The 72,089-nt window shown below is 41.5% G+C and overlaps 2 protein-coding genes across 2 annotated transcripts in view; both read right to left on the reverse strand.

Moving 5' to 3' along the window:
• Window positions 1-35,856: 35,856 nt before the first annotated feature.
• On the reverse strand, window positions 35,857-56,810 carry SMARCE1 (SWI/SNF related, matrix associated, actin dependent regulator of chromatin, subfamily e, member 1). The gene is made up of 11 exons (XM_023204199.2): window positions 56,323-56,810; window positions 54,338-54,389; window positions 54,118-54,161; window positions 50,956-51,060; window positions 45,975-46,055; window positions 44,880-45,011; window positions 44,417-44,588; window positions 40,719-40,891; window positions 40,116-40,217; window positions 38,908-39,118; window positions 35,857-37,129 (listed from the first exon to the last, which is right to left on the reverse strand). Exons 2-11 carry the CDS (start codon window positions 54,342-54,344, stop codon window positions 36,921-36,923), a joined length of 1,236 nt encoding a protein of 411 aa, XP_023059967.1. The 5' UTR covers window positions 54,345-54,389; window positions 56,323-56,810; the 3' UTR covers window positions 35,857-36,920.
• An 8,008-nt stretch (window positions 56,811-64,818) lies between these two features.
• The window catches only part of KRT222 (keratin 222), a 9,394-nt gene continuing 2,123 nt past the window's right edge, over window positions 64,819-72,089 (reverse strand). The window contains exons 2-6 of the mRNA XM_023204198.2: window positions 70,560-70,688; window positions 68,634-68,854; window positions 66,322-66,398; window positions 65,998-66,133; window positions 64,819-65,219 (exon numbers count right to left, since the gene is read on the reverse strand). Of these exons, the coding sequence (XP_023059966.1) occupies window positions 64,991-65,219; window positions 65,998-66,133; window positions 66,322-66,398; window positions 68,634-68,854; window positions 70,560-70,688 (792 nt within the window). The 3' untranslated portion in view covers window positions 64,819-64,990. The remainder of the gene's footprint in view (window positions 65,220-65,997; window positions 66,134-66,321; window positions 66,399-68,633; window positions 68,855-70,559; window positions 70,689-72,089) is intronic.

Genomic DNA, 72,089 nt, shown 5'->3' on the forward strand with positions numbered 1-72,089 from the left:
TTTAACAGATGCTGTCAGAAGTAGGATCCAAGGGCAGGCGTGGTGGCTCATGCCTGTAATCCCAGCGCTTTGGGAGGCCAAAGCGGGTGGATCACTTGAGGTCAGGAATTCGAGACCAGCCTGGCCAACATAGTGAAATCCCTTCTCTACTAAAAACACAAAAATTAGCCAGGCATGGTGGCATATGCCTGTAATCCCAGCTACTTGGGGATAATCACTTGAACCTGAGAGGTGGAAGTTGCAGTGAGCCGAGATCACGCCATTGCACTCCAGCCTGGGTAACAAGAGTGAAACTCCATCTCAAAAAAAAAAAAAAAAAAAAAAAAATTGACTCTCCTCTCTTATCAAAGAGTAAAGGTTTTTGCTTTTAAAAATCTCCTATCACTTTGGCTACATGAATGACTTCTATTTTATGGTGACCTGTGATCCTTGGTCAAGTGTTTGAATCTTTTCACATACTTGACAGGATTCCTGAAAATCAAATTTCAACTTCAAAATGAAGCATTTTTTGTTTGTTTGTTTGTTTACCCGTACATTTGGAAGGCTACAGAGGGCTCCTGCAGCATCCAAAAGAGAGATAAACATGATTATGTGATATGTTAAATTACAGGAAGCACTGTCAAATAAGAAATGATGTTTAATCTTCTTCGAGTTATATTTTTATAAATATTTTATTAATGTATGTTCTAAAATTATATGGGATTCCTAAAATTCTGATATGTCTGGATATATGCTATCAATGATAACTATGGTTATGTTAAATAATTTTAGGCCACAAAAATAACCAAATGTCCTTGTCAATTGTATCTTTATGACCATTTTAAGTCATTTTCACAGTTAATTGCTGTGTTTAGATGCAGTTTCTGAAAACTCTTCACAAGCAAGCAAAATCCTAGAGTAGTGTGTCTTCAAAGAGGTTCATACAACGATGGAAAGGACTCTGACAAGCACTCTTGAATACAGGTTTAGGATCCTATCATTTGGACTGGTGAAGAATTCCCAGAACTCTAATAAAAGGACTGACTGATTTATAAAACTGCTAACCCAAGCAGGGCAAGAATTAATTGACAACCAAAAAAATACTTTGCCAGATTTTCATGCTAAAATCAGCTAGCACTAAAATTATTTAGATACATAATTTAAATGAACTCCCTGGTCCAAGTCAAATTACCTATGATAACCACCTAATAAACAGTGCTATGCATCTAAATTGGAGAAACAGAATTGGTATTTAAGATATAAGTCCAGTATAAGCATAGACGCATGCAGAACCTGGAAGGCCTCCTGGTCCTGAGTCCTTCAAGTTCCCATTATTAGAAGCTCTGAATTTCATTTCTTATCATAAAACAGATAAAATGATCCAAATTAAAAATATATATATATGTTGGTGTGGTGAGTGTTATGAATTGCTAAAATAGTTTATGATCAACATTTGATTTGTCAAACCCATAATTATTGGAAGACAATAAAAACTTCAGGTACATTTCTGCTATCTGATGGGCCATTTAAACATTTATAGGGGGATTTGGCTGGTCTCGGTGGCTCATGCCTATAATCCCAGCACTTTGGGAGGCCAAGGAGGGCGATCAGTTGACGTCAGGAGTTCGAGACCAGCCTGGCCAACATGGTGAAACCCCATCTCTACTAAAAATACAAAAATTAGCCAGGCCTGGTGATGTGTGCCTTTAATCCCAGCTACTCAGGAGGCTGAGGCTGGAGAATCACTTGAAGTGGGAGGCAGAGGCTGCAGTGAGCCAAGATCACATCACTGCACTCCAGCCCGGGTGACAGAGCAAGACTCTGTCTAAACAAAACAAGAGAAAACAAAGCAAAACAACATTTATAAAGGGATTTAATTAAATTGTCATTTTTAATATGTGCTTTCTATTTCTATAAAAGCTTTCCCATACAAGAGGGCTAATGTTATAACAATAGCTAAAAGGTTATTAGGAAATGTGTTTTCCTCGTGCGACATTCCTAGAGAAATCTCCAGTGATAGAGATACTTGTTTCACGGGACAAGTTGTAATATAGTTAAATAAGGTATTACAGATATAACAGCATTAGGCAAAGCTAACTGAACTGACTTGATTGCTTTGGTCAAAGGTATTAGAGATTGCTGACAATCAGACCCACTTCCAGTGAAAAGCATAAGTTGACCCCTTATGAAATAGTCACTGAAAGGCCTATGCACTAAATAATGGAACCTCATGTATCTTCTGCTACTAAACTCTGATACGACTAAATGCTGCAAGTCTTTAGTGCATTGTGCCATGGTGTATTTTCACCAGGTAAAGAAAGTTTTTCATGGTTCACTGACTAATCAAACCCTTCATGATCTAAAACCCAGAGACTGAGTCTTCCGAGAACAACATCAGAAAAAGATTGCCCTTGTTACTCACACTGCAGCAAAACTTTGGGAACTTGAACCTTGTTCATATCTCATAACTCAGAAGGGCGCCTCCAGACTCTTAATTGTACAGCCATTGGAGACCTAAAGATAGAGATAACCAAGGAAGTTTTTCCCCAGAAACAGATGGCATCCCAGACATGAACAACTTTTCCCCAACATCATGGATCAAGACTTCTCTGCTACCGTGAGACTCGTATCTCTCAGTTTTTCCTTGCTTTTATCTTGCTATGGTTTGGATCTGTGTCTCTGCTCACATTTCATGTCTAATTGTAGTCCCAAATTTGCAGGTGGGGCTGAGTGGGAGGTGATTGGATGGTGGGGGTGGTTACTTAGGTTAACGTAAGAAACCCTTGGCCGTGTGATTGCAAAAGTGAGTTCTCATGAGATCTGGTTTAAAAAAAAGTGTGTGGCACCTCCCCACTCTCTCTCTTGCTCCTGCTCTGGTGATGTAAGATGTGGCCTGCTGCCCCTTTGCCTTCTGCCATGACTGTAAATTTCCTGAGGGCTCCCCAGAAGCCCATCAGAGGCCAGCATTATGCTTTCTGTACAGCTTGCAGAACTGTGAGCCAGTTAAACCCCTTTTCTGTATAAATTACCCAGTCTCAGGTATTTCTTTATAGCGGTGTGAGAATGGACTAATATATACCTCTAAGAAAAATAGAACTGAAAATAAGGTCTCTTTTGTACACTCATGGAGTATACTTTTATTTGTGGAGGATTTCAAAGCAAACCTTTTATATGGACACACTTATGTCTTGATAGATGAAGGATAAAGGGCCAATGTGGATGAAAAATTTTACTGGTATCTTTGTAGCTTCATAATCACTCAGAAACACTGGTCCGCTCCTCTTAACCTATATCATAGGTTAAAACATTGCCAAGAGGCCTTCACTCTTCTAGATAGGCATCATTTATTAGGTCTCTTTTTTCATGGTTTAGAGTAAATGAGGCAATGATTAAAAATTTATCCTTCATAATAGTCTAGATAACAGATTCTACTACAGAGACTGTGGTTACACAACAGATTTTAAATTCTCTTGCTAAAGTTGTGCTAAATAATAGAATTGCTCTGGTTTACGTACTGGCTAAACAAAGCAGTGTCTGTGCAGTTACTGACACTTCTAGTTACACATGGAAGAATACATAAGGTATTATAGAGACTCAGTTGTAGGTGATTAATGAACAGGCTGCTTGGCTGAAATGAGTAAACTCTTTATCTAGTTTATTGTTTGATCTATTTGATTTTAGTTGGTTTGGTTCATGCAGAACCTGGATACACAGCATACTCCAAACTCCTGGTATTATCCTCCTGATAGTCATAATTGTAATCTCCCTGGTGTGCTGCATTCTCTCGAAAGTTCTAAATGTTTGTATGTAGCCATCTCCAGAATGTCAAATGGTCTTTCCTAGATTGGAATGACAATAACTCAAAGAATTGTGTCGTCATAAGGACACTGTAACCTATGAACAATGTGCTGGGACTGAAAACCCAAAATGATAGTAACTGAGAGTGGAGCTCATGGCTGAGGTTTTGGTCACACTCTTACTTAAGTGAGAATCTGCCCAGAAGGAGGAAATTTTTAACAAAATTATGTGAGTTTCAGCCAGTCAAGGGCACTCAACTGTTCAAAGCGTGTTTAAATAAGGCAAATGCCAACTGTAACCAATCTGGCTGTTTCTATACCTCACTTCCTTTTTCTGTCTGTAAATCTCCCACCAAGTGGCTGTGCTAGTGTCTCTCTGAGCCTACTGTGGCTCAGGTGAATAACTGACTCACACATTGCTTTTTGTTCCACTAAACTCTGTTAAATTTAATTTGCCTAAGGTTTTTCTTTTAAAAGCCCCAAAGTCAAATGCCTCTGTTGTCTGCACACCAGCAAAATGGGAGCCTCATGTAGCCCTTGTATCTATGCAGTACTCACTTGTGAATTAGCAGTTACATGAGTGCTTCTGATTGGTGGAGGACAGGTCACATGCCTGTACTCCTAGCTGCAGGGGATGCCGGGAGTTTGAGTTCTTGACTACTATTTAGGGAGGCAGGATAATAATAAAGGAATTTCCTCCAGAGAGAAAAGCTGTCCATAAGATGATGAGCTGCCACCATGAATGTGACAGGTGTCCACTACACCGACTCACCCTAAATGTCACACCATAGGAAGTGAAGTTACATGTCCGAACACATTCCCCTTTTAAAATCATGCTCCTTTCTTAAAATGTGATTTAGAGCAAAGCGTTTTTATTACATAGTTTTTTTGAGGTATAATTTTACACGTAGTAAAAATTACCCATTCTAGTGTACAGGTCTAGGATTTTTTAAAAAATAAATTCATCCAGTTATGTACTACCACAAATAAGACATGGTCTATAACAGTTTCATCACACACCACTGTTCCCTCATGTGTCTTTGTAGTCAACCCTTTCCTCTACCCTCAGCTCCTCACAACCACTGAACTGGTTTCTGTCTGTAGTTTTTGGAACAAAGACTTTTGAAGCAAAGAACAAAAATGGAGCAGAAGAGATTCTATGTGTAAATACCAATGTATGCATGTTGGAATCTCCCCCTCCTTGGCTCCTGTCCTGGGAATAAAGAAAGAGAAAGATTATTGAAAACAAATTGAAATGATCAAAAGTATAATTTCCTTTCGATATCTGATTTAGGGCTTAATTCAGGAAGATGGATGAGTTCACTATTGTGACTCCAGCTCACTGCATGAATTCCTGTTAGAGTGACCGGTAAATAGCACCTGAACAAATGCAGCCTGCCCTCAGATTCGGGTGGAGGAACCCACACCTTAGAGGTCTTTCTGGCCTTCCTCAGACTGTACTTTTGTCAGGCGAAGGACTGGTCCATGTCCCCGCTTCTGTGTCACACTCCAGGTCTCAGGACCCAGTATTCCCTGCCCAAAGAGTCTTCAGCCTCTTTCAGGCTTGCATGAGCCTCTTCCTAGGGAAAATCCTCCACAGGGTAGACTGCACAGCTTGGTGTGCACCCCATACTCTGTTGATGACCACGTCCTGGCTGTTTATGGTGGCTGTAGATGACGCTTAGGTATGCAGGATGGAGAGTAGAGAAAGGGGAGCTGAGGGGTGAGTCTGAGAGCTCTCGAAGGAGTCTGAGAATTCTAAATTTAAACATGGCCCTTTAGGTGATTATGAAAATGTACAGTTTCATTATGAAATGGAACCTATTTTATAAGTCTCATTTATAGAGAGTCTATAAGTCTCATTTATAGAGAGAAACGAAACCTCATTTATAATGTAACTATCTGGGCATGTAGTGCGTAGGCCTCTGTTTGTACTCTTGCCTGGGCCCTGCAAATATCTGAGACAGGCCTAAATGAATCTAATTGTGCTTCCTCAGAGAGTTACCAAAGCTCTCTGCAGGCCAGGCTCCCTGGTAGCAGCCCTGAACCCCTTTCCTGAGGATGTGGGAGAAGAAGAGAGGGAGAAATGTCTTGGATGTCTACTATGTGCTGGAATCTGACCTGGGCCGTTTCCTTCACATCATCTCATTTGGGTCTCCCAGCTACTGGCCAAATGGGTATGTCATTGCCAATTTATAGTTGAAGAAGTGGAGGCTTAGCAACATTTAAGTGCCTTAAGTGCCCAAGCTGGGATTCCAGTGCAGATCTGTGTAGCTTCAAGTCTGGCCGTCTTCCATGCTGCCATTAGAGTTCTGTCCACCTTGGCTCTCCTCCCCAACAGGATTCCCAGAGGGCAAGAAGTCAGTTACTTAAATGGGTTGAAATCAGACATGTACTATGCTTTGGGGGGAAACGAAACAAAACCAAACCATAAATTTCCAGAACCTTCTCTGGTTGGCCCTATTTTTGTTCCAAAGCAGAAAAGGGCAAAGTACAGGAGGTGGCTGGGGCAGAGAGAGTGCAAACACGGGTATAGAAGGCACGTGATAATTCGCTGTGGGAGCGAGAAGGGGTGGGCGCGGACGTGGGTGGGAGTGAGGGCTGAGACCAAAGAGGTTTGGCTTTTGAGTCAGTCCTGGTTTTAAATCCAGGTCCCACCACATACAAATTGTTCGACTTAGACCAAGTTGTTTAACTACACAGAATCTCGGTTTCACTATCTTCAAAAGATAATTGATAATAGGGTTTCTTCTAAGAGTCTCTGTAAGGAGGAAACGAAATCTCATCAGTAAGGCCCCAGCCCGCAGCAGGTTCTCGACAACATTCATTCCCTTCTACCCTCTCCTTCCTCCTATTGACAGAGTTGCTTCAGCCCATTTTGGCATTCTGTAGATTTCTACAGCTGAGAAATCCAAAAATAAACTTGAATCATGATGGATTTAGCACCGAGGCACTTCTGTGTAAATAGCAGAAGTGAAAAGAAAAAAAAGGCCATCTCATTTCTAGTATTTGAAACCAAGAACCCTCATCGTGTGGGCGACTCATAGTAGAGGGGGCAGGGGGAGCGTGGTTTGGTATTTTTTCTCTGTTGTTTTTGTTTTTGTTCTGTGATGATGTGGGGGACTCTCCAGGGACATGATGCGTCACAGAGCAGGGGAGAAAGGTAAGGTGAAGACAGAGCAAGTAGGGAAATTTGATCCGGTCTCTGACGTTGCAGGGCAGAATTGGGGGAAGAGGGAGTGTCGGTCAATGTGTGGAAAAGGTCCCGTGGCTGTCATGCCCTTCTTACCTCCTGCCCCGAGACACAGTTGGGCAAGTCCCTGAGTTCATTTTTCAGTGCGTTTCCCAAGAAAGGCCATCTTCGGAAACATGTGCTATTCCTGAAATACATGGCAGACTCAGCTGAAAGTGTGTGTGTGTTTGCGGGACACAGAGACTCAAGGAAAGAGAAAGCAAGGGGCTGGCCCACTCGACGTGAGCCCCCATGGATGGGAGTCACAGGTGATTCTTATTAACAAAAGGCTTCCCTTGCCTCCCCAAACCTAACTTTTCACTATCATCCCATCCATGCCTTATAGGCCCAGGGAGATGAAAAAGTGAATTTACTCAAGGGAATTTACAAGGGCCTAAACAGAAGAGCTAGGATTTGAACTGGCTGCTCCCTTCTCTATATGGGGCTGGCACTGGCCATCCTAATAATGGGGAAAGTTGGGCTAACGACTAGTGTCCTGGGAACCATCAAGGGACCATTCAGGTCACCTTGATGTTTGCACTATGGTCTTGAGTTCTGCAACTTAAAAAAAAAAAAAAATTATATACACACACACATATATACATATATACACATATATACGTATATACATATATACACATATATACGTATATACATATATACATATATACGTATATACATATATACATATACGTATATATGTGTGTGTGTATATATATACACATTATCTATCTATCTATCCATCTCTATATATATTTTTAAGACACGGTCTTGCTTTGTCACCTAGGCTGGAGTGCAGTGGCACGAGCACAGCTCACTGCAGCCTTGACCTCCCATGTTCAATTGATCCTCCCACCTCAGCCTCCCAAGTAGCTGGGACTACAGGCACATGCCACCACACCTGGCTAATTTTTTTATTGTTTTATTTTTCGTAGAGGTGGGGTTTCATTGTATTACCCAGGCTGGTAAATGGCCATATTGACATTACAAGTCAATGTTGTTTTTATTGAAGGAGCAAATAATCCAAAAAGGACCAGTTCATCAGCGAAAACATGTCATACCATGCTTGGTGTTTGCCTTGGTCTATAAGTCTCTGGAGGTGAATGTATGGAGAACGCATTCAAGCTGCCTCCCATTCCCACTACAGATAACCAGAGGAAGGGGTTTAAGCTGCAATAGGAGGCTGTTGGAGAGACTCAAGGAGAAGCTTCCTGACCGTAGACAGTTGATAAATATAGGAGCCATTGGAGGGTGGAAGGGATAACTTTCCAATCCCCTGAGCCTTCCAGCATTTTTTGGTGTTTGCCAAATATCATCACCTCCTACCTCTCACCAGCGCCTGGACTCAACCTTTCTAGAGCCAGCTCAAATGCCACCCCCTCAGACTCCCCAGCGTTGCTGTGAAAAATTGTGGGCTTTTCTTTCCCGCTCCCAGTGTGACTTTGGTACCAGTGTGACTTTGGTACCTTTATTTAGCATCTATATTGTTCTTCCTTGATTTAAGGGCAAGTTGTTAATTCTCCCCTTTCTTGAGTTCTTAGAGGGCAGGGATGCATTCCATTCATCTTTATCACCAACACCTAAGGTGACATCTGGTGCATAGTCAGTGTTCGTTGAAGGTGTGCTGAACTTTGAAACAATGGGTTGCCTGTTGGTGGTAAAAAAAAATTTTTTTTTCAAACCTCATTAAGTTTGAAAAGTTCAATCCCCATTGCCAACATGCATATAAATATAGGTACTTTCATGCTCTGTTGATGGGAATGTGAACTGTTTCAACTTTTGGTAAACATTTAGGAGAAGTCTTAGAATTTTCTGTGCCTTTAGACCTAATTCTTTTTTTTTTTTTCTTTTCTCCTAAGGAGTTAGTGAATGGCCTTTCTTAAAGACATTGTTAGTATTTTTTCGTAGCAATGTTTTGAAAAATTATAGCAAAAATGGGGCCAATATTAATATGAATTTGGATAAATAGTGGTTTACATGCAATAGAATGTCATGTAGCCGTTACAATTGATGATATATTTGTTAATCAAATAAGCAAAGTGACAAAAACAATTACAAAATAGGAAGCATAGTAGGATTTCAATTTTGAAGGAAAATAAGGCTCTATCCATGGAAAAATGCCTGGAAGGATATACGTCTACGTGTTTTAACCCTTTTTCTCTAGGTGGTAGGATTTTAGGGGATTTTGACTTTCTTCTGTTCGTTTCTCTGAATTTTCTCAATTTTCTCCCATGTATTACAATGAATAGGCATTACATTTAGAACATAGAAAAACATTTTCCACCATCTTGAGTTGATTCTCTAAGTAAATTCCTTGCTCTTTAAATTCTGAAAACTGTAGAAACCAGATCAATGTGTAGGATGTCAGAGGTGGAAGAGCTGTGGGAAGTCCTTTGGGCCAGAGGTTTGCAAAACTGGCTGTGCATGAGAATCATGCATGGGGCTTTCAGAACTCTGGCTCTGCTCACACCCAGTGGCAATAAATCAAAGTCACCATGGATGGCTGCAGGTGTCGGAGTGGTTTAAAGCTCCCAGGTGGTTCTAATCTGCAGCCAAGTTCGAGAAACCTGCTTTTGAGCTGTGCTGTCTAACAGTAGCCACTAGCCACACATGGCTATTTAAATTATGCAACACTAAATAAAAAATTCAGTTCCTTAGTCAAAGTAGCCTCTTTTGTTTTCTTTTCTTTTCTTTTCTTTTTTGAGACAGAGTCTCGCTCTGTCACTCAGACTGGAGTGCAATGGTGCAATCTTGGCTCACTGCAACCTCTGTCTCCCGGGGTCAAGCAATTCTCCTGCCTCAGCCTCCCGAGTAGCTGGGACTACAGGAGCCCACTACCATGTTCGCAAAGTAGCCACATTTTAAGTATTCAGTAGTCACATGTGTGGTTAGTGGCTACTATGTTGGGCAGCACAAGTTAAGATCTACCTCTCACACTTCAGAAGAGGGCTGGGCGCGGCAGCTCATGCCTGAAGTCCCATCACTTTGGGAGGCTGAGGCATGTGGGTTGCTTGAGCACAGGCATTTGAGACCAGCCTGAGCGACATGGTGAGACCCCCATCTCTACAAAAAAAAAAATAAAGTAGTCAGGCATGTGGTGGCACGCACCTGTAGTCCCAGCTACTTGGGAGGCTAGGGTGGGAGGATCGCTTGAGCTGGGGAGGTCAAGGCTGTAGTGAACCATGATCATGCCGCTTGCACTTCAGCCTGGGTGGTCGAGTGAGATTCTATTTCAAAAAAAATTTTTTTTTCAGGAAAAGCTTTTGCAGATGGGTGCCCTCCTTCTAGCAGGCCTGAGGCTCAGGGAAGGGGCAGGTCTCTGTTCTTGCCTGTTTAGGACGGTGGAACAGACCTCACTCGGCCATCAGTAGAGTAATCTTGTGCCTAGAAAGTTCTTTCTGCTTTCTCGTGTCTACCCCATCCTCCTCCGTGAGCATGGTAAAGCTCTGTGCAGCATGGTTATTTTCAAGGGCTTGACAGACCCAGGCCCTTCCTATCTGTTCAGCCCAGTCCAGGCCACCAGGCGAGCTGTTTACAAGGAATCCAAGTGCTCAGTGGAGAGCAGAACAGACTGAGAGTGTTTTCCACGGCTGCCGAGAAAGATGAGCGAGTGGAGGCAGAATAACAAAAAGCCACTTCAAAAACACACCAGAAAAAGTCACAAAGCAGAGACAATCAGAGGTTTGAGACACACGCCCCCCCCAAAACCCTGACAAGAGAGCAAAAACAAGTCATGAGGGAGCCTCTGATGGTTTCAAGACAGTCGCGGTTGCTGATTGAGAACGGGCCTGTCCCAGCAGTTCTGAGAGGAGTCGGGACCTGGGGTTGTGGGGGCTCAGAAACTTCACCTGAGTTCTGAGAACTGTGGTGGGACAGTCCCTGAGGGCTCCGTCTCTCTGGGAAGATGGTGGGGGGTGGGCGGGAATGGCAGGCCCATGCTGGCTGGGTGAGGGTGTGAGGCTGTTCCAGCCCAGAGACTGGCCACCGGTGAGGAAGCAGAGTCCCACCTGGCCCCAGGCTTCTGGCACCTACCGCCTGAGAGGGTGAGGCCTCTATGGCCATAGTCCATCTGGGGATTCAAAGGCGTAAGGCCACCTGCATCTGGGAAGCTCCTCCTTTGGGATCTGAGCTGAGGACCCAACCATGAAGAAGCCAAACCAGTAAAGGAAACGCTGGTGCTCCGCTCCACCTCGCCCCATTTTGCAGTGAAGTCCAGTGAAGAGAGCCCTGGGGGTGGAGCACTGGGGCTCAGGTCCCAGGCACTATTATTCCCTTGCTGTATGACCCTGGGCAGGTCAGTTTACCCCTTTGGACTTTAGTTTCTTGACCGGCAAATTGGAAGGTTGGTCTAGATGAATGGCTTTCAACCCTGGCTGAATATTGGAATCACCTGGTGAGCTGCAAGAATCAATGTGATGCCAGTTGTTCTGGGTTACAGCCTGGGCATCAGCATTTTTAAAAGCTCTTCAGATGATTCCAGGCCAGGCGCGGTGGTGCATGCCTGTAATCCCAGCACTTTGGGAGGCTGAGGTGGGCGGATCACCTGAGATCAGTTCGAGACCAGCCTGGCCAACATGGTGAAACCCTGTCTCTACTAAAAATACTAAAATTAGCCGGGTTTGCGGGGGGTATGCCTGTGCACGAGAATCACTTGAACCCAGGAAGCAGAGGTTGCAGTGAGCGGAGATTGTGCCACTGCACTCCTAGGCGACAGAGCAAGACTCTGTCCCAAAAAAAAAAAAAAAAAAAAAAAGAACCATTAGTCTGCCTAATGCTTCTCAAAGTTTGGAGTGCACAGGAATATTGTAAAAATTTGAGTCGAATTCGGTAAGTCCAGCATACAGTCTGAGATTCCACGTTTCCAACAAGCTCCCAGGCGATGTCCATGGACCACACCTTGAGTAGCAGCAAGCCTGTGTTGAATGTCCCCTTCCCTTGAACTTGCAAGTTGGATCCAAGTTCCAATCTACTCAGTCTGCTACTGTTCTTGTTTTGGTAGCTGGCTGTAGTTGCCTATTTCTGCCAATCTGCCAATAGCATCATTGTTTCTAAGTTCTTTCTTCCCCTTGCCCCCCGCTCCCTCCCCCACAAGAATTGTTTAAATCCTCACTTATTATTTGAATTCTAATGAGATGCTGTGGATTGAATCAAACAGGGATCTTCCCTTCAAGGTCAGTAAATGAAAGATAGAGCCAGGCTGTGATGTGAGCTCAAAATGGGGCATAGGTCATTTTTAGCTGAGAGGATTGGAAGGGGTCTACGTGGCTGATAATAACAGTGTACCACTGTCCAAGTGCTTTGTACCAGTTGTCTCATTTTAGCCTCACAACAACCCTTCAGGTGAGCAATGGGAATGTTCCCCAGTTTACACACAAGGAAGCTAAAACTTAAAGAGAAGCAGAGGTGTTTTGAAGGAGGCATAGCAAGGTGCAGTGTTGTAGCTTGAACTCAGGTGCCTGTGCCGACTTTTAGTCTGCTTAGAGCATGGGTGGTATTCGAGTTGCATGCCTGACCAGACCCGACCAGACCTGACCAGACCCGATCAGATCTGGCCTTTTAGCACCAAGTCGTTTGGGCTAGGATGAGGTTTGTATGAGTTTAGTCTACCCCTCACTCACCTTCCATACCCCTGCAGCCAGAAAAGGACAGGTGGTAACAGTTTCCACCTCTGGTTTCTGGGCCCAGACCTCCAGGCCTGTACACAGAGCCTGGGGCCTGAACTCACACTTTTCCCCAGTTGGCTGCCTATCCCAGCATGGGTTTCTGCTGCCTGCATCTTTGTCTGTATCATTTTATTTCCTTGGCGGGAGCAGGCTGTGTGTCCAGCCTTTTGTAGGCTTGTCCTTTCCTAGGCACATAACCCCAAATAGTGCCGCATAGAAGGTTGCCCGAAGCTACCACAAAGACTGCAAATTCTAAATTCCTCAGATTCTGCTGGATTCTTAGCTCGAATGGTATCCAACAGCCCAGCCCCGTGGTTTCTCCAAGTTGATACAACCCAGCTTGTCTCATCTTTTGATATCAGGGTTACAGGGTTGGGGTGGAGGTGAAGGGTGAGAAGGATTGGAGACCTCTGTGTTCCCCGACTAGAACTTGAGTTCCTAGAGACACGAACTTTGTCTTTTCATTTTTGAACTCCCAGTGAAGAATACAGTGCTGGGCAGACAGATGTGTTACCGCCTTGTCAGACGAGCACATGACGGAGGCTTGGGCGCATTTTCTTTGTGCATGGGGTGAATGGCAGCATTGGTAGCTTGTTTGGCTTGGCTCTCACACACGAGATTCACCTGCTGTAGGCTTCAGCTTGTAGGCCCCGGAACCCTGTGGGCGCAGCTACTGGGAAATCTGTCTTTCACCACATCTTTTTGGGTTCTGTAGCTGCTCAGGAAGATGAGGTTTTTTTTTTTATAGAGCCCCAGCCCCTGGAGATGCTGGGTGAGTTGTAGAAATCCAACTTCGAGAGCATTAAGAGAGACCCTGTAATGATTAGGCAGCCCTGGGATTGTAGCATGGGGAACCCATGGAAGGAGGAGACCCCCATTTCTTACCGTTCAGAGAAGGGGATCATCTTATTGGAGCAGAAGTTTCTTAAAATTTTTTTGGACATCTAAACTTGAAAGCCGAGGTTAAGAAAGTGAAGGGCTTAGTCCATAGAAAGAATTTTCTTCTGCATGTAGTTTTTCTCCTATCATTAAAAAAAATATGAAGAAAAGAAACCAAATTCGTACCAAGGTGCTAAATGTGCTCTAGAATGTAAAGCCACTTTGCATTGGTCAACAGGATCCAGTCAGGGAAATATTTCCATTTATTCAACTTGTGTACTTACGAGAGATTTTTTTTTTTTTTTTTTGAGACAGGGTCTCTCTCTGCTGCCCAGGCTGGAGTGCAGTGGCACAGTCATGGCTCACTGCAGCCTCAATTTCCCAGGCTCAAGTGATCCTCCCATCTCAGCCTCCCTAGTAGCAGGGACTACAGGTGTGCACCAGCACACCTGGCTGATTTTTGTATTTTTAGTAGAGATGGGATTTCACCACCTTTCCTAGGCTGGTCTCAAACTCCTGGGCCCAAGCAATCCAGCTGCCTCGGCCTCCCAGAGTGCTAGTGTTACAGGAAAGGGGTCCTGATATAAACCCCAAAAGAGGGTTCTTGGATCTCGCGCAAGAAAGAATTCAGGGCGAATCCGCGGTGCAAAGCAAAAGCAAGCTTATTAAGAAAGTTCAGTGGCGAAAGAACAGCTACTCCATAGATAGAGCAGGACGTTCCCGAAAGTTAGAGAAGGAAGACATCCGCCCTAGGTACAGTGCTTGTCTATATGGGCAGATGTGCTCTGCTATAAGGGTTGGTCATAAAGGATTAATTTTCTTAATTACTATATTTTGCAAGACTCGATATTATTATCTTTAAAGCAAAACTAGGAATGCCTTTGTTCTCCAGATATCAGGACATCTGGAGTCTCCCAAGTCTGGGTCTGTTTTAGTCAACATTATTCGTTTGTTCTCTTAATTGTAAACATCTAGAGGCTAGGAATGCAGCCCAGCAAGTCTCAGCCTTATTTTCCCAGCCCTCACTCAAAATGGAGTTGCTCTGGTTGGAACACCTCTGACACTAAGATTTTAGGCGTGAGCCACTGTATCCGGCCTTAAGTGAGAAAATCTTGTTGAGCCAGTTCTTTAAGACTCCCTCTTGACTCTTGAGTCTTAACAAGAAATAAGCCAATAAGAGGTTTTCCCTCACCTCTTAGAGACCTTTTCCAGGAGAAGAGTGTTCAAGAAGAGGAGCCAAAGCTAGGAGAGGCCCACAGAGTGTGGCACTGAATTCAGAGGGGTGGTGCTCTCCTGGAGCCCGTAGCTAATCCATTTACACCGTCTCCTCCGAGAACTTCATCCAGCCCAGGAGGGTGTACTGTGGCCTTACTGGGTCTTTTATCCTGGGGTCAAGGATGGCTTGGGGTATAAGGTGGCGATCAGTGCTATTTCCACCCCCTTCTTCAAGATATAGGCTGCTTTTAAAAAATTTTAATTGTCAGGGTTAGAGGTTTTGATGGTGCGGAACCGGGAGGTGGGCGTGGGAGAGTGGAAACTGGATGTAAATGATTGAAGCTGCCCCACAGAAGTCATTCTGCAGTACATGTTCAGTGACTCCATTTCCAGGTGGGGAAGTTGAAGCCACAAGATGGGCTGTGATTTGCCTAAAGTCTCCTAGCAAATAGTGGCAGAATTGGGACCAGAGCTTTTCCCTTGAAGCCCTGGGTAGAACATTAAAGTAATGGCAGTGTAATTGATTCATGTCTACTTAGGTCATGAATCAATTATTTTGCACCCACCTGCCCTCCTGAGGAGATGGCTCCTGAGAGGCAGGGACCTTCTCTTAATCCTCTCTGTGTCTCTGCACCTCCCAGTGCAGTGGCCAGTACATGCTGGGGGGCCCTGCGGGGTGTGGGGAGTTGGATTGGGTGGTTAAACCTGAGTTGCGAGACTCTTCGCTGCAAAGAGCATTGGGGGCAGGGCGGTGGGGGGGTTGGGGGAGGGCAGCCTGGCCCCACCGCATCCTCTGTACTCAGCTGTGTCAACTCTCACCTTGCTGTCAGAAGCCTTTCCAGACCAACTCAGCCTCTGAATTTTGGAGCAATATCTGTTTGTGCCCCACATTTAGCCCCCTCTATAGACTTATTTATGTGGGAAGAGGACGGCATGCATTGTGATTCTGAGTGTGGGCTGTGGATCTATCAGCCTGAGTTTCAGTCTCAGCTCTATCCTTTCTGAGCTGTGTGATCTCAGGCAACGCCTCCGAGCCTCAATTTCCTTATCTGTGAAATATTCCTTCTCCACGGGCTGGTCATGAGGATGAATGGGGACAAGGCACGCAGCCGTGCGGCACCAGGCACTCAGCACATTCCCGCCCTTATCGTTGTGAAGTTTCCATCATTAAACGTGTTGTTCTGCACCTACTCTGAGGATGGTTACCTCACCCATGAACGGGAGGAAATGATATGTAACCTTGGCAGATTGTTATGGCAACCAAATGAGATAATACACATGAGAATGCTTTGTAAATTCCTAAGGCTTGGGTGTGAAGTGTGACTGACCCCAAAAATCACACAATTGGTAAGAGGTGGCATCCTCCTGCAATGACCACACCCTCCCCCAAAACACATACACACACACACACTCACATATGCACACACACATATACATATATACATACATATACATACTCGCACAGGCACACACACACACCACCACCAGCATCAGCACCATGAAACATCTCTGTGGTCTGACCCCGCCCACTGCCCCCCCTCTACCCCTGGCATCCCAGGGAAGTTGTTCTCTCATGTTTTCAACAGCCTCTAATGAGCCCTCCCAGACATCCAGACAAGTAGTGGTGGAATTAAAAAAGACAAATGAGACACAGACCTCACTCTCAGGAAGCCTAGCAGGGGAGAGGGTGAGCAAAGGTTACTCTAAACAAGGCCAAATGACACAAAAACCATAACCACCGAAGACTGGGTGGAGGGGAAGTTTGGGAACGGGCGGTTTCGTGGCAGGGCTGGCATTGGAGCTGGTCTTTGAAAGGTGGGTGGTGTCTTAGTCTCCTAGGGCTGCTGTAAAAAATACCACTGACTCAACGGCTTAAACAGCAGACATTTATTTTCTCATAGTTCTAGAGGCCAGAAGTCCAAGATCACGAGGTTGGCAGCGTTGGATCTTCTGAGGCCACTCTCCGTGGCTTGCAGATGGCCACCTTCTTGCTATGTCCTCACGTGGTTGTCTGTGTTGTCTGGGTCCGGATCTCCTCTTCCTTTTTTTTCCCCCAAGACAGAGTCTTGCTCCATCGCCCAGGCTGGAGTGCAATGGCCAGATCTTGGCTCACTGCAACCTTTGCCTCCTGGGTTCAAGCGATTCTCCTGCCTCAGCCTCCAGAGTAGCTGGGATTACAGGCCTGTACCACCACGCCCGGCTAATTTTTTGTATTTTTAGTAGAGATGGTGTTTTACCCTGTTGGCCAAGCTGGTCTCGAACCCCTGACCTCACGTGATCTGCCTGCCTCAGCCTCCCAAAGTGCTGGGATTACAGGCGTGAGCCGCCACACCTGGCCCCAATCTCCTCTTCCTATAAGGATGCCAGTCATATTGGATGAGAACCCACCATTGACTTCATTGAGGTAAAATGAGGTCATATCCATGGGCCCCAGTCCAATACGGCTGGTGTTCTTTATCTCCTGAAAGGCCTTATCTCCAAATATAGTCACAGTATGAGGTACTGGGGGTTAGGAATTCAATATATGAATTTGAGTGGGAGACACAACGAAGCCTGTAACAGATAGGATGTTTTCTTTTCACATTTGTTCCATTACAAAACTACTCAGTGGCCAGGTGCAGTGGTTCATGCCTGTAATCCCAACACTTTGGGAGGCGGAGGCAGGAGGATTGCTTCCAGGAATTTGAGACCAGCTTGGGCAACATAGGACGACCTAGTCTATGCAAAAATTAATACATAAATTAACCCGGCATAGTAGTGCATGCCTGTGGTCCCAGTTAATTGGGAGACTGATGTGGGAGGATTGCTTGAGCAACCCAGAAGGTTGAGGCTACGGTGAGCTGTCATCGTACCACTGCACTCCAGACTGGAGAACAGAGTGAGGCCCTGTCTGTCTCAAAAAATAAAGAATAAAAAAACCCAAAAGTACTCACTGTAAAATGTTGTGAAATGTTGAAAAGCACGAGAGGGAAAATAAGAACCCTTTGGAGATGACCATATCTGTCCATGAAAAAAACACCTTAAAATGGGTTTATACTTATAACACCTATTGTTTTATAAACAGCTATTTTTATATAACAAATATATCATGAACTATTAAATAATCTACCACAACATCACTTTTAATGCCTGCCTCATGGTCCATGATAAGGGTGTATCGAATGTGTTTAACCAGTGGAGAGTGGGGTTTTGATTAGCCAAGACTGGGGTGGAGAAGTAGCAGCCTCACGGAAGGGAACGATGTGAGCTCCAAGGGCACGGTAGTTGGTTACACTTCAGCGAGCTGCAACCAATCAGAACAGTTCTCAGAATAAGATCGATTACACTTATAAGAAGACGTAATTTTTTGTGCGTGTCAAGGGTGGTTAGGGAAATAGACTGTGGATGTGAGAGCGCTGCTGCTTCTAAGAAGTCCTGAAGGGTCCCAAGAATGAGCCAGCTCCATGATTTATGTCTGACTAGTCAGTCTCAACTAGACCCTACGGGGGCAACTGAAAGTCAAAATTTGATTCTGCAGGGTGAGGCTGAACTCGATGAACATAGTTTCATAGTTTTAATTGAGATTCTGGTGTTTAATGAGTGACAGTTAGTGATGAGTGATTACTGCTTTTCCCATCACTCACTTCCCTCACTCCCCTCTTTCCTTCCCCACCCTTCATCCCAGATGAGGAGAAATCATTGGTAAAACAAAACAACGGGAAAGGGACTTAGTGATAAAGACTCACCTTGTTTCACACTGAAGACTGAAGGATCTAAAGGAGAAGTTCAGGTTGGACCAGGAGGGCTTCTAGGGGAGAGAAGAGGCAGAGAGAGCAGGGAGAGAGCACAAGTCCCAGGCTGGAGTGCAGTGGCCAAATCTCAGCTTACTGCAGCCTTGACCTCCTGGGCTCAAGCGATCCTCCCACCTCAACCTCCCCAGTAGCTGGGAATACAGGCTCTCGCCACCATGCCTAGCTAATCTTTTTTTTTTTTTTTTTAAGAGATGGGGTCTCACTATTTTGCCCAGGCTGACGTTAAACTCCTGGGCTCAAGTGATCTCCAGCCTTCGCCCCCTTAAATGCTGAGATTACAGGCATGAGCCACTGTGCCTGGCCCACTGTGAATTTTGAATGATCCAATAGGTGATTCAATAGGGAAAAAGTGTTTATCCCCGTTAATTTCAATAACTGAGCCTTTCAAGTTATGTTTATAAAGCCAGCAGAGACTTAGGTTTCATTTGCTCTATTGTGCAAGTGAAAGAAGAGGAATGTGGCGGTGACTCCTGATTTGATAGAGAAAGCCCACAAAACAACAGTTTAGAAATACAGAGATGTCAGCTGCAATGCTACTTCCAACACAACCATTCCCAAATGAGAAAACCAGTCAGAATTACAGCTCTCTTTGGGGGTTTCTTATTAGAGGGCAAGGCAACTATTTCTAAAGTCTTAGGAGTCTGGGCTGGGTGTGGTGGCTCACACCTGTAATTCTAGCCCTTTGGGAGGCTGAGGCAGGAGGGTCACTTGAGGCCAGGAGTTTGAGACCAGTCTGAGCAACATGGTGAGACCCCCATGTCTACAAAAAAATTAAAAAGAAAATAGCCAGGCATGATGGTGCTTGCCTGTACTACTAGGTACTCAGGAGGCTGAGGCAGGAGGATCGTTTGAGCCCAAGAGTTGGAGGCTGCAGTGAGCTATGATCGAGCCAGTGCACTCCAGCCTGGGCAACAGAGTGAGATCCTAACTCTAACTAACTAACTAACTAACTAGTTAACTAACTAGGAGAAATGAAAAATAGAGTCTTAGGAGTCTTACTGGATCCCTTTTGTTGAACGAATGAGTCCAGGGACGGATTTATTCTACCCAAGATCGACTGGGAACAGTGATGAATATTCACATGAGTCCGCTTGGTGCCCTGAAGAGCAAGATTTATGTCCTTGTGAAAGTTTTCAACATAACACTTTATCATATCTGATTCTTTGAACTGGCTTTTTAATGTAGAGTGGCAGCTGTCTCTCCCCAGCTGCAGGGGAGGGAGGCCATCTTCTGCATCTCTTTCTGAGACACTTGTGTTAATGATGATGGCTTGCATTTGGGAGGCAATTTCATCAGTTGGCATTATAAGGAAAATAACAGGCCTGCCAAGCTCAATTTACTGGCAGAAAAAGAAAAGGAGTGAAGAGGATATTACTTATTAACTATGAAATGCGGACCGCACAGCACAACCCTATCTTTTGAATTCCCCATGATTGCAGAATCATAAGGCTTTCTTCTGGTGTGGGAGCACACTGACACCCCTCCTTTGTGCTGTGGTTATGAAAAGGATTATGTAAAGATGATTGCTACTTTCAGGAGCCACCAGCCTCTCAAGTTTAGCAAGGATGCAGGAAAAGGTAATTCAGGAAGGATGCAATTCACTTCAAACCTTTAACAAATCCACGTCATGAAAACCTAATTCAGAGAAGGTCATTTGCTAGAAGGTATATTATTAAATAAAAAGAAGCAAGTTTTTTTGTTTGTTTTAAAAGATCATTTGCTATAATATCGTTTTGCAACCATTCACCACATGATTACTTAGACGGTTCTTCTCATGCATTTTGTATCTTTTTTTTTTTGTTTCTCAAATTAATGAGTCTTTATTGAGAATGTGCTGGGTGCCTTTCTTTGTGGGAAAACCATATTGGCCAAGTCTCTAAAGCTGACGCACACCCCCTCATTCTGTGTAAGTGAGTTTCTCAGAGCTTTTCAGCACCCACCTCCAGTGCCTAGTGAGGTAGTGACGCCACCCAGGAAAGTGGGCAATGCTCCTAAGAACAGTGCCCACATTCCAGCAAACTGTTTTCCTGGAGCCTGGCAACCTCCTCACTAAACGCTTGCAAAAAAACAGGTGTGAGCACTAACAGACTTCCTGCTGGAAACCAGGTAGCCAGAGAAGCTAGTGACACACCTGAGGAGGAAACCTGGGATCAGGACACTCCAAAGGCCCAGTGCTGGCAAGGTGCCCCGGGCGAGGGTGACTGTCAGGACATTTCTGCATCATTCAGTTATGAAAGCTGATTCTATTTAATTCATTTTAATTTAAACAGGAGGGCCAGTTCCACCCAAAGGCAGAAGATGCTGTCAGCAGATGCAGAGTGAGATCTGAGGACCAGGAAGCAAAAGTAGCGCCTCCTCTGAATCTGCCACTGATGACTGCAATGACCCCATTACCCCCTTCCAGTTACCCTTCATGACTCACTCATCCCTTACCCCTCGGGAAGACACTGTCCAGGGCAGAGTCTGCCAGTCCAAGGCCCTCGGCTCTGGTGATCACATGCTCTGCACTAAAAATCAGCAACATACGATCTGGCAAGTGTGAAGGTCCAAGGTGCTAGGGGGCCAGCATATTTGAAATTGAGATGCCCAAAGGGCGATGAGACCAGGAATTCAGGTCCCTGTTCCCATTGTCCTTTGGGAAAGGCAGTAGTGTGGCTTGGTTGAACTGAGAACAGTCAGGGGACTTGCTGGGAAGGGGAAATCAAGGTGCAGGTTCTCTCGGAAGGAGGCAGGATCACAAGCGGGTCCTGGGTTGGAGAGGGGGAAGGTGTGAGCAGAAAGAGCAAGTGTGTGTGACACAGCAGGCACAGTCGGCCTCATGCTCCACTGGATGGAAACTTTCTAAGGCAGGGGGCTTTGTGTTTTGCACCTTGTTGTGTCCCCAGCACCTAGAACAGAGCCTGATGCATTGTAGGAGCTCAGTAAATATTTACTGGATGAGTTGTAATATTTATTGTAAGTATTAGTAAATATCAGTAAATATTTATTGAGTTGAGTTGGTCTTTCCAGTGAAGTGGTTGCTTCTCTGTGAAGCTCTGTGGGAAACATAAATGGTGGGAGATAGGGTACCTGTCCTTAGGGCTGGCCATATGTGAACCCTATAACCATGTGGTATCCATTCATTCATTCATTCATGGAATATTTGCCCAGCTTCTATTCTGTAATATATTGTATTAGTCACTGGGGTCACAAAGATGAAAGCCAACACATATTTCTTCAGGACAGGTGCAGTGGCTCACACCTGTAGTTCCAGCACTTTGGGAGGCTGAGGCAGGAGGATCCCTTGAGGTCAGGAGTTCCAGACCAGCCTGGGTGACATAGTGAGATCCTGTCTCTATAAAAAATTAAAAAATAAATCCAGACAGAGCAGTGTACCTGCAGTCTTAGCTACTTGGGAGGCTGAGGTGGGAGGATCGCTTGAGCCCAAGAGTTGGAGGCTGTAGTGAGCTATGATTGTGCCACTGCACTCCAGCCTGGGCAACAGAGTGAGACCCTATTGTTAAAAAATTAATTAATTAATTAAAAAATATTTCTTTAATACCCATCATGAGCCAGGCTCTGGGGGATACCATGGTGACCAGGCTGGAAACACCTTCTTTGGTAGAAGACGCAGACTGTCCAAGCCACAGACGGGGGAACATCAGTCTCTATCCGGAAGTGGAGATGCTGGGAAAGGCTTTGCAGAGGAAGGCACATTTGGGCTGCATCCTGACAGCAGGGCAGGCGTTCGTCAGGCTGGGGAGGTGTGGGGCAGCACCGGAGCAAACTGTCAGCGTGTGTCATGGCTTGGTTTCCCGCAGAGGCCTGCTGGGGCCACCTTTTAGCTACTCTCTTCACACCTTGTTTTCCTACTTCCCAGACCCTCTGAACATGTCCTTCTGTCTTACTAGTTGCTCCCAGTTTTGCTCACCCCAGGGCCTTGCACCATGTGTAACACAAAGATCCATTATGATCAATACGAGTTAGTCTAGGAACGGTTCCCAGAGCTCAGCAACATCCCTGATGTGGGCGTGGCTGGGGACTGCTATGGAACTTTGACTCCCATTTCCTCTCATGAGCTCCTTCTCCTTGGCCTGGCTACCCTGGGAACTTGTTGTGAGAGGAGGATCACAACAAGGCTGGGCAGGATGAGGGCATCCCTGGGTTCTCTGTGCCACTGAAATACAACACGGCCCCAGCTGCAGGCGAGTGGATGGTGGGCCCATGTGGTTTAGCATAACCCAGAGCCAATGTCCTCCACAGAGCTGCCGATATGGTAGTGCTCACCTTTCACCTGGAGGCGGCCATGCTCCAGGGCACACTTTGATGCACTTTAACAGGGCAGCGTGTTGGTACATTGGACTAGAGGGCCTTTGAGGTCTCTTCCAACTGCACACTTCATTCTGATCCAGTGATTCTTTCTGGCCTTGAGCTGGGAACATCAGAACTGAGTCCTGTGGTGGCTACCAGAAGATACTGTTAAAATGCAACTAGAAGAATGTTGTTTTGGTTCTTTCACACATCAGTTGCTAATCTTTGTAGGATTTTCCCCTTTCCAGGGTTAAGAGAGAGAAGAGGAAGTGAAAACAGGAGGGGAGAATTTTCTTAAAGCACCTCTTGCCTTGCAGACAACAACCAAAAACCCCCTAGGGTTTGAACAGCGCTGTGTACTTTTTTTCTGTAGCTTGTTCCCATCCACAGCCTGCCTCATTTGGGTCTCAGAGCTCCCCCAGGTGGGAGCAGAATTCTGAGCTGCCCCAGCTCTACTCTTATTTGCAGACAGGGGGCGTTCCTGGGGCTGGAGGGAAGGGCTGAGGACTGGCTCTTCTGGCAGAAGCAGGTATTTTGCAGAGTCATTCCGGTGAGGCACTGGGGGTTTCTGAGTTTCTTCAGGAAAACTGGGGAGAGGCTCCTCTACACCTGGTGGAGAAAGGTCTGTGTGAACAGGGATCAAGCTGACTGTCCTCTGGGTGGAACCCTTTGGCCACGGAAGGCGGAGGAGCTGGCCTTCCCAGCACTGATTCAGCGTCCGCTGATCTCTCCCAACCACAGGACTCTCCTGGCTATTGGAGATCTCCCACTCCAAGGCCCAAACCCTCGCAGTTGAGAGCTCCCAACTGCAGTGTCCACTGCCAAGACAGGGGTGTCTTCCCCAGAGTCCAGTAGGCACATTTCCAACTTTTCTTGTTGTTTAACAGATTTCATTGACAACTCTAAATATGCAACTGGTCGGTGGGAAGCAGGGAGAATCTGGAGGCAAATGAGATGGAGCCCTTGTTCTCCAAGAGGTGGCAGCTCTCCTGATGCAGACAGACAGGGACACAAACACGGTGTGAGCATGGAATGGAAGGGTGGTGGGGAGGGGAGGAGAGGGAGCGCTAGACGGGACCAAGGTAGCCTCACCCCGGTGGTTGCATGTTGGAGCCCTGATGCCCAGTCCCAGGGCAGAGTCTCCCAGGGCAGAGTCTCCCGGTCCAGGGCCCCCTGCTCTGGTGACCTCATGCTCTGCACTAAAAATCAGCAACACACAACCGGGCAAGTGTGAAGGTCCAAGGCGCCAGGGGGCCAGTGTATTTGAAATAGAGATGATCCCAGGAATTCAGGTCCCTATTCCCATTGCCCTTTGGGAAAGGCGGTAGCGTGGCTTAGTTGAACTGAGAACAGAAAGGGGACTTGCTGGGAAGGGGAGATTAGGTGGTCCTCTCCTGCCTCCTGGGAGTTTTGGCTGGGGATTGGGAAACTGGGACTGGAGGAGAAGCCGAGGATCAGGGATGCCAGGAGAGAAGGGGCAGTCTCCACTTTGTTTGGCAGAGATCAAGCACAGGGCCATTTGGCATGCCAGCAGGGCTGAAAATGAGCCGCTGTAGGACCTGGGTACACAGGGCCCCTCTCCCCCTCATGCACTCCAAGGCCCATTCTTATGCCTCTCAGACAAGTGTGGTGAGTTGATCCTAGATTCAGTCTGGGCTGCGGATCAGAGCCCTGAGTGTCTCCCAGCCTGCACCCGCCAGCCCCTCCTGTCCCGGCTGATCTCTGCTCCTTCCCATCTCTGCCCTGGACTTTCCCCACAGAGCCTTCACTCCCTCATGCAATCCCTTTCGCTCCACTTCCACTGCCCTCTCCCGGCTGCTCAGAAGCTGTGTTTCCGTGAGGCCTTCCCTTAGGAGTGCCTGTCTTCCCTCTCTGAGCTCTCCTGGTTCAGGGGGCCCATGCATATGACACCTGCCAGAGGGTTTTGGTTCATTTCTTTCATCTGTCTCCAGGGTTCTAACTCTTTGGGGCTGCACCCAGGTCTCCTTCACCTCTGAGTTTCCCCTATCACTTGGCTCTTCATGAAGTCATCAGTAAGTACTGCACGAACACAAGGAAAAGATTTATCACTGGATCTCAGAGGATGGCCTCTGTCTCCCATCTTCTTTTCTGGAGAAGAGGCTGTTTGCTTTCTAGGAATAGGCCAGGGAGAGAGCTGGAAGGAGCGTCCATAGCAGATTCCTACCAGGAGTCTGGAAGAGCTGAAATCTCATCAGGATCAGGACTGTGGGCTCAGGGGCACCCAGCCAGGGCACCTGGGAATGACAGACCAGTTTGCTGGTTGAACCAGGAGAAAGGGGGTAGAAATCTTGGTAATTTCTGGCAGTGTGGAAATCTACCCAGTCTATCAGCTTGGGACAAGGTTGGTTTTCAGGGTGAGGCCAGAAGAAATTCTACACAGATGTATCCCAGCTCCTTCTTTCTGGGGGTACAGAGTAGGGTGAGCCATAAAGAGTGAAGGGATGGGACCACCTCCAAGAACAGCCACCTCTGACCCAAGAACCATGTTTCCAAATAGACAGAGTTGATTTAACAACCATTCACATTTCCTACAAGTTAATACCTACTTCCTTCTCCTCAATCAAGGCCCAGCCATCCCTGGGGAGAAGCCTTAGGTGCTGGGATGGGCCCTGGGTGGGGAACTTCATGTGTTGTCATTTTAACTGACATCTGTAGAGGTTTGAAACTGGACAAACAGGAAGTGTCCTGTCTTTAACACTTGCACAATCTCAAGCCTTTTGTGAAATATCCAGGAGTCGGGGTCGCAGGGGCCGGTGGTGTGAGGTGCTGTGAGGTAGCCCTGGACCCGTCTCTGATCCCGAGAGCTGGGCCCTCTGCAGCGGAGAACCTGCCCCCGCAGCCGCTTTCCCTCCTTAGCTGTGGTGCACAACCTGTGCTGTGAGGCGCTGCTGCTTGCCTGGCACTGCTGCTGAATCAGTCCCCATCTCTTCATTTTGATGGCAGCCTGGGTTTGTTATCCTTCAAAGATCGTCTCTTGGAAGGACACCAACCTCTGATTACATTTCCCAGCCTGCCTGGAGGCAGCTCAGCTAATCCGGCTCGATTTGGGTGGTGGGTTCCCTTCTGGCCTCGAGATCCGACGCCACCTCTGGCACCAGTAGGGTGGGAAGGTGGACAAAATAATTACGCCCCATGAGCTGAAAGGATAATTAAAATTAATTTTGTACAGCCTTTTCTTTTTTTCTTTTTTCTTTTCCTCTTCCTGGGTAACTTTTTTTTTTTTTTTTTGGCCAGGTGTGGAGGCTCACACCTGTAATCCCAGAACTTTGGGAGGCCGAGGCAGGTGGATCACTTGAGGTCGGGAGTTCGAGACCAGCCTGGCCAACATGGCAAAACACCCTCTCTACTAAAAAATACAAAACTTAGCTGGGTGCGGTGGCGCATGCCTGTAATCCCAGCTGCTAGGGAGAATGAGGCAGGAGAATCGCTTGAATCGCTTGAATCCAGGAGGTGGAGGTTGCAGGGAGATCACACCACTGCAGTCCAGCCTGGGCAACAGAGACTGTCTCAAAAAAAAAAAAAAAAAAAAAAAAATGCTTTATGAGTACATAGTAGCGTATAATTCAGGGCTGTTCTCTTTTCCTTTTGTAACAGGTCTAATTTATGGCAGTAATTTTTTTTAAAAAAACTATTTTTCATTAGAATTTTGTACATATGACCTTTATAACATTTATGACATTTACCCTTGTTTATTATAAAAATGATTTAATTGTAGTAAACCCAGTTTTGAAAAGAGAAGAATAAAAGATCGCCCAGAATCTTAACACTGAACACATCGGGTCCAGTTTGTTTTCCCAATCAGTCTTCATCTGATTGCATGTTTAATTGCATGATCCTAGCATACATTTACTTTTTGAAGAAACCTAGTTTGGTAGCATATGCACGGTCCCATGTGGCTACATAATCTTTCTCATCATCATTAAAGCACAAATTCCTTTAGGATCATAATTTACTCAGCCAACTTCCTGCAGCTGAAAATTTAATTACTTCTTTTACCTTTCAAACCAAGGTGTTTGCTTGTCTTTTCTGGACTCTGCCCTGGGGCCGCAGCAGACAGGAAGTGGAGCCGTGGAACAGGGTTAGACCCAATTCATCTTCATGTCCTGCCCCTCAGCCCAGCCCTTGGCCCAACCCCTGCCAAATGGTTCCTGCTGTGTTCAGGTACCTGTGGAAAGGAGCTCCCACCTATCAGCAGTGTAAGGGCATTTCCAGGGCACATCTGTGCAAGGCCTTTCACTTATGGAGCACTTGCACACTGGACGCTTGCCACTTGTGTAGACACCTTCTCTAGCAAGGACCATGCCATACTGCATCTTTTGTTACTAGTGCCAAGGAGGGTTCCCGGCATATACAAGTGGTTAGTAGTTGTTTGTTCAGTGATTGACAGCTCACGAGGAATCCCGTAAGTTAGCAGCCTCTAGCTCCAGCTTGGGCTGCAGAATCTGACACTGATACTGTGCTGCTTCACAGGCCTTGGGGACTTTGACTAAGATACCCTCCCCATCCGCCAACTTCAACCGTATATTTACAATGGTTTAATAGTGCAGGGTCCCCACCAGACCCTCCAGCGTAGGTCTATTTTTTTTTTTTTTTTTGAGATGGAGTCTCACTCTGTCTCCCAGGCTGGAGTACAATGGCATAATCTCGACTCACTGCACCCTCTGCCTCCCGGGTTCAAGCAATTCTCCTGCCTCAGCCTCCCAAGTAGCTGAGATTACAGGCACCTGCCACCGCACCTGGCTAACTTTTGTATTTTTTAGTAGGGATGGGCTTTCACCATCTCGGTCGGGCTGGTCTTGAACTCCTGACCTCGTGATCCACCCGCCTTGGCCTCCCAAAGTGCTGGGATTACAGGCGTGAGCTACCACCTGTAGCGGTATCAGGGTGTTTATCAGGGTGATCAGCTTGTTTCAGTTTTCCTGGGACTTGCCGGGTTTTATCACTGGATGTCCCTTGTCAGTCCCAGGTAAGCAGGGACAGGGGTTTTCTCCTAGTTCTCGGCATCCAGTTCTTAACAAGCTCCCATAGAGGGCGCTGGAGGCAAAGCTCAGGAGGCAGGTGCCAGATGGATTGAGCAGTTGCTGTCCCAGGTGGGAGATATCACGTCACCCGGACACCATCAGACTCAGGAGCGGGTTAGAAAACAGCGGATCTCCTTAACCCTCCCCCAGGAAACGCTGGTGTCAGGAAACTGATGCTTGTTGGCCAAGAGGGAGTGACCGTGTCGGACAAGTCTCTGTTTCTTCATCCTGAGAAAGCAAATCATGTATAAATGACTTGTGGTTGTTTCAGGCTGTCAAGCTCCAAATGTGTTCTGGCTGTAACTACCCTGACAGCAGGATGCTCCACTTGCATTGACCTAGAACAACCTAGGACAGAGAAAAAAAAAATCGCTTTGATTTTGTAGGGGAGGACACATTTTAAAATTCTGCCTTTCCAGGTTATTGGCAGGATCTCTGTAACAGAAGTCAGGCTAGCAAGAGAGAAGCATGTGTATTTATTTAATACATGTTTTACATGATACAGGGGCTCTTGTAAGGAAATGAAGACCCAAAGAAATGTTTAAACCTGAGTGTTTTTATACGGGGTTTGATGAAGAGTGGAAAGTCATGGAAGAATATGACAGGGAACAGAGGGGATGAGCTGGGGATAGGAAGGCGGGGAGAAGCTCAGCAAGGCCTGTTAGCCCAGTTTCTCTTTTTCGCAGATAAAAATGCGCTTTTACCCTGAGTATAGGGAGGGCACCTGTCACCTAGGTTCTTATGACCTGCTTCAAGGGAAGTTCAGAAATTGGTTCAGCTTAAAACATCCACTATTTTCAAGGTGCCATATTTTGGGCCTGAATCCCATCCATTTTTTTAAAGTGGTCTATCCACTGTCTATTTTCCCCGGGTTTATATAGGCCTATCTGCTTCCCTTGGGAAATTGAGTGGGAAACACGAAATTTACTTTCAAAGTGGGTGGTGATAATGAAAAAATAATCTGGTAAGAGAGGAGACCCACACAGACCCTACTTTGGGCATTACCTGGCCAAAGCCAGCAGCAAGGCAGCACGCCCTTCTGACATGCACAGGTTGCCAGGGGCTCCACATGCATCAGGCCCCTGCTTTGGTGCATAATGTATACTGCTGTTGATGTGTTCAACTCTGTTGCAAAGTGTTTAGAACAGATAACGTCACAGTCAGATCATTTACCAATTCTCTCACTTGCCCACCTTTTGTTGTTAAACCACGTACTTTGGGTAGTATCTGCAGTTTATTAGGTACGCTGTGAACACTGTTTTGTAAGGAGTGCCTGGCTGAAAACACCCACAAAATGATTTAAAAAACACAAAGCTAGGCCAGGCAGAGTGGCTTATGCCAGTAATCCAAGCACTTTGGGAGGCCAAGGAGGCGGATCACTTGAGGCCAGCAGTTGGAGACCAGCTTGGCCATCATGGTGAAATCCCATCTCTACCAAAAATACAAGAATTAGCTGTGCATGATGACATGTACCTGTAGTCCCAGCTACTCGGGAGACTGAGGTAGGAGAATTGCTTGAACCCAGGAGGCGGAGGTTGCAGTAAGCTGAGATCACTCCATTGCAGTCCAGCCTGGGCAACAGAACGAGACTGTCTCAAACAGAACAGAACAAAACAAAACAAAACAAAACAAACCATCCAAAACCCACAAAGCTAGTATTTACAACTTGGAATGTCATCATTGTGAATGTTTCTATCTGCACAAATATCTGGAAAATGACTATTAGGATACCAGCCTTTATTACTGTTCTCTTAAGAGAAGCCACTTGCTTCTAAGTCCTTTGCTCTCTTTAAAAAAATCATTTTAAAGCCGGGCGCGGTGGCTCACGCCTGTAATCCCAGCACTTTGGGAGGCCGAGGTGGGTGGATCACGAGGTCAGGAGATAGAGACCATCCTGGCTAACACGGTGAAACCCCGTCTCTACTAAAAATACAAAAAATTAGCCAGGTATGGTAGCACGCGCCTGTAATCCCAGCTACTTGGGAGGCTGAGGCGGGAGAATGGGGTGAACCCGGGAGGTGGAGCTTGCAGTGAGCTGAGATCGCGCCACTGCACTCCAGCTTGGGCGACAGAGTAAGACTCAGTCTCAAAAAAAAAAAAAAAAAGAAAAAAAATTCATTTTAAGAACTGGAGTGGTTATGAGAAAAGCGCCAGTGCTTTTAAAGATTTGCAGAAGGGGGAAAGGTCACTTGCCTGTCAGTTGGAGTTTTTATGTCATAGATGGGGTACCTATCACTCAGAGCTGGAGTCGGACAGACCCAAGTGGGAATCCTGTCTCCACCGTAAATTAACTGTGTGATCTTGGACAAGTTATTTAACTTTTCTAAACCTCAGTTTCTCCATCTTTAAAACAGAGATGATATTCATCATATGTCATTAACAAGTATAACATTGGAAAGTGTCGCACACTGAAGAACGTCCAACTTTTGGCAAAGTTCAGTCCAACTAGGGTTTGAACATGTTTTTAAAAATATCCTGAGGCTCTGCTCTCCCCAGAAGATGCTGCAAAGAACAATTCCAGCCCTGGCACTGAGACAGTTGGATCTTAGATGAGTCATTCCCTTCTCTTTTTTGGGGCCTCAGTTTCCCCTTTGGTAAAATGAAGGTATTAAACCAAATCAGTGATTCTCCAAACTTTGGTGTGCTGATCTGCTAGGCTCCATCTTGGTACCCTCTAATTCAGTAGGCTTGGATGGGGTTCACACAGCTTCCCCGGGAGATTCTGTGCTCAGGCTGAGAACCACCTGCGGGAGAACCACAACCACAGCCACCTAGACTGGGACTGATATTTGATGGCTTCGAGGAGGTATTTTAAGGCTATTGTCCCAGAATACGTGATGTGTTTTTTGAGGAGGAGGAAGGTGTATCCACAGCACACATCAGGAAGAGGTGGTTAAAGGTCAGAGAGTTATTCTGCATAACATCCATCTGATTTGATACTTCCTGAAATTTTTGACACCCAACCAGGGACGTCTTTTAAAAGGTTCCCCACTGCTCACTGATTGACAGGAAACCACAACAGGGGTAAAATGCATGCATAACACAGCAGACATCAGACATGAGAGTAGTTCTCTATGTAGCACAGTATTTTGTATTATTGTAGACACACAAATTATTTAAGTCTGTGTGTTTGTGTGTGTGTGTACTTTTTCATTTTGGTGGTATGGAGAGCTTTGGAGGGAAGAAGGAAAGGATGACAAAGGGAATAGTTTTTCCATATACATCTCCCATTGCAAGAACACTGATCTCTGAGTGGATTCTTTTGTCTTGAATCTTCTGAATTATTGATCCACAATGATGAAATCCCTAGCACAGATGTTCAATCTTGATGTCATTTAATATCTTGTACAACAGCCTGAGGCTAATTTTCCTCTCTCCAGGAAAAATGGTTTGTAAGAGTTGATTAATCAACTCAGGCCCAAGATCATAAATATAAACTTCATTGGTAAAGTGATCTACTCTAATATTAACTTCAGGGATTAGAAAATAAAAAGTATAAAAAGTGCATGAGCATATGGTAAGTGCTCAACAAATGTTGGCTTTTATTATTATTAGGTGATCATGGAATTAACTTTCACGAATTTGCCCTTGAGTTATAAGCCGCTATCGACCCAGGGATAGTTTCTAAAAAGACAAACCCCCTGCAACTGCAGGTAGCAGGAGATAGCCCTTCCCATTACTGTTGTCTTCTCCCACGTGTGTTATCCAGACCACCATGTGGGATCCTTGGGATGATTTTGGGTAGTACAAAGACCATTTAAAGAATGTTGTTGTTGTTGTTGTTGTTTTCTAAAAAAAACCCTTTATTTAAAAAATAGAGACAGGGTCTTGCTGTGTTGCCCAGGCTGGTCTTGAACTTCTGACCACAAGTGATCCTCCTGCCTCGGCCTCCCAAAGTGCTGAGATTGCAGATATGAATCACCACACTTGGCCTTAAATAATACTCTTTTACATAGTACATATTTAAGTCTAAACAGAACTACTAAAATATTTGTGTTAAGATTATTTTCTTTTTTGACAAAAGACAATGGTTTTAACATTTATGCTGATACACAGTTTCCCTTTAAAATAAGTCATCCAAGTGGAAGAAGCTGATTCAAAGAAAGCTGCTAAGTAATAATAGCACAAGTCGTACCCAGAAACGGTAAAAATTGTGATGGTGGCATGCAAATGATCGAGTTTGAGAAGTACTAACTCAGTGAACTGAACCTGTGTGCTCCTCGTTGTGCTACTTCTGAAAACATTCATCAACACTCATTTCATGGAGCTTGAATCTGTAGTACAGTTACAAAACTTCTGTGCTGTACAGGACCTCGAGGTCATCATGGGACCACCCCTGTATTTTAGGCAGATGGTTTCCATGATCTGGAGATGTTGTGTCTCAAGTACAATACACTGGGGAGGAAACACTTTACCAGATTAGAGAAAAACGTATTTGAAAAGAGACAGTCCTTCTATTCCAGGAGAGACACATTGGAGGGGAGACAACAGGATAATGAGAATGTAAACTATCTATGTTCCACATTTTTCTGGACATTAAAAAATTAAAAATTCTAAAAAAGAAAATGGAAATTGTCTTCTGAAAGGATCTCAAGGGGCACATGTCTTGAAATATTTGAAGATCTTTTACTTGGAGGGTGGTGACATGTACTCTAATTGACTTCAAGGTGTGTAAGAGGGAGGCTGAAATTATAGGAAGACAGATTTTAGCTCGGTGAGGAGGAAATACCTTTAGTGAACTAAAGAAGGAATGAGCTATCTTAAGAGATGATGGACTCCCCTGGACTAGAGGTATTTATTTAAGCAGAGCCATGACGCCCTTAGGGGACCTGGGACCAAGTGCTCTGTAGACGGGTGTGGAGGTGGCTGACCGGGGGTCCTTGCTGCCCCTTAAAGTCAAGGAGTTTAAGGCAGCCTTTCCGTTCTTTCAAGTGGCTCCTCCAAGGGAGCCATTATCTGCAGTTACTGTCTCAGTTTTGGGTAAAAAGCTTTTATCATTTGGGAATTTCCCCTCCCCATATAATACTTTTTACTCCTGAATGCATGCGAAAGAGCTATAAGAAACTTTCCGGTGCTAAATGAGAAAATGTGTGAACATAAACGAGCTAGTTTAACTATAAGTTCACCACAGTGTATTTTAAACATCAGGCTCTTAAAAAACTCAATAGTTTGAGATTTGCGTTTTAATCAGTGTTTGGCTAACAATATGAGATAAACTATTAGAGAAGTGTAGGTCATTCTGGCAAACAGAAAGTTCCATCATTTCACACTTAGAGAGCTGCCACGAAGACCTTATTCTTGGAGTACAGAATGCAGAATTTAGGTTAAGCCAGGTGAAATTGTAATTTTGTAGATGAAATCGTACACTGGCAATTTCTTACGGTTCAATGTAAAACATTTATAAACAATTGTATTGTTACAAATACATTTAGACACCGTTTTCTGCTAAACTCAGTATTTTCCTTTCCATCCTGATCAAAGAAACATTATTGCAGTAAGCCACATTATAATTGAGGATGATTTCTTCTAAAAAGGTTCGGAGTTCCTTTGAGCTTGTTATTGCACAGTGGATTTTTCATTTGTGAAGACATTAAGCCCTCCAAATGTGCAAATCATGAAGTCAGTCGTTGTTCCAGCAAGGTTTGCCCAGCGGTAAAAAACAAGATAAAACTAATGCACTAGCTGAAACCAGGTGGGGAGACCATGTGTGGTAGTGCTTGCGGGTGGAGGGAAACTATTTCTGAAATGAGGACTTAACAAAGTATAATCCCAGCTTCACTGCTGTTCACATGAGAAACCAAAGCTTCAATTTAACTTCAGGCAATAGAAGTTTCACACCGTCAGCACCAACTGCCTAAAATCCAAAACTAGTATCTAAAAGTGTAGGATCAAAACCAAAAATCTGGAGGGATCTAGTTAAACTTCAATATGCATGACCCCAGATTCCCCTTTAAAACATAGTCCAAGTATTATATCTTTTCCATAGGGCATTTACATTATTGTATTAATGTGAAATAGCTATTTACCTCTCTCCAAATCTCGGCTTTATGGAATACATAATTATCACATCCTGTAGGAGAGTCATTTAAAAAGACAGCCTTGTTTATAGACAGGAGAAGTTACAGACTTTAAAATTCCTGTTAGAAAACTGGGGGACTGTGGGGCCAGGCGCAGTGGCTCACACCTGTAATCCCAGCACTTTGGGAGGCAGAGGAGGGCAGATCAGGAGGTCAGGAGTTCGAGACCAGCCTGGCCAAGGCAAAACCCTGACTCTACTAAAAATACAAAAATTAGCCGGTAATGGTGGCGGGCACCTGTAATCCCAGCTACTCAGGAGGCTGAGGAAGGAGAATTGCTGGAATCCAGGAGCCAGATGTTGCAGTGAGCCGAGATGGCGCCATTGCACTCCAGCCTGAGCGACAGAGCAAGACTCATTCAAAAAAAAAAAAAAAAAAAAAAAAAAAAGGAAAATTGATTGGGGGACTATCGAGGATTCCCCTCTCCCATTTGTTAAAAATTAATAAAATTTAGGCCCTCAGACTTTATGCATTCATACTCAAAATAAATGCACTAAGAATCAAGGAGCAGTAAGGACACCGAGAAAGACAGCAGTTTGATCTATTTTATAATTAAAACAGGCTCCAGAGTTTAAGTAACTTGCCCCAGTGCCTGTTGGGACATGGGAAAAAAAACAAAGACCTCTACTACATCCCACATTCTCTAAACTGAGAACGATTTCAAGCAACAAGTCTACATATATCACTCTGACAAAGTGGATTTTTACTTCAGTCTTCCCCTGCTGAGGTTCAGAGCTGTCAAATCCCAACTGAGGCCAGGCACGGTGGCTCATGCCTGTAATCCCAGTACTTTGGGAGGCCAAGGTGGGCGAATCACCTGAGGTCAGGAGTTCAAGATCAGCCTGGCCAACATGGTGAAACCCCATCTCTACTAAAAAATACAAAAATTAGCTGGGCATGGTGGCGAGAGCCTGTAATCCCAGCTACTCTGGAGGCTGAGGCAGGGAGAATTGCTTGAACCTGGGAGGCGGAGGTTGCAGTGAGCCAAGATCGCCACCACTGCACTCCAGCCTGGGCGACAGATGGAGACTCCAATTAAAAAAAAAAAAAAAAAAAAAAAAAATTCCCATCTCCCATCTGACTTAATTCCTTCATCAACCAATTGCCAGTGTTGTATGGGCAGGCTTGGTCTGGAGAGACTTGTTTTCCCAGTGCTATTTCCAGCTGGGCAAAAGAACCACTTCATTCTCTTAGAGCTTTCCATACCACAGTAAATAACCTGGTATCTTGCTGGGGCACTGTTTTCCACCCATATTATACTACATCTGCCCCATTTTGACTACTAGAAAATGTATCAAAGAGGCTGTCCAATTTGTCTGAGATGAGATGGCTGAAGTTCTTAGCCATATAATGGCCAAAGCTCAACAGATCTATTTGATATGAATTCGTTCTTTGACGCACAAGGAAACAGATGTCGAGTCGTTTCCACCCAACATCAAGCTTCCTCCCCTCCTCAGGAAGCTGAACATAGATTCCTAGTCACTAATGTGCTATGAACTGAATAGCAGTGAATTCACTATAAATTAACTCATGCTGGTACAGAGTTCTCTCCATATAAGCACAGGACTTACATTTATTACTTAGCCATTTTTTCAGATAGTTCAAACGTTACAGATTTCTCCATATTCCCTTTACTTTTGGAGTCAAACACCAACTTCCGTATGTGACACTGACTATAATGTAAGAAAAGTGATTTTCACAAGTGTCTTGTACAAATAAACTATTGCAGCAGTTTATAGAGACAGTTGGGTGAGACAAGGGCCCTGAGTACACAAATTCATAATGGCTGAGTGGTCATTCCACACTGTCACTGCATTACAGAAAAAAACTGGATGCCTATCTTGCATACAACTATGTAGTGCATTAAAAACACTGAGACCTTTTTTTCATTTTTTTTTTTTTATTACATTTGGACCTTTAAGAAACATATACCATCAGATATACTATTCAGTAAAAATCTATTCTAGTTTTTGGGAAGCATATGTGTCACAAACTAGCTTGCTTCTAGTCTCCAAGACTTTAAGAGTTTATCAAAAAGGTGGGCTCTGATCTATGGGATCCTGAGCCTTGAGGTTTCGAATGTTCTGATTATTGTAAAACAATTTCAAGGGGATTAACTTAATTCCCAGCTGTTTTTCTTCAGGAATGGGCTCATCAGTTTGAATTATCTAGTCCATTACAAGAATATTAAATTCCTTGAGCTTTGTGATCTATTCTGTCTTTGGAAAACCTGGTAAAAAAGTAATTTTCTTTCTATACAATAAGGATGGATTTACCAGAACATACCCAATATTAATCACAACAAAAAGCAGTACAGATAATGTATATGTGCTGTGTTCACTTTAATGACCATTTCATAAGTAACTACTCTAACTATGGGGACTATTTCTGGATCAATAAGATCCACGCGTAGTTAGTTGCAGGCTACACTCAACTTCTTAACACAACTCTTGGTATCTGACATTGATTAAAAGTAAAAAAGGGTAAGTGAACAAATACTTACTCATACATGATCACGTTTTTAAGAAGCTACCCTTTGCAGAAGTAAACAAGAGAGGAAACTTTCAGGAAGCTGTTGATGGGGATTGGGAAGGTTTAAAGCTATGGCTTTGGTAAGCACCCCAGTGAGCTGTAGGAAGGCATTGTAAGAGTAGATTCTGCAGCATCAAAGGATAATTCTCTAAAAGAGGTGGCTGTTTTCTCAATTAACCTAAATTCTGAGGCTTTCAGCAGCTGAGGGCTAGAAACAAGATCCAAAGAAAAGAGCCATCTTCACAACACTTAAGAAAGGTGACTGACTGTGCCATTAGGCTCATGATGCTAAATGGTCCAAAAGCCTTTGGTGGTGTGATATGGACAAGAAAAAATTAATACACAAACCACATAACACCATTAAAACCAAAAAACATTTTTTCATTTAAAAAAGTATTTAGAACACATAAAACAAGGCAACATTTATTCTTTTTTCTCATCTTCTGGTATGGGATCTGTTGGTGGCTCCTCCACTGTTGCACTGTTGCTCTCCGAGCCAGTGTTACTATCACTGGTTCCTTCCTCTGCCATACTGTCGACCCCCTCCTGCCCACTCTCCTTGTCCTCAGGAGTAGACGTGCCTTCTTCACCGTTCTGTTGGCTCTCTGTCGTTTCTTCAAGGTGTGTCTCCTCTGTAATCACATATTTGTCACTGTCAGTTCCAAGATGAAATTTTACTCTAGTTAAGCTGACAGTATACAGCGGTGCTGTCCAATATGGTAGCCACTAGCCACATGTGGTTATTAAACCCCTGAAATGAGCCAGTGTGACTAAAGAACTTTTAAGAATGTTGGAACAATTTGGGTATGAAAATCTACTTTTTAGCTGTAAATTAATGAAATTTATTAAATACATGCAGATCAAATACTTCCGATGAAAATTTAGCTTCTGACTTGAGATGTGTAGAAAATATACATTGGATTTGAAGACTACTTAAAAAAAGGAAAGCTGATTTTAAAAATGTTCCTTCCGTGTTGAAATAATTTTATTTAAGATATGTTGAATTAAATAAAACATACTGTTAAAACACTTGTTTGGCTTAACTTTTAAAAATATGTTACTAGTAGAAAATGTAAAATTTCACATGTGACTTGCATTTTATTTCTATTGGACAGTGAAAGAGTTAGTCTGTAGTGTTATAGATTAAACAAGGAGAAATCAGTTGTAGAAATAATACAAGGTTGATCTTTTAGACACTTTGTTTAAAGTCATGCTGGGCTGTTTCCTGTAAGAAATTAAAAGCATGAGGTTTTAGCTCTAATAGTCTCAAACAATTTTCTTCAGGTTTTTCCCTTGAACTAGGAGGACAGAACCTGAGTAAAGACCTGCAAACCTTAAGCATAAGACACGCCCCATTCATAGATGCCAAAACAGAGGCAAAGGACTGAGTGTTCGTCTAGTTGCAAAATTAGCAAAAATCAGTATTTTAATTTTCAAGCTCTTGTTTTAACCACAAAAATGTGCTCATGCTCCAAATTCATTAAGATGAATGAATTCACGTTCATACAAAACAGAAAGAGAGTCAGATAGTGAAACTTAAAATATGACTATTTAAAATGTTAATCTGCTGGATTAAATTTTGCAGAAATACCTGGTAAAGATATCTATATTCCATTACATGTTTTCCAGATGGCTGTCATTTGAGTACAAAGTATGACACTCGGAGACTGTCATTTGAGAACCAAGTATCACTACTGTCCCTCCCACTTCTTCCAACGATGCTCCAGGAAGCCTTTGGTTTTGTTTTCTATAACTACTTTTAGCTTAGTCCCGTTTACACAGTGTACCAGGCAGTGTCAAAATAGCGCTATGCGGTAAGGTGGTCTCAAAATTACAAGTGATGATCAATGTAATCAGTACTTTATGTAAGTTTTACTTATACAAGTTATTTTTAATTTTTTTTTTTTTTTTACCTTGAGGGATGCTTTTAATCAGGAAAATCAGTATACCTAGAAGTAAGGGTTTTTCTAGGACAGAGCTGGCAATTTTCTTCTGTAAAGAGCCAGACAGAAAATATTTTAGACTTCGCAGGCCAGGCAGTTTTTGCTGCAACTACTCAACTATACTGTTTTAGCCCCAAAGCAGCCACAGACAGTATGTAAACAAACACGTGTGGCTGTGTTCCAGTTTTATTTACAAAAACAAGCGATGGGCAGGATTGCCTTACAGGTATTACTTTGCAGAATGCTGTCCTAGGACACCAAAGACAATCTTAACAGTAATAACCACATCTTGATAAATAATGTAAGCATTAAAGGTTAAAATATTGAACGTCAATATCATGTCAAATCTAGTATTCGGAATCACCCTCAGTGGCAGGTACCCGAATACCTGCACTTAGAAAGAAAAACCTAAATTAAAGACAGCCAAAGTCTTGGCACTTCCTTTGCGTTTGTTGCTAGTGGGTTACCTGTCTCCATTGGAATGTTCTCATCATCCTTCTTCTCCTCGCCTTTGTTGGCTGCTTGTTCTTCCTCAGGAATGATGCTGCTCTGACTGCGCTCAGCTTGCTCTGCGGCCTCCTTCTCCCTTTCCTCCTGCCTTTTGCGGGCCTGTTCCTCTGCCTGTGCAATCTCAGCTGCAATTTTCTCCATATCCACTTCTACTTTCAGACCGCACAACTAGTCAGAAAAAAACAGAACTCGGTAATGTTTTTTCCTTATAATTTTTGAGCTACATATATTCTTTCAAAAGTTGGTTTCCTTGCCTATAAACTATATATATATCTATACACCTATGTGTCTGTGTATGTGTGCAAAAAAATGTGGTTCTAGGTCTTCTCTGAAACTCTTGGGTCTACAAGAAAAGAAAACTTGCTCTAGCAGTCATATAGTATGGGATATTCCAGAGCAGCTGGTGAGGCAAAATAGTGGAAGTTCTGGGGTATACATGAGGCTTCCATTTTACATTCTGGGCTACCAACTAGATTTCCTTGTCTGAATGCGAAGTATAAACTATAAATTACATTTAATGAAGACATTTGATGAATAAATCACAATAAAATGAAAGTAGTTAATGACTGTATGGGAGTTTAAAATATCAGAGGGCTCTAGCATTTATAGGCCTAGTAGATATGCATATACTTCATGATACTTCAAATTTATTGCAATTTTGTCAAGAAAATGGGAACAATTTTTTTATTTTATTTTATTTTATTATTATTTTTTTGAGACGGAGTCTCGCTCTGTCCCCCAGGCTGGAGTGCAGTGGCCGGATCTCAGCTCACTGCAAGCTCTGCCTCCTGGGTTTACGCCATTCCCCTGCCTCAGCCTCCTGAGTAGCTGGGACTACAGGCACCCGCCACCTCGCCCGGCTAGTATTTTGTATTTTTTTTAGTAGAGACGGGGTTTCACCATGTTAGCCAGGATGGTCTCGATCTCCTGACCTCGTGATCCGCCCGTCTCGGCCTCCCAAAGTGCTGGGATTACAGGCTTGAGCCACCGCGCCCGGCCTGGGAACAATTTTATAAAAAAAAAGATCTTACAGGTTATATAGTAAAGTTAGCTCTGTTTCAAAGTGAACAACATTCAATAAAAACACTATTTTGGAAAAAAGAATGAGGAAAAATAAAGTAACAGGTATGGTGATAAAAGTATAGTTAACATATTAAACAGATACCCTTTTAAGTTCATTGTTAAATGAATCTGTGCTTTCCAGGAATTTCCTCTTCTTCTCCTGGTGTCGTTCCTCTATTTGAAGAAGTTCAGCTTCTAGTTTTCGCTGCAAGACAGGATGAGGCTTTACAATTATGTCTCATGTTTTAATGGTTCACACTTTCACACAGTGTACCAAATAATGTTTTGAACTTTAGATCATTTATTACGTGAGTCTAGCTAACATTTAAAAAATACAAAATGCAGCACAAAGAAATGATTATGATCAATAGGTAAATGTTAAAGAATACTGTTTCAGGCCTGAGCAATTCCTTTGGAAAAAGTATTTAGTAGAGCAGTAAAGATTGACAGGACGCCTCAAAATTCTTAAGTTCACATGTATTTCTTAACAAATATACTTTCCATTACAAGGTTCTATATTATAGTTTTTAATGACAAACTTATTAAACATTTGAGAAAGGTCCACTTCCTTAAACCTCTTCTCCAAATCAGGAACAGTTTAGATTGACATATTTAACAGGTACATTTAGGCATGGGGTAGGAATCATGTCAGCTGGGATTTGTGGTATAGGCCCATTTTATTGAAATGAATGTTTTATGACTTTACCTGATGAACCATTAAGGACTGGACCTGCCGTTTGAGGACCTGCATTCTAGCTGTTGTGACAACTGACCGAACGTCTGGCACCACACTCTCACTAAGAATTTCACTGATGAGGCGGTGGTTTCTCTGGAAACGGGCGGTGGCTGTATGCTTCATTGAAAAGCCATCATCATAATCTGGAATGAACAAATTGTTCTGCAAAGTAGGTCACCAGTAACCATAAAAAGGAGTGTAACATGTTAACACTTAATTATCAAGGAACTATGGCCCTTGCTGGCCTAACAAGGGGACGTGACCAGCATCATGGGAGCACTGGGCAGTTACTTGATAAAAACCATACAGAGGACGTAATGTGTTCACCGGCCAAGGTAGTAATTTATCTCACAGTCTTTAAGTGATGATGTGTGTCTGAGAAGGCTTTGGCTAAAACATAAACGAGATACAACATGTCTCTTCTGGCTTTGGAATCAATGTGAAGGCTGCAAGTGATGGCAGTAATTGAAATTCTGCCCACTGTTTCACTTTCTTGCTAGTGACTTAAGGCATATAACAACTAACGAACAACATATGAACTGGGCAGTGACTTTATGAAAATGCCAATTTGTAAAATTATCACAGCAGAGGAAACATCATCTCTAACAATATTCAGTTTCCCAGGCCAAGTAATGTTATAGAAGAAAAATAAATGTTTTGATTCCAAATTTAATTTTTGTCAGTTTACACTTAGCCAGCTGTACGGGTCTGATTTATATGCTTCTGTTTCGTTTTGTTTTGAGACAGAATCTTGCTCTGTTACCCAGGCTGGAGTGCAGTGGCCCAATCTCGGCTCACTGCAACCTCCACCTCCCGGGTTCAACCGATTCTTGTGCCTCAGCCTCCCAAGTGGCTGGAATTACAGGCACATGACACTATGCCCAGCCAATTTCTGTATTTTTAGTAGAGGCAGGATTTCACCATGTTGGCCAGGGTGGTCTTGAACTCCTGACCTCACGTGATACGCCCATCCTGGCCTCCCAAAGTGCTGGGATTACAGGTGTGAGCCACTGCGCACACCCTACAGGCTTACTTTTAATAGGTATCTAGTGTTTCCTTAATCTCAGTCTTTGCTCTATCGCCTTCATAGTTTTTCATATATCTACTAACAGCCTGTACTATTGTTTACTTAACATTTTTCTTTAAACTAACTCATTTAAAAAAAAAAAAGCTTTCTCTGTAGCAATACATACTAAAACAAATGCTCCTTTTTGATCCACTTAATCACCTCAGTGTCCCACCAGACAGGGAGGAACCATACTTGAGCAAACCCTGTTACGAGGGAAGCCTGTTAGAGGGAAGCCTGTTACAGAGGGAACCCTGTTAGAGGCCTTTGTGGTGCTCCTATGTCAGTTTAGCACCTCTCTTATTGTCTCGCACTTAAGTAGTTCCTAAAATTCTCATTATCATAAATACTACAGCTAAAAACTGTTGTTTTTGTAAAAAGTTAAAAAAATTACTTTTGTTTCCTTTTGAGTAATTTCTTTAGGCAATAAACTTTTGAAATTAAAGCTATTAGGTAAGATACAGTTTTTTAAAAAACTCTGTAACCTTGCTACTTTTTAAGAGTTTTTCACCTTCAGGGTTATATATGGTATATCTGTGCTACCTCTGTGCTACCTCTGTCTAAGTTATCTGTTTTTGTTATTTTTTATTTTCTTCTTTCATTTATATGGCCCCAGTGTTGACCACAGATGGGGTAATAAGGTCTAAGAATTCGGGCTTGTTCTTCCTTGCATGTAAGTCATCTGCTTCCTTTTTTCGGGGAATGGCTTTTCTAATTATGATCTAATTGAACAGCTATTTATCCCATGAAGAGGCTCTCATTGAACAAAAGCCTTCATTGTCTTGTGTGGATAATTGCACATGCCCTTTTTTTTTTTGGAGACTGGGTATTGCTCTGTCATCCAGGATGGAGGGCAGTGGCATGATCATAGCTCACTGCAGTCTTGAACTCCTGGGCTCAACTGATCCTCCCACCTCAGCCTCAGTTGGAGCAGCTGGGACTATAGGCACAACCCACCAGGCCCAGCTAATTTTTAAGTATTCTGTAGAGATAAGAGTCTTGCTGTGTTGCCCAGGCTGGTCTCAAACTCTTGGCCACAAGCGATCCTCCTGCTTTAGTTTCCAAAAGTATTGGGATTACAGGCATGAGCCATGGCGCCTGGTCATGTCTATCTTTTGATAGTCCTCTGTTAAAGAAGTCAGTAGCTGCTGTACTTCATGCAGATGCCACCTTTCTCTTATGTACATCTGACATACATTTCCACCTCCCAAGTCTTCCTCTTTCTAATCATTTTCATACTGGCATGCTAAAGACATTCTCATACTGGCATCTTAATAACTGCCTAAACTTACTTACTAGCAACTTTAAGACCCAACCTTAAAGTTAAAAACATAATAGGCCCAAGTTTGAGACTGTTTCTGAGTGAATCTCTTCAGTCCTTCTCAATGTTTATGGTGTTAATGAAAGCTTTATTTTCTACTTATGTTGCTAGCCTTTGTTTCCTCTTGTACTGACCCCTATCCTCCCAATATCTGTAGCCTGGATCATCTTCTGTTTTTCACTTCTGTATGTTTCTCTGGCATTAATCATCCCATTTGAGTAATTAAAGTGTGAGGATGCTAGTGTGTCTTTAGCACTGCTGATTCTGCTTAACACTCAATACTGTTTCTATTCCATATTCTATTCTCTATAGTGTTACATTCCACTGTCTGTATTTATGAGAACATTTGACAATATTCCAGTCCATTATTTTAAAAAATGATTTCTGTTTTTCCCCACTTTTATCAACTTATTCTTGTCTTCAGGTGCTATTATTGCTTCCTCCCTCACTGATACTGTCTTTAAAGTTCTTATAGCCTTCCTCTTTGTTACTGCAACTTTAAGATGGGATCTTAAATCATTTTCCTGATGTTTTTGTCACTTGTAGCTAGAGCTTCTAACCTTTTGCACATCATAGCAGTACACAGAGGAACTATCAGTATTTATACAGCACACTAGATATGTGGTTGAGTGTGTTCACACTGCAGGTGGCTATCTCTGGGTCTCCTTGCAGCTTCAGACCCTGCCTGGCTGCACAAGACCAGAACAATCAGCATACCTGCTAACTACTCATACAGAATGGCAATTAGGAAGCTCTGCTATTCGTGTGCATGTATAAAATTTGTATGGGTGTACCCTCATGTATACCCATACAAACAGTAGCATGAGCTATATTTATACATTCTTATTGGATTTCTGAATTAAATGGAAAGGAAACTTCGGAATGTTTCCACATACTCATTAGCTTCTCCCTTAAGAGCCTTTAATTCAGCGAATTTAGTGAACCAGTAAGAAAACAGGATATAACTAGAATGCATTTAGCTTTTTAAAAGCAGATGAGGCAAAATCCTGATTGTCATTTAAAAACCTTTCATGCATTTTTAGTACAAAGATTTTGATAAACAATAAATAATTTTTGCCATTTTCTGCACTCAAAAGGATATTTCTTTTTCTTGTGGGAAATTCACATACAAATCTTACTCAATATAACCAAAATACTGAGATGACACACAAATTATGCTTTCTTTTCCATTTAGGATAAGAAATAAAACACACCTAAGAGATTACTCATATCCTAACTCTCAGAGAAAGCATAAACAAAACCCCACTTTTTTTCTTTTACCATCTGGATCTTCAGCAGGTTGAATGCTCATGTACGGTTCCCCTTTCTCCATGCGAGACTGTCTCTGTCGACTTTCTTCCTCTAAAGCAGCTTCTGCACGACTTTTTGCATTTATGTAAGCAAGGTACGCGGGGGAATTATGATAGGCCTTCATAGATTCATTGTACTCTATCTGAAATTCAAATGTTTTTTGTTTTTATAATTAACATTTTGCAGGTTATAATGCAGACTTATGTTATCTCATTTGAATATCAAAAGATATGATGTAAACAGGGTGTTTGGATAATTATCTCCTTTTTACAGACAAGAAATCTGAGGCCTTGAGAAATTGACTTGACTCAGGTAGACAGAGTCTCAGTACAGCATCAGCCTTCTGACCAAATCTTATGTTTCTTTTATAAATAGTAAGCTAGTGTTTATGTATTTTACACATTATCTATCCCACTGTGAGCCCCTATCCTACCTTTTCTGCTTCGTATTCGTTTAAATATTCTTGTTTTTCTTCATCAGTGAGATCTCGCCACATGCCACCAATAATCTTGCCAATCTCCCACAACTTTAGGTCAGGGTTGGAAGCCTTTACTTGGTCCCAGACCTTAAAAAGAAAACAGATGAAATGTTAATACTGATGTCTAAATGTACAGACCTTTAAAAATACTTTTTAATATGGAAACTTTTGAACATAAAAAGCAGAGAAAACAGTATCAAATTTCTATGTACTCATCAGCCTACTTCAACAATGATCAACGACTGACCAACCTCAGGTTATCTTTGCCCTACTGTATTATTTTAAGATAGATCTCAGACATCATGTCACTCACTTACAAATACTTCAGTGTGATATGCAAGAATATCTCCAATCACTACAGACACTTAAGATGAATTACTTCAATAACACAGTCTATGTCACCAAAAGTTCACGTGAATTTAGAAGTGCTTAATCTGTATAACACAATACATCATATTATCAAAAACCAATGTAATAGTCAAGATCAAAAGGTTTAAAATTTCTAGATAGTGGTTATAATGCTCTGCCTTTTAATAAAGATATTGGCTATTTTTTAATTTTAAGAGTAATGTAAGTTCATCACCAAAAAAAAAAAAAAAAAAAAAAAGGGAAAACTTGAGGAAAAGAAAATAAAAACTACCATAAGCTTACTGCTTAGAGATAACCATTGTCTTCTGTGTTTTCCCCCTTCAAACTAACATGTGGTTGCCATTATTTTTATAAAAATGAGATATTAATTCATGTAGTCTTGTAGTCCTCCTTCACTTAATATTTTCCTCATGTCATTAAATATTCTCCAAAAGACATGACTTTAATGGCCACAGAACATTCTATCTTAAGGATTTTAACAGTTTATTTAATCATGCTCCTCTTGTTGGATTTTAGTTCTGGAATTTTGAAATAAGAACTAATTGCTTTAAAAACTGTATTTTTTTGGTCCTTTCCTCTGAATATGCACAGAAAAGCTGGCTAAGCCAATCTAAAATTGGATGTAAAGAAAGCAGCAGCAAAGACAGTGTCCTCACTCCTTTCCAGGTCCTAAGCGCCTACCTTTCTGCTGTACCTCATGTAGGGCATCAGCGGCTTATCTGGTGGCTTTGGGGGTTTTGGAATCGTAATACCAGAGGATGCCTACAAAAGAGTTAAATACATTCATTATTCAACTGTAAGGAGTTCACCGGCAAACTGAAAAGAGAGTTCCTTAAAAAATTCTAATGCGCCTTTCTTCTACTCGTCCAAATATTTTCTCCACTGAAAATAGCTATCACTGCAAATTCAGAAATGTTCAAAAGAAAACGACTTTAAGCACATACTTTTTAAATGTTTTACTTAGCAGTTTATTGCCAATGCTTTGACAACCTGGCTGCAGGAACAAATAAAATATTACATAGTAACCCATACATTGAAAATATATGGTTATATATCAACCATCTCACATTCAGGACATTACCTGGCACCCTCTTATTCTGCTCAATTACCATTACACATACAGTCAACACTTGATTATCTGCAGCAGGATCTGAACCCTTAACACTTACCATTCTCACACTGTCTACAGGGGCCTTAACCTATTAGCACTATGTCAGGAATGTACTCCCAATATCACCACAAAAACAACTTCTCAGGTTCAGAAACAAAAACAATTAGTGAAATAACAAACCACTTTACCTCCTTTGCCAGGCTAGAGATTTTATTTCTCTTAAGGTTCTGTCTGTTACCTAGTGGTTTTCTTGTAAAGGGGAAGGAGAAGTGTGAATGAAAGTCACACCTTTTTTTGTCCTTAGTCCTAATCACAGTGCAAAAGCAAATAAGTTTATCCGGAACAGAGAAGTGGCAGATATGGGGCCTGATTGTTATTTTTGAGGCGTTGTATCAAGAAGCTCCATTCCATTAAAAATGTTTGGTTTTATGGGTAAGACAGAGGAAAAGGAAAGATGTGATGTGCAGGAAAAGAGAGACAGAAGAAAAGGAGGGGGAGGGAAGACTGAAAAATATTTTTTAAAAAGGTAAAGCAAAAATAGGTGAGAGAAAAAATAAAAAAAGAAGGAAAGAGAAAGATAAAGTGATCAGTTTTTCCTGTGGTCTAAAGTCTAGGTGAGATTCCAGACAGCTTCTGGTAGACCACCCAGATAACACCCATCTAAAAGTATTTATTTCTGAACTTTTTAGTCTCCTCTTAATATACATGACTGCATTTGATTAAAGACCCAGAATAAGAAAAATCATTGCTATTTCAGACAATTTGCAAATTTTCAGGAGATCTCCTCTGATATTGACTCTCCCTGCTGGAGAAATGAAGTGCTGGCCTCATTCTAATTATCAAAAGACAGGATTGGCAAATTCTTATAAGAAAACTAAAGTAACATTTTGTTCGCTTCCCCTTCTATTGTTGCTATGATAAAACTCCAGAGATACTCCTCCACCCTGGGCTGAGACCCCAATCATAACCTTATTTTTCATTTGAGGGCTCAGGGATTAGCATGTTTGTGTCCTTTTCCACTATGATCAAGAAATGTTTCCTCTTCCTACAAGGGTCTCTCTCCATCCCTGTAACTCTACTTCTTCATATATGAAGTTATTAGAAAGCATTTCGCCTTGGAAGCAGTATTTCCTCTCTTTCCATTCCTCCCATGCGTTCTCACTACACCTCATGCTAGTGCCCGGTAGACAGACACTGTTTTTGGCCAGCAGTGGGTAAGAGCGTGAGATGGCCAGGGCCATGGAAACTGTCAAAAGTGGTGGGGTAGCAGCCAATAAAGGGAAACCTATATAAGGGTTTGTACAAGTTCTTTTAAGGGGAAAGGGAATTCCTGTAAGACTATGGATTCAGAGGAACAGACACACAAAAGTCTGCTTCTTCACACACAGTTATTAGAAAGCATTTCCAACTCATATCCAACACAAACCTTCAGAATTCCATGAAATGGGTTACAAATAAAGTTGAAATTGTGCCCATAACTGAGGTGGTTAAGACTACTGTCAAAATTTTTTTGAAATTAAAGAGGTAAAGAATTCTAAAATGTCTATGCTTTCGAGCTTTAAGTATGAATTAAAACACTTTAAAAACATAGTAGTATTTGCTTTGATATTTTTCAAAGAATCATATTTATATTAATGGATTTGCTATTTCTCCTCCTTTCTCCCAAAGAAAGGTACATAAATCATCTATATATTGAGACCAGTCAACTTACAACAAAAAAACCCAAACTAAAAAAACACCCCAAAACAATAATAAAGTTAAAATTCCAGATGGTTTTCAGGATAGTAAAGATTTGTATCATTACACACCTCCAATTTATTTAATGTCTCAGACACACATCTTTCTACAATGTCTTAAACATTTCTGTAAAAAAAAGTTGAACATACTTTAGACCCTTTCTGGATAAGCTTCAATTGGAAACCACCACTGTTTTGCTGTGCTGTAACCCTCTGTCGGGTGTGTGAAATGCGAAAATCTGTTGTTGGCTCTTTCAGTGGACTATGGCTATGCTTTTGGAGAATGTGTTTGCATTTTTGAACTGTTTCTTTCCTTGCTACTATCAGGAAATCCACCTCTAGCAGCAACTCTCTTTCCAATTTTCTGCTTTCAATTTCCAATGGAGAGGTGGGTAGAACTGGGCTTACAGAAGAGTAAGGTCTTAAGAAATCGCCTACGAATAAAATTCATGATTTTGTGAAATTTATCTTGGCTACTCAGTTTTTTGTTGTTGTTTCTTCTGTAATTCTCAGCTGTTTCTCTAGCAAGAACTTATTTGAGAGCTTTCTTCTAGGACTGAATTTCTATTAATGTACAAAAACAAGCTGTTTTTAAAGACATATTTGTCTCAATGTGTTTTCACACCTGTACTCAAGAGAATGCTAATTATCATCTGAATGAAGAACTGACTAGGAATGAATTCCATCTTGTAGCTATCATAAGCACTCCAAAAGGTCTTGACATGCTATATAAAGTATTTACTGTCTGAGAACTATCCAAGTATACTGCAGTCACCAGGGAAACCCAATGTTCTCTACAGCCTACCAGAAGCTACTGGACAGGGCTTCACAAAATCATTCCTTGAAAACCACTGATGCAATATGCACACAATAATACCAAATGGGAGCTTCTCCTCACCCCCAAAAGTAATGCATAACTAGGGTCACAATGCTTTTATTAAAATCAAAATGCTTTTATTATGGTCAAAATCAGAGCCATTGAGTCCTAACAGCTTAAACTAGATATAGAAAACAGGGCAAGTAGTGTAAAACCTCCACATTTTCTAGGCTCTTCTTCATATAGCAGTTTGATTACACTTCAACCTGGTGTTATGAGGATAATACAAAGTAAATCTCCATAAAGGACCAACACACCAAATTTTCCATGCCCCACACCTCTTTACACTTCCTCTACCATGTAGCTAGTGTCCACGCCAAATGCTCAGTTCTTAACATTTGCCAAGAAGGAATGAGAAGAAACAGATGAGTGATTTCAGATTGGGAGTGCACTTTCTCTTCCTAGTCTCCATCGAACAATCTCACTTTTTTAACAGAGAATCCCCCACAGCTACATCCAAGTTAAAAACAAAATGCTTACACAAAACCAAAAGACAAATTATTGTAATATTATAGTTACCATTTGTATTCCATTAACATAGATAATCAAGAGGTGACTGTATAGAGCTATTAAATGCAATCATTCTTGTTTACTGCCCGTGAAAAAATTTCTGCATTAACATGAAGATCCAAGATTGATTCTGTTCATTGTTTAAATTAAAATGTTCTTTATCATCTGCAAACCTTGCCACCCATTACACTTGTGAAACAACACATTTAGGCCAGGGAAAAACATGTACTGATGCACATAAAAATTGTATGCATTGTGAAATGCATACATACACACACTTTGTCAGAATTCTTTTCAGATACCATGAAATATGCATGGCACATAAAACTTGATATGCTTATGAAGTACAAATTATGCAGAAACAATGAAAAATTTAGACAAAACAAAACCTATCAAGCTAAGCAATATGCTTATCAAGATAGACATTCATTTGATAGCTACAAACTTTCAGTTCTAGCTTGACTACAGGGTGAGAGGGCTTTTTTGAAGTTACATTAATAGAAGGCACTTGTTACTTATGAATACAGCAAACAAAAACCAGATATTAAAAACTTTACAGCCATTCTGGGTTGTTTAAATTCTCACCAACACTACATTCCAATGTAGTATTTGACTTTTGGATTTTTTATCTTTAGTAAGTCATTTTTATAATTATTGGCTTTTTTGGCACTTAAACTTTTTTGAATGAAATTTAAGATGATTCTAAACTAAAAGCTTTGAAGTGTATCATCCAATTTTGAAATCTTAGGCTGAACATTTAAATGAAACATCCTAAGTTTCAGAAATCATATCTCTTAAACTAAGGATTAGAAATGCGCTTCTCGTTGTATGTATATAGTTTGATACTTCAAATTAATTTCATTCAGTCTTCATTCTGCATTTCTTTGAGGTGACATTAAAACGTTTTTCTCTTTTTCACTGTAGAGAAATGAGTCTCAGTTAGAAGGTCAACTAGTAAATCCAAAAGACAAATAACTATGGGTAGCGATTCAAACTGGTATACCAGCCAAAAGCTTTCCAGCCCTGAAAAAGCCAGGTCTGAAAGCCCAGCCTTTACTAGAAACTGAATCCTTGAGACTAATGCCAATCACCTTATAAAAACGAAAAATACTCTTTATGCCAAAAAGGGAATTTTTACCAGAAGAAATTCTGTTTGTTTCCATACAGTATAAGCATCAAGTGCTCAAGGCTTTATCCCTGCCAACCACCAAAGAGAATGGATTTTTCTTTTCTTCCATATACATTCCAGATCTCACTATTTATTTTTTCAGTGTGAGATGCTACAATGAATGTTGAAAATAGTCAAAAAGCTAGGTTAAAAAAATTTTTTTAAATGGCTGTGCTTATAATTCAAAAAGACCTAATTCTGAAGGCATTTCTGGTCAATTCCAGTTGTTTGCCGGATGCTGTAATAGTTGATTCTCCTACCGTGACCCGGCTGTTGGTGCCCGGGTTCCCTCCCAGCCTGTAGTTGTTGTAGGCGAGATGACTGTATGGATTGTATCCCACAAACCCTGGTGTGCTGGGCATTTGCTGATGGAAACAAATGAGACAAAAACACGAATGAGAAATGAGCTCAAACGAGGAAAACACAGAAATGAAAAATGATCTGCATATGGCATGCAAAAGCAACCTGAATTTAAACAAGCAATGATGTGTTGTAATTGTTCTTTTCTTCCACTAAGGAAATTAGATATTTTTCTTTCATTGAGAAACCTGTCTGCAGTGTCCTTTGGTTGTTTTTCTCTTTCTTTTTTGCAGGGACTGGGGGTGTTTGTGTGACTGTGAATGCGTGTTTTGTTTCTGGAGGTAAGCAATACACTGAAGTGTTTAAAACATTCAGGATTACTTTATGGTCAACAACAGGATATAACAACTTAGCAATATATGAAGACTGAGATAGGAAGGCTTAAAGTGTGATAAACTAGAACTCTGAAAACACTACATGCAAAACAAAACACAATTTATTTGACATGTGGATGCCACCAATGTATTCATCTACTAAAAACAAAAACAAGAAATGGATCTGATTGCAAAGACAGTTTTAAATCATTTTATATAATGTGAGAAATGAGAAGAGACTCAAATCGGGAAGCCAGGATTTGTCAATTGAAAAGAACATATGCTGAATTTGATGGATGTCACATACATGATTTAAAACAAAGACTTGTAAGAAATGCATGGATTTCATTCTGGGGTACTATCTGATCTTTTCAACCCAGTCATTCTTTTATAGGATTTCTCTTCCATCTCTTCTTTGATCCATCTTCCACAGGTCAATCATGAAAACATTTCTGCATTTAGTCTCAATGTGAACTACTTTTCTAGTTGATAGACTTGAATTTTCTTTTTTCATCTAGTTTCCTGATAGCTCTCACCCTTTCAAAACACAACTGCTCATTTCAGCAACAGAACTCTTGGTTTTTGTGAATTATGTGTTGATGTAATCACAAATGGGCTCTTATATAGCAGTGGCCTTGGGGCTAATACAATGACACTCAATGTTCATGAGAACCAAGGCATAATGCATAGAAAAAATATAGTAGAGAGAGACCAAAATTAGGGTATTTTACCTTGTAAAGCTCAATCAAAATATGTGACAATTTCATTTTTACATGCAATTAACAATATTGGTCCTTAATTGTATAATGTAAAATACACTTAACACATTCCAACTAAGCTGTAGCTGTTACAAAATAAACACAGTTTCCTAAAACATGCCACTGCACATATCCTTAGTACCCAAAAGAAAGACATTTAAGCAGATATTACATTTGATACTCTTTAGGAGAAAAGAGAACAGCTGATCAATTTCTAGTCCATACAGTTAGAAAAGACGCAAATTAAGCATATTTAAGTAGGCAAAACACAGATGAAGTATCAAAGGCATGAAAGAAGTGCATATTACTTGGAGTGGTACATTTGGGTGGCGGAGGTGATAGTGGTGATAGTGTTGGTAGTGGTGGTGATGGTGGTGGTGGTAGGAGTAATGGAAAGAAGGAAGGAGAATAATTAATTTAGTATCCATTCTGTTGGATGTTTTAATCCCTAGTTTTCTATATTTTGTGTGTTAATGTGAAATTATAATGGCACAAAAATATAACTAAAGAAAGGCAAAAAAAAAATTCCTTTTTACGCATAGTAAGTTATAAGGGGACACTTCATTTTTGAAATATTTTAATCTCAAAAAATCAAGTTTGTCCTCAAGATATGACACATTGTCAGAGGCAGTATTTATGTCAAAATGACACCTTCAAAGTTAGCATAAATAATAAGACTCACTGTTCAACATTATGAGGCAATAATGTTATAAAAATAAGGAAACTAAAAAAAAAAAAAAAAAAAATGGAAAGCAAAACATTATAATTATACCATTTCCAAAGCTGAAGTACATGGTTAGCTCTTTGAGGTCAGAATCTCAATTGTTCAGCTCCACCTGTATAGCCACTAGCGGAATGCCATGGAGATGGTCATAACAAATGTTCTTTGATTTAAGAAAGAAAAGAAACCAAGCACAGGACTTTACGGTCTACTGGAATTAACTTTAGAGCCTGTATATGATATAAATTGAAATGAGAACATATGGTACAGTATCTCTTTTTAAAAGTATCTCACCAAAGAAAAACAAATTGTTGATAAATGTAACTAAAACATACATCTGAGGGTTAGTAAATATGAATAGTTTTCTAGCGGAGAAAACAAAATTACACAAGGACCTAATTAGTAGTGAAAAGCAGACTAGCCTGAAATTTAGGTGGTAGGGGGTATGGAAGGAAGGATTAATATTAAAGAACTAATTTTGCAGAATTTGGTCATGTTAACAGTGTTTTTTAAAAAACAAACAAAACCCCCCTCCCAAAAAACCAACAAGGAAGCCATTTCAGCAAGACCTGAACAGTTACTGCTAAATCTGTTTTGCAGGTTGGAAAATTATTTTACATGCTGACCAAGCTGGGCCAGAGCTTGCTGGGTGAAAAACATGTTCACAACTACTTTTTAAATACCTCAAAAGATATATACTTCCAAACCAATAAAATATAATTTATGGAGTGGAAAAAGATTCAATAACAAGATCTGACCCATAGATAATGAAATCTTTACTTGAACAGCTTGAAAATACTTACAATGAGTATAGTTTCAGAAGCTTTATTGTTTAATATGAAAATTTTATAGAGAGACAAGAAAGGAGAGAAAAACATAACCAGTTGAAGGTTAGGTTTAACAAAAAAGCCAGAATGAGCATTCATTCATTAACAACTTAAAGACTCTTAATAGTGAAGATTAATAAGAAAGAAATGGTAAAACTTTCACTTATTTCCCATTTACAAAGAAAAAACCAAAACAAACTGAGCATAGGAGGTTGGAGTTTTACAGTATTGTTTCTTTAAATGTTGGGGTTGGTTCAAGGAAAGATGCAAATAATTATTTTATTTAGTAGGAAATGCTTTTTTTTTTTTTTTTTTTTTTTTTCTTTTAAGCTGAATTTCATCCTGTTGCTGTGATGATTGAGTGACTGTCACTGGAAGACATCTGGGTTTTTGTATCAAGGCCAGACTTGGCTATTACATTAACAAGAAAATTAAAACTTACTGTTGCAGGAGCTGGGGTGGGAGGTGGGGCATAAGATGGTCTTTCTGTTTGAAAGAAAATAAATAACTTCTTGTAAACAACTGAGATATAATACTATGCAACAAAACTACCAATGGTCCTGTTTTGAAGAAAAAAAAATGAGAGTATTTTGGAATTCCCACTTGCTAGGGCATTAGTCTCTTATTAACATAGATTGATAAATATAAAAATTGAAACTTACTTGACATTTTGGAAGATTAAGTTCTCAGTTCCTTAAGAATGAATCTGAGACACTAAAATAAAAAAAAAAGGAAAAAAAAAGAGAATCAAAACTCAGCAAGCATACGAGAATGTTTTCCTAATGAATAGGGTAATTTAATTGGTATTTCTGAGTAAAATTACTTCACCTTAATTCCTAGTAATTAAGCCTTTTGCATATTTTAACTAGTTCTTATAGGAGATTTGGTTGATTAGAATTAAATGACTAAAATAAAGTACTGGGGATATTTAGAAATGTACTTTCAGGTTTTTTCTAGTGATACAAAGCTACCTCTTGTATGGAAAACATTTTGCTGACGCCATGTAAACATTTCATCAGACTGATACAAGGATGAGAATACAAAGTGATGTATTAAGAGTCCAACCCAACAAGGCCTACCAGATACTGAGAGCTCCTTGATCAGCAACTGTACCATGTTTTTGGGATAACAATTTTTATGAAAATTGGGCAGCATTTTATTCCTGGAGGCAGTGCAACACGTAATTGGTATGACAATGAACTTCGCATTCTCTTAGAGTGGTAAATAGCTTCATAAATGCTGGGAATAAATTTTGAGAGTCTACATGAAAAATTCTTATTCATCCTTCACGGCCCATTTCAAAATTTTTCTCCTCAATGGAACTTTCTTGATACATTACCTGGGGAGAATTAATTGCTCCCCCATCTGTATTCCTATACAGTTTACACAGATCTATGATATTAGATCTTGTCAATATGGCTAGATTGTATGCTACTTGGAAACAGGGACTATGGCAGGACCCAGCTCAATTCTTAGGAAATTTGTTCTTAGTATTACCAGCTCACAACATAATCAGGCACATGTGAGCTTGTTCTTTACATCAACATACATCACAAATAGTGAGGTACAAAAAGACAAAAATTCATCTTTAGAAAGAAGGCAAATAAACTTCTATGACTATTGGAGGTATTTGCATCCAAAGTTATGTGGAATAGATGCGATTTTTCACTTCTATTATTCATTTTAAGGAGATTCCCTGGAGCGTAAGGAATGAGTCCTGGTGTGGAAAGAAACAGTTCATTTTCTCAATGGTCCAACCTGAGTCTTTCCCTCTTAAAGAACAGTCAGAAACCTTTGATTCTGATGTAGATTTCCTTTCTGCTCACATTAAGGGAGCTGTCAACATCCAGGAGGCCTCGCTGCAGGGGACACTGACAACTGCCATAAGCTCCCTGTACGTTATACTTCATTGTTAATACTTTAAAATTATTGTTCTCCTTTGCTAGAACATAAAATTTAAGAGTGGGCTTGTACATTTGTCCACCGTTGGATCCATCCTTGGTGCCTGGCATAAAAATAAATACCCGATAAATATTTGTTCAAGAAATACTTTATACGGGGTAGGCTTATGACACTATTTCGCTTAACAGTCACAAGAACTTGATATGTACAGCTATCCCCATTTTACAGATGAAACAAGGGAGTCTCGGAGAGTCTAAACAACTTGTCTGAAGCCATATGCAGACAGGAAGTGCCAGAGTTGGGTTTCAAACCCAGGCCAAACTATTTCAGAGCTCTGCTCGTCTCCATAAGCCACATCGTGAGTCCTCAGGTCGCTGCCTGAACCAATGGGGGAACCTTATTCCTGGGGGTGAGAACCACGGACTTGCCTCGCCCGCGGGCTTCCTGAGGTCGCTCTCATTGTCTTGGAGAACGTACTTTACTAGCAACTCCCCTAAAACGGGGTATGCACAGGTGCTTTGACCAATTTCGGGTGACCGGCCTTGCCTCCAAGGAGGGGGCCCCAGATGGGACTCCCTGCCAACCCTCGCTCTGCTAGGCCTCAAGGAGGCCGCAACAGGCTCTCGGCTGTGGCCCCACGGCCAAGCCTGAACCCCAGCAACCCCCAGGAACTCGGAGTTCAGCCAAGCGGGGACACCACGACTTGCCCCCACCGACCCGGTCCGGCCCACTTGGAAACACTCACCCGCGGGCAGAAAAAGCGCCCGCAGCTCCGGCTTCGCTTCCCTTTGTCCCGCGCACGCCCCGCCCCTCGCGTCCGGAGCTTCCGCACTCGCACTTTCCACACTCTTCTTAATTTTTTTGTTTTCGGGGCCCCACCCGACCCTCTTTGGAAAAAATAAACCTTCTAGTGAGGATGCGGTGATGCTTAGCACACTCCGGGATTTTTTTCAGGCCCCATTGGTTCCTCAAAACTCCCCGAATTTGGATACTTTCCTAGCCGGGCGCCGATTCGTCACGGCGAAGAGGGCCGAGGAGAACCGACCGCGGGATAGGCCTGGGTTTAGCGGCTGTGAGGAGCTGGAGCGGCCGAAGCGACCGAGGAGGTGGCGGGAGGCGCCGAGCCTTGCCAAGGGGCGGTGGGGGCTGCAGTGGGAGATGGCGGGAGGCGCCGAGCCTTGCGAAGGGGCGGTGGGGGCTGCAGTGGGAGACGGCGGGAGGCGCTCAGCGCGAGGCCGCGGAACCACTGTGGCCGCGCGCAGCTCGGCCAGACTCCGGCTGAGCCCGCCCCTGGAGGGGCCCTCCCCGACCCGGGTCTTTCTTTCCTTTCGGTTGTGGGCCAGAGTCTACACTTCACTATGCCGGGGATGGAGGCGCGGAGGACTCGCTTCGCGGCGTTTGCGTCCTCGCAGACGCCTCGCAGGGCTTCCTGCCCTCACGGCGCGGTAGTAGCTTTGGCGAAAAGCAGTACGAGTTTTGCAGTTTTTCCAAGCGCTTTTAGGGTGGAATCGTCCCAGGTTTCTGAGCCAAGGCTCGGAGAGGTTGACCCCCTTGCAACAGTTTGTGTGTCCTTGCAGCGCCGCGGGTGCCACCTGGTCTCCGCCCCAACGCTGCCTTGGCTCCTTCGGTTCCCGCCAGCGGGAACGACCGTCCCCACTTTCAGCTTAAACTCATCTGTCCTTCCAGATCCAGCTCAGAGGTCTCTTTTGTGATGCCCTCCAGGAACTTCCCCCGCTAGTAATCCTTCCTTTGTATTCCCGTGGCTCTTTGATAATAATGACTGGATTCCTGAACCCGACCCTTTGTATCGGACCGTGTTTGTCATCTCCAGTGCTTTATGAAGGCCTTGAAAGCAAGGTTCGGCCGTTTGTGTTGGTCATCTTCCCATTGCCAGTGCCTACGACGGACTTGACTCATTCATTGTTAGACGCTCAGTAAGTGTGTATTGAGGCAGCCCTCTGTGCTACTCCGGGCCTCTTTCCACTACATCATGAGTATGTTGGTTTACCAGATGGAGTGAGTAGCCTCCTCTTTGGATAGATAAACACCTGACGGATATTGTGGGCCACTGTGGAGGAGAATGAACAGATGGGACCCCTGACCTGTCGTTACTTGAAAACAGTTGACATTTAGAGAGAGAGGCTGAATTCTTGGGCTGCCCTTAGCCCTCATCCTGAGTGTGCTAACAGGGGATAGAAGCATTTCTAGTCTGCAAAGCCAGGAACAAGTGCTACTCTGTCCAATTTGTCCAATATTGTTATACTCATGAATAGAGATTAATGAAATTGAAGAGCATATTCAAGAGAAAGACTAAAGGAGAGGTCGTCTGCCCCGTGGACAGGCAGCTTGAGTGGTGCTTGAGAAAATGTACATGAAATTGCTTTTTTAAAAATATTCACCCGTGTAGTCCCAGCACTTTTGGGAGGCCGAGGCGGGCGGATCACGAGGTTAGGAGATCGAGACCATCCTGGCTAACACTGAAATCCCGTCTCTACTAAAATTACAAAAACAAAATTAGCCGGGCGTGGCGGCGGGTGCCTGTAGTCCCAGCTATTGGGGAGACTGAGGCAGGAGAATGGCATGAACCCAGAAGGCGGAGCTTGCAGTGAGCCGAGATGGCGCCACTGCACTCCAGCCTGGGAGACAGAGCGAGACTCCGTCTCAAAAAAAAAAAAAAAAAATACACACACGCACACACACACACACACACACATATATATGCATCAGGGGGACATGTAAAGGATTAATGTACGATACACGAAGGCCTCAGAAGGGATTCCAGTACATTCTTTTTCTGGTTTTAGCCAGCAACTCCAGCCTGGTTTCTTCCCTGCCTTTGGGATTGTGGTGGGGGGACTGGGCAAGTGCAGTGCTGGGGAGGCGCTGTGTGTTGTCCCAGGCAGTCCTCTGAAGAAAAACGGCAGGTTTTGAATGTTAGGAATAAAGCGCACTATAGTAGGAAAGGGATGGCCCACAAACGGAGAAAAGGGAAAGGAGGGGACCTAAGTGGAGCAGTGACATTGTCTGATACACTTTGTCACTGGGCTTCTGCTCAAATGTCACCTTCTTAGTAGGTGTTTCCTGACCTCTTTAAAATTGCAGCTCATTCTCCAACCCCCAGTGTCTGTTCATGGCCTGTTCTTTACTTTTTGTGTAGTACTTACCGCTACCTAACATACTATACATTTTATGAATTTATTTTGTCTTTTTCTTTTTCTTTTCTTTTTTTTTTTTTTTGAAACGGAGTTTCGCTGTTGTTGCCCAGACTGGAGTGCAATGGCGCGATCTTGGCTCAGTGCGACCTCTGTCTCCCGGGTTTAAGTGATTCTCCTGCCTCAGCCTCCCAAGTAGCTGGGATTACAGCATGTACTACCACAGCTGGCTAATTTTGTGTTTTTAGTAGAGACGAGGTTTCACCATCGGTCAGGTTGGTCTTGGACTCCTGACCTCAAGTGATCCACCCGCCTCGGCCTCCCAAAGTGCTGGATTACAGGCGTGAGACACCGCACCCCGCCATCTTTTTTTTCCCATCAGAGTGGAGACGTTTGACTTCTGGAACAGTAAACAGCACATTTAGGTGCTCAATACTTATGGAGTAAATACATGAATGACTCATTTTCTTCCCTTGGTTCTCTACCAAAGATTTGAAAAATTAAGAAACACCAGCCTGGCAACATAGGGAGACCCCATCTCTTTAAAAAAAAAAAAAAAATTAGCCAAGTGTGGTCTCAGTTACTTGGGATGCTGAGGTGGGAGGATTGCTTGAGCCTGGGAGGTCAAGGCTGCAGTGAGCCGTGATCATGTCACTGCACTCCACCCTGGGTGACAGAGGACCTTTCTTAAAAAAAAAGAAAAATAAAGAAAAGAAGGAAGGATATAGGTGAGAGATAATAGAAAAATAATCTGTTTCCTAATCCTGAAGAAACTAAAACTGAAGAATGAACTATCTAGCAAGATGGACTTTACTTATTATGAGATTTTTTCCCCTTAAAGCAAACATCAGAACATGATCTTGCCTTTAGAAGGATATTGTGGTAACTACAGGACAGATGTTTGGAGTTGTGATTATTCCCAGAAAACTTGGGATACAGCATCAATATGACTATTTAAACTAAATACAACTATAGGGGTCGTTGGGAGCGCTCACATGGGCCCAGTGGTTAACCCCAGAGATAATCTTAGACCCAATTAAGGCCTAACTTAGGCCTTAGTTTTCATTCTGGCAGCAAGATCCAGAAACTTGGCCTGCTTTCCCCAGACACTACTCATACTTTTTTGGGGTTCTTCTTTCCCCAAGACAGGGAAGCCAGAACTAAGTGAGCAAGCTAAGGTTCAAGCCCAGGTATCTTTGAGTTCTTTCCATTGTGCTGTGGGAAGAAACTGGTGATGGAGACAGAATTAGGGGTAGGACTGAGAAGAAAGAAGAAAAAAGGAGAAAATGAGAGAGAATAAGGAAAAACCTGAAGTCCTTGGACACCCAGTAGTCTATGAATAGGCTGTAAGTGGTCTATGAACCCTTTAAAATTATACTCAATTCTTATGGGCTGTTTTCCTGATAGAAGGTTAATTCTTTCATGAGATTTTCAAAGGGGTGCATGACTCAAGAAAGATTTTGAATCAACCACTGAGCCATGGAGTTTGTAGTATGTCTGTGGAAGCTTTTTGAATGGATTTTTTTTTTTTTCTTAAGCAAGGGAAGGCGAGAACAAAGCTTTACCTGACCCAAATAGCCTATGAAAGTCTGGTTATAGACACAATGATGAAACAAACTAATTTTCTCAGCTGTTTCTGTGAAAGCAGAAGGAGTTATGGGTATTCTGTTTTCTGTAGCTGGAAATAGTTGTGAAATATTGAAGCTTAGCAGCTTTCCAGGACAGAGTGATTCACAGAATTTAAAAAGCACTGTTTGCTTTTAGAACCCTCTGTTGTCACCCTCAAAATAACCTCGAGGATTTGGGACAAGAGTGTTGCCACATGGTGTGGAAAGGGATGAACATTGAAAACAGGATAGAGCTGGAGAATCTGGGGTGTGGGGTCTATTATCCACTGATAATATTGGGAGTCTAGGGCAGAATAGCCAAACGACATTGTTGCAGGCCGTATCTGGGCTGCTTCCTGTTTTTGTAATAAACCCTTATTTGGACACAGGCACCTCCATTTATTTACATATTGTCTTTGGTTGCTTGTGGTTATAAGGGAAGGGTTGCATACTTGTTACAGGGATCTTATGGCCTGAAAAGCCTAAAATATTTGCTCTCTGGGCTTCAATGGAGAAGGTTGCCAAGGCTGGTCTAGAGTCTAAGCATGTGAGGGAAACTTGGAAAGGCTTGTACTGATTTTCACATATACCTTATTTTAGAGCCTTTATTTGTTATATGCCCACAAATATTGCAATCTGTGTGCACATGCCGGCCATAACTTGTAAACACAGAACCAAATTCTGCCCTGTAGACAGACAAACTTTGCTTTGATTTCATGTGTTGATAATTTGAGTAATGTGTATGCATATTATTTATCTAAAATTTAATTTCAGCTCATGTATCATAATACGTTTCCAATGGGGAAACTTTCAAATTAATGAAAGCATTTTCTGACTTCAGAGATTTTTATTTTTATTTTCATTTTTGAGACAGGGTCTCACTCTATTGCCTAGGCTGGAGTGGTACAATCTAGGCTCACTGCAGTCTCGACCTCCTGGGTTCAGGCAATTCTCCCACCTGAGCTTCCTGAATAGCTCAGACTACAGGTGCACACTACCACACTGGGTTAATTTTTTGATTTTTCTTTTTTTTTGGTTGAGACAAGGGCTCACTGTGTTGCCCAGGCTGGTCTCAAACCCCTGGGCTCAAGCGATCCTCCTGCCTCAGCCTCCCTAAGTGTTGAGATTACAAGTATGAGCCACCATGCCCGGCCAAGAGATTTTTTAAAAATTCTAAAACCATAAGAAAACAAATTGAAGGACAAACTGAACTTGACAATACAAAGATCTCTAACAAATGAATAAGAAATATGCTTATGTGCAGTATTATTCATATATTTCTGCATAGCAAATTATCCCAAAATTTAGTGGCTTAAAATAATAATCACTTATTATCTTTAGAGAAACTTTTTCTTTTTTTTTGAGACACAGGGTCTCACTCTGTCACCCAGGCTGGAGTTCAGTGGCGTGATCTTGGCTCACTGTACCTTCCACCTCCTGGGCTCAAGCAATTCTTGCACTTCAGCCTCCTGAGTAGCTGGGACTACTGGTGTGTCAGCATGCTCGGTTAATTTAAAATTTTTTAATAGAGACAAGGCCTCACTATATTGCCCAGGCTGGGCTTGAACTCCTGAGCTCTAGCAATCCTGCTTAGGCCTCCCAAAGTGCTGGGATTATAGGCGTGAGCCACCGTGCCTGGCATAGAGAACATTTTTGTTCTTTAAGATCTATCATGACAGAACAGTTCAAATTGGGTGACTCACTGGGAAAGAATAACTTTTCTGGCAGCAATTGAAAAATTAAAAATAGTACCTTTACCTGTTGTGTTTTGAACTATTACTTAATCATTGTCAGCTATAATTTCCCCCACAAATTCTTTAAAGGCAATTTTCTTCCAAATAGTACTGTATATCTGAGCAGTGCTTTACCAAATATTTTTGCTTGTATATTATTTCAAACAATTGTAAGGTAGGCAGAGTAGGAATTATTACCCAGCGTTACTTTTTCCTTTGTTTTCAAGTGTAAGCTTGAGGCCTAGGAACTTAAAGTGGTCCCTCCTGGTTACATGGTTAATTAGTGACAGAACCAGGGCTAGGATCCTACAATTGCTAGTAATTGGAATTACTCTTTATTTTTGTATTTTGTTATGGAAGCATGCATTTGAAACATTTCAGAGAGATTGAAGAATATTAATTTCTACTCATGTATAAAACAAGGATAATATTATTCATTGTGTAGGATTGTTGTAAGGAAGGATTAGGGATTATTAGGGATAAACACAGTGCCTGGAGCTGAGTAAGTGCTTTGCAAATGGTGCAGCCATTATTAAACTTCTCCCAGATTTATGGGATTATGTGATTATTTTGATTTTTTAAAAAGTAGAATAAAATATTGATATACCATTCTTAACTCTTTTGTAAAAGAAGTTAAAAACCATTATCTATCTACTGTGATTGCAGTTTTCTTTATTCCCCAAATGAACTAACTATATTGGAGTAATTAGTTCTTTGTTTCACTTAACCATGCGGAGATATTTTTGAACTAAAAAGACTGTGTTCAAACTCACGTACAATGCAGCTTTAGCATTCATATTTCAATTTTTTCAATTTTTAATTTTTATTTATTTTTACTTTTTATAGAGATGGGGGTCTCGCTATATTGCCCAGGCTGGCCTTGAACTGCTGGGCTCAAGCAATCCTCTCACATTGGCCTCCCAAAGTGCTGGGATTACAGGCATGAGCCACCGTGTCTGGCCATGTTTCATTTTTTAAATTGTATTGAAATCATTACCTTGGTAAATTCATATCCCAATTTAAAATGCCCCAAAGCGAATAAAGCTTCATTATAAATTCAAGTACTGTATTTTAAAATGTGCATGTTACACACCCAATAGTTGCATACTGGAATTACTACAACAAGCAGTTACATTCATGGCGCCCAGTACTAAGTTTTTTTTTTTTTTTTTTAACACTGCAATAGATTATGCTAGATATATTGCTTTATTATGATCACTGTTGCTTAGTACAGTAACTTTAGTACAATAACTTATATGATTACATTTTTAAAGCTTTAATAAAGTTAGTAGCATTTAGCAATATTGAATGAAACTTTTTTATGTATAGGATGTATTTTAGGTCAGATGCTTATGCAAGAATAAGCACTTAACATGCTGTTACATCCTTGACAAAACAAAATCATCCCTTTTCACTAAATAGAATAAACCAGACTAAAAGGAATCTGAAGTAATTGAACGAAAATTAAAAATTTTATATCCTTGTATTATGTTAAAGATTATTTAACATAATATTTTCCTGGTTAAAACATACATTTTTCTGGTTGAAATATATATAATTTTATATGTATATTATATATATATATGGAGAGAAAGAGATATAGAGGAGAGAGAGAGAGAGAGAAACATTTTAAAGATGGTACTAAAATGCTAACATAGCTGTAGCCCTTAGATGATACTTTAGCTGGGAAAAAGTTGGTGAGTTGTACTCAACTACTTTTTCTGCTTAGAAAAGAATTAAGAGCTTATAAATTTCTAATGTCTTAAAACAGGTATTTATTAAGATCTTAAATATACCTGTATTAAACAAATTAGGTTATTTTAAAAACTTTGCAACAATACCTCACTTATTCACAAATATATTTTCTACCCATATTTATTACAATTTGAACAATGTAAAAACAAATCCTGCAAATACTCTTAGTTTAGATAACAATACCGTTATCTTAGGTCACATTAGATAACAATACCATTATCTTAGTTCACATAAATGATTGCAAGAAATATTTATAATACTTCATATAGTATCTTATCTACGGCTCATAGCAAACACTCTAATCACATTTAGCTTTACAGATGGAAAAACTGGGATGGTGGATAACTGTTCTGATAACTATGGTAATACCTTTCAATTCACTTTTCATGTTTTGTTTGCGCAGTTGGCCTTCATTTTTTTTTTTCTTTTTTTGGTGGGGGATACAACCTTTAAAGTTCTTTGAGTAAAGTAAATCTTCTGGGAATCAGATACTTATTACAAAAAAAAATTTTAGATATATGTAGATTAACTTAATTTTACTTATCTCAAATTAGCCTTGGGGTGTGTTCCATAGTTTGCTCAGAATTTCTCATGGACATAACTCTTATTTCTTTCAGTATACAAATGATTATCTCAAAAAGAAGAATCCTCATTAAGTGACTAGTGAATCCCCCTTTAAAAACTTGTTTATAATTGCTCTTTTTGAAAAATAGAACACACTGTAGGTTTAACCAGACGTTGAATGATGGTGAATAACTCAGTGTGACTCTTAACATAATACAATCTTATTTAAACAATTCTTTTTTCCTTAGCATATTCAACCATTGAAAAAAATTACAAAGACTTCACTAAACCAGTTAAATGCTTACAGTCTCTGATGAAGTTTCAAGGGAAAAAGAAGACTGTTTGGAGAATATAAAGAAATAGACTGTACTGAATTTGTGATTTTATTTTTAAGCTACTCCCTCTCATACATATATGTCTATCTCCATAATTAGATTCAGAGAAATGTCCTTTGCTGGTTTTTTCTTCTGAAGAGAACCACATATTGATCATAACATTTTCCACACATATGTAATAACTTACATTTTGGGACAGAGGGAGTTGGTATAGCCCACCTTGGTCCATCCTAACATTTTCAAATCAAGTCAAATACTATCTTTGGATTAATCAGCTGTTGATGGAGGTTTGATAGAGGGAATACTGCATGATCTTCTCATGATAAGCCTGACTTCTATATCTGGTAGATTATCCTGCTTAGTCTGTAAACACCCTTCATCAGTGGCTGCTAAATGAAGATCAAATCGAAGAGAAACAGATTTTTTCCTCAATCGAGGGTTATCTTTAAAGAAAGAACCTTCCCATTCTTTAATAACTTCATCCACTTTCTCTGTCCTGAAATGATAAAATAAACCTTTTAATAATGAAGTATGGGTCTATTAAAATATGTATTATGTATTTCATATCTATGGAAAAATCAAGAAATTTGTATAATTTATAGTGTACAGAATTTTTAATGTACTTACTTTAACAACCATATGAATAGAATTTCAAAGGAATTCTATGGAATTTCTCTTTAGGAATTCTCATGTTTGGGTTGTATTTTTGGAAAAAAAATGGCAAATTAAGGATTGAGTACTCTTCCACGAGTTTTTATGTATATATGTCAGATTAAAAATCACAGAATAGGCTGGGTATGGTGGCTTATGCCTGTAATCCCAGCACTTTGGGAAGCTGAGGTGGGCAGATCATGAGGTCAGGAGAATGAGACCAACCTGGCCAACATGGTAAAACCCCATCTCTACTAAAAATACAAAAAAATAGCTGAGTGTGGTGGCGCGCACCTGTATTCCCTGCCTCTCCTGGATTCAAGTGATTCTCCTGTCTCAGCCTCCCGAGTAGCTGGGATTACAGGCAGCTACTTGGGAGGCTGAGGCAGAAGAATCGCTTGAACTCGGGAGGTGGAGGTTGCAGTGAGCCAAGATTGCACCACTGCACTCCACTCTGGCAACAGAGCGAGACTCTGTCTTAAAAAAAAAAAAGAAAAAATCACAGTATACTAAAACTATGTTTGGAAACATTTAAACAAAGAAGAGTAATTACTGGGATTACTCAAAGTTGATTTCTTTACATATATTTATTATTATTTCTTAGTCAAAGTTTCTTTACTTACTGGATAGTGCCATGAGCTTCAGTGCTCTCCTTAACGATACTCCCATTTAAGACTGCCTGTTTGGTCACTGTTTCTACATTTTCATTCTCATACTTTTGTGGGACTTTTGTAGTAAAAGATATTTCATTTATAATGGCTGTGAAAATATTATTTATGATATGTTAAATTACAATATTGAATTACTGTTTACAAATTATATTCAAACTTTTATTCAAATATTGCTTGCTTTATTTTGCTACTTTAGAGTGTTTAATTTCCATATAAAATAATCCCTGTAAATAGTACTTCACTTTTCAAATGAGTTTGTTTATGTCAGAAACTCACCTGATGGTAAAACAAAACCAACTTTACTTGTGGTAGGCTTTTTGTCTTTTTTCTCACCTTGGATACAACCATAATATCTGAAATCGGAAATAATTATATTTTAAGAGCAATATTGTATTAGCAAATAATTAAAACAAACAGAAGAATGGATAAATCGTATATTCATGCAACAGAAACACTATTTAACTGAAAAGAAATGAACTAAGGCTACCCTGTATGTTTATGGATGGATCGCCTAAGAATAATATTGAGTGAAAAAAGTTTTATAGTTTTATAAAGTTTAGAATAATATGCAAAACAATTTCACACTTTGTAGAAATACATACATATTACTATAAATAAATGTATGAGACTAATAAGCATCAAATTCAGAAGCCAGGTCAGGTAGAGGGAGGAGCATGAGATTGGGGGATGTGGCTTAGGTGTCCAGGGAAGTTCAACAACATTGGAAACATTTTATTCTTTTATTTTTATTTTTTGAACTATTTTACTTTTTAAACTGGGGAAAGTGGGTACAGAGGTGGTCATTGTATTTTTATGAAATTTTCTTGTATATCTTAAGTGTAGCCTAGTTTTTTTAAAGTTTTACTACAGAAATATTGAAGACTATTTGATCAATATCTTGAATGATTAGGAATTAAATAAAATTCACAACCATTCATTTTATTTAACAATTTTATAGTTACATGTATATAGGATCTGGAATGATTAGGAATTAAAATTTATAACCATTTAACTATATAGTTACATATATACATATACATATATGTATATACATGATATATATACACACACATTTACATAGCACTTACAATGTGCCAGGTATTGTTTTAACCACTTTACAAACATTAACTCATTTAATCCTCACAGCAATCCTATGAGGTAGGTAGTAGTAGTATTCCCATTTTACAGATGAGAAAACTGAGGCACATAGAGGTTAAGTAACTTGCCCAAGGTCACTCAGCTAGTAAGTGGTATATTTTTAATTCAGTTTATGTTTTTTCAAAGATTTAATAAATATCAAGATTTATTATAGGCTAAAGTTGTTTCACCTAGTTTTCATCTAGTTTTATAAAGGACTTACAATTTGGAAACAAGCAAGAATAAAGATTTCTTCATGGAGAATTGGAGGTTATGTCATGCTCAAAGCAATATGACCTTATAAGTCATTACAGATTATCATGTATGAATTAATAAGAATTCCTCTTGATATCTTTTTTTATCAGGATATCTGGTAGTCTTTTAAATCATGACTCAAAATAATATTGCTTTCCATGGTTGTAATATAATTACATTCTAGTAATGATTATTGTTTTGGGGTTTGATGTGTGGTATAGGGTGAGCCCTTGGTCAGGGGAATTGTGGTGATTGTGAATTTTCCAGGCTTTCGTTGTGGGTGATCCTTAGAAGGCACAGACTAATCCTAGAAGAGATGAATGGCAAGGAAGTGAGAAAGGAAAGGTCTCTCTCTCTTTCTCTCTTTTTTTTTTTTTTTTGAGATGGAGTCTCACTCTGTCGCCTGGGCTGGAGTGCAGTGGTGCGGTCTCGGCTCACTGCAACCTGCCTCTCCTGGATTCAAGTGATTCTCCTGTCTCAGCCTCCCGAGTAGCTGGGATTACAGGCATGCACCACCATGCCCGGCTAGTTTTTGTATGATTATTATTGTTATTATTTTAGTAGAGACAGGGTTTCGCCATGTTGGCCAGGCTGATCTTGAACTCCTGACCTCAGGTGATCCTCCCACCTTGGCCTCCCAAAGTGCTGAGATTACAGGTGTGAGCCACCACACCCAGCTGAGGAAAGGTCTTTTTCATGATTAGCTCATTATAATCCCAAACTCCTGGGCTTAAGCAATCCTCCCACCTTAGCCTCCCAAGTAGCTGGGACTACAGGTGTGTGCCACCATGCTCAGCATATTTTAAATTTTTTTGTAGAGATGAGGTCTCACTATATTGCTCAAGCTGGTCTAGAACTCCTGAACTGTAGTAATCCTCCTGCCTCAGCCTCCCAAAGCACTGGGATTACAGGAGTGAGCCACTGCAGCCGGCCAAGACTACAAGATCATTTTTGTAGTAATCTAGAATTGTTTACATTTTGTTCTAGCTGACTTTGGCTATTTGGTTCCTAATTTTGGAAGTCTAGAAATGGTTCTTTCATATATTATTTGCAGTGCATACCTTATTGTATAAACTCAGTGAATACACCATGATGATGATGGGTTTTTTGGATTTAATTTCTCTGACTACATCAACAATGGCATAAGTGGCTCTGTATTTCTGGTCCCTTGTCGTTAACTAAATGGATTTAGGTACCTGATTTCTTCTTTTTCTAGGAGGCGGCGATAAGTTGCTATTTCTTGTTCCAGCCTCATCTTCGTGTTGAGAAGCATCTCATGCTCTTGAAGCTGCTTTTCGATGCCACGCCTTACTTCCTGTAGCTCTTTTTCTAGTCCTTCAATCACAGCCTCTAGGTCTTGCAGCTGCATCTGGTAATGCTGCTCGCTGGCATGTAGGGAGTTTTCAAGGCCCCTTTCCTGTTTTATATAGATTTTCATCAGTGAATCAGTAACACAGAATGTGTTTCTGAAATCTGATTTGCAATATCTTCATCCTTTTTTTTTTTTTTGAGACGGAGTCTCGCCCTGTTGCCCAGTGGAGTGCAATGGCACGATCTCGGTTCACTGCAACCTCCACCTCCTGGGTTCAAGTAATTCTCCTGCTTCAGCCTCTCGAGTAGCTAGGATTACAGGCGTGTGCCCCCACGTCCGGCTAATTTTTTGTATCTTTAGTAGAGACGGGGTTTCACCATGTTGGCCAGGCTGGTCTCGAACTCCTGACCTCGTGATCCGCCCACCTTGGCCTCCCAAAGTGCTGGGATAACAGGCTTGAGCCACTGTGCCTGGCTGTCTTCATTCTTTTATGTTCCATTTTTTTCTTTAAAAAGATTGCAATAATTGTATTATACCTATGTAAGAGGTGTGTTTCCTTACAGCTTTGTGTGTGACCCCTAATTTTTTAAAAATTATATTTTATGTACCTAACTAGAGATCTTACTATATTTCAAAGACATCCTGTGATAATTCTTACTGAAAAAAAAAAAAAAATCCTCTGCAGTGATTAACTTATTATCACTCTGAATTATCTGATTTTTAAATTATGGAAAGTATACTTCAGAGGTAGGCTTTGCTTTGTAAAACAAAATAAAGAAAATATGTATATTGACTATCAAAGCCAGAGCAGACTGCTCATAAAAAGGCATTTAGGAACATGCTTAAATACTTTTTGTTTGTTTGTTTGTTTGAGACAGTCTCACTATGTCTCTCAGGCTGGAGTGCAGTGGTGTGATCTCAGTTTACTGCAGCCTCTGCCTCCTGGGTTCAAGTGATTCTCATGCCTCAGCCTCCGGAGTAGCTGGGATTACAGGCGTGTGCCACCACACCCAGCTAATTTTTTGTATTTTTAGTATAAGAGATGGTTTCGCCATGTTGCCTAGGCTGGTTCAAACTCCTGGCCTAAAGTGATCCACCTGCCTCGGCCTCCCAAAGTGCTAGGATTACAGGCATGAGCAATAGCACCCTGCTCCAAACATATTTTCTTTTTCTTTTTTGGAGACAGAGTCTCACTCTGTCGCCCAGGCTGGAGTGCAGTGGCATGATCTCGGCTCACTGCAACCTCTGCCTCCCAGGTTCAAGCAATTCTTGTGCCTCAGCCTCCTAAGTTGCTGGGACTGCAGGCATGTGCCACCATGCTCAGCTAATATTTTGTATTTAATAGAGACAGGGTTTCACCATGTTGCTGAGGCTGGTCTCAAACTCCTGAGCTCAGGCAGTCAGCCCACCTCAGTCTCCCAAATTGCTGGGATTACAGGTGTGAGCCACAGTGTCGGCCTAAATATTTTTTATTAGATGTCTCAATGGCATGGATAAAAGAATCCCCACTGTTAAGACTTTGGATAATAACAAATGCTCTATTCCCCAACTTCAGCAACTAGAGAATCCCAAGGTAATAAGAAAGGATTTCTTCATTTTTACAGGTCTGAACTAAACCTTGAGTGAGTTGATAACAGCCACTGCCACAGTGGGGGGAGGGGTGAGTAATTAAACTAGGATCAGGGATAGAATTCAGGGGCCTTGATTTCCAGTTTCTCATGGTAAATAAACGGACATTCATCCTTCCCCTCTCTTAATCAAATCACATCTGAGGACTCGATGGGTCAATTACTTTTGAGATCATTCTCACCACAGCATGGAGAGATTCAATTTCCACTTGCAGGTGGTGCCACTGGCGTCGGGCCTCCTTGAGTTCTGCTTGAGCTGCCTTCAAAGCCTCTTCATCTTTGTCCATTTTTTTGCTTATGTCTTCTTCTAGCTACAAAAAAGCCAACAGCAACAATAACAAACAAAAAACAAGGAGTGCTTCTGAAAATGAGATGTGTAAGAGCAATTACAGAAAAATTGTATAGGAATCAAAACATTTTTCCTTAATTTGTTAGATTATAATGTGTGTTCTAGTACCTAGTTAACTAATTAAATATGTGAGCAAGTCCATTGCGTTCTTAGCCCGTTTTCTTCTATGTAAAATGATTTCAACAACTCTCTTCCAATTATGACAATCTATGAAATAAGGAAAAATACATTTATATGAATGAAAACAGTTTGTAGGAGCAAGATTTGTGATCTCTGATTCTTAACTTTTCATTATTTATGGATCATTAGGAGGAAGGATTGAAAATTTGCTATTTTCCCCCACATTTTCTTGTAGGCTGCTTTGCAGAAGCAGATAAACAGTTGTACCCTCCAAAACTAATCAATCCTGGGACCAGGTATAGGGACAGGAGTAAATTCTGCTAGGAAGTACATTACTGGTAATTTAGAGAATTAAGTTACTATAGGCAATAAGGCTCGCAAATAGACTTCCATATTAAGAAAATCTGTTGATTTACCTTTTTCAGGTTTTTAAAGGCATATTAATTTTGGGTATCTGGGTAATAAAACGAATAAATAATAAAAAGGACTTCTCTAAGGATTATTTTCTAAATATTCTCATATTAAAAAAAGAAGTAGGCCGGGCGCGGTGGCTCAAGCCTGTAATCCCAGCACTTTGGGAGGCCGAGACGGGCGGATCACGAGGTCAGGGGATCGAGACCATCCTGGCTAACATGGTGAAACCCCTTCTCTACTAAAAATACAAAAACTAGCCGGGCGAGGTGGCGGGCGCCTGTAGTCCCAGCTACTCCGGAGGCTGAGGCAGGAGAATGGCATAAACCCGGGAGGCAGAGCTTGCAGTGAGCTGAGATCCGGCCACTGCACTCCAGTCCGGGCGACAGAGCGAGACTCCGCCTCAAAAAAAAAAAAAAAAAAAAAAAAAGAAGTAGAATTTTTATATTTAGCTTTAAATGTTTTTATGTTGATGTTGAAATTAAAAGAAAGTATCTGTTGATAGAATTTTTAACATTTGGCCCCAGGAACAGTGAGAACAATGTATAGAATTGATTATAGTATTTTGTTGATGTTGAAATTAAAAGAAAGTATCTGTTGATAGAATTTTTAACATTTGGCCCCAGGAACAGTGAGAACAATGTATAGAATTGATTATAGTATTTTGAAGCAAAATTTATAACTTTTAATATTCTTATAAAAATACATTTTAACATTAAAAAATTTAATTTTATTATACAATAGATTTTTTAAAGGAAACGCAGTAAATGAAAGTTTATGAATAAAGTTTAGGGCAAGGTATTTGAGAACAAAATTCGTACATTTCTTTTGG

Source organism: Piliocolobus tephrosceles, chromosome 16 (assembly GCF_002776525.5).
Source record: "Piliocolobus tephrosceles isolate RC106 chromosome 16, ASM277652v3, whole genome shotgun sequence".
Taxonomy (NCBI): domain Eukaryota; kingdom Metazoa; phylum Chordata; class Mammalia; order Primates; family Cercopithecidae; genus Piliocolobus; species Piliocolobus tephrosceles.

Coding starts and splice junctions, on each gene's coding strand:
- SMARCE1 (XM_023204199.2), bottom strand. Junction 44,589..44,879: donor ACGAATACGAAGCAGAAAAG/GTAGGATAGGGG, acceptor TTTGAATTTCAG/ATAGAGTACAATGAATCTAT. Junction 37,130..38,907: donor GAACATTCCAATGGAGACAG/GTAACCCACTAG, acceptor ATGTGATTACAG/AGGAGACACACCTTGAAGAA.